Source organism: Panicum virgatum, chromosome 1K (genome assembly GCF_016808335.1).
Source record: "Panicum virgatum strain AP13 chromosome 1K, P.virgatum_v5, whole genome shotgun sequence".
Classification (NCBI taxonomy): domain Eukaryota; kingdom Viridiplantae; phylum Streptophyta; class Magnoliopsida; order Poales; family Poaceae; genus Panicum; species Panicum virgatum.
In genome coordinates, this window is record NC_053136.1 from 27245387 (window position 1) to 27316388 (window position 71002).

Genomic DNA, 71002 nt, shown 5'->3' on the forward strand with positions numbered 1-71002 from the left:
GCGGTGGGGGACCACCAGCTGACGGTGTCCAGGATCCGGACGGCGGTGTCCGTGCTCGGCCGCCGCACGGGCCACGCGCGCTTCCGCCGCGGCCCCGCCGCCGTCGTGGTGGAGCACCCGTCGTCGTCGCCGGACCACCAGCAGCCGTCGGGGAGCGTGGCGGCGCCCGGCGTGGTGCTCGACCTGGTGGACTTCGTCAAGGGGCGCGGGCGGCGCGACAAGGCGGCGTTCAGCGCGTCGGCCTCGGGGGGCAGCTCATCGCTCCCCTCGACGACGACACTGACGAGCCTCACCGCCGGCGAAGGGAGCGTGTCCAACGGCCGGTTCCCTCCTGTGGGGGGCGGCCACGCTGCCGGCACGCCGCGGCCGCCGGCGGTGTCGATGCTGCAGCAGCCTGCTGCCCCCGATTACCACTACACCCCCGGCGCCGCGCCGGGAAGCAAGTGCGCCGGCCGCGCGCGCTCCGAGAACGACGCCGGCAAGGCGCACGCCGGCCGCTGTCACTGCTCCAAGAAACGGTATTAATTATTTGCGCACCCGGCCCCAAGTCGAAACCAGTGATGGACTATCGAATAATTTCTGATGATCTTGCAAAGCATGCCATGGCAGGAAGTCGCGCGTGAGGCGTGTGGTCCGCGTGCCGGCGATCAGCTCCCGGAACGCCGACATCCCGCCGGACGACTACTCCTGGCGCAAGTACGGCCAGAAGCCCATCAAGGGCTCGCCGTATCCGCGGTAAGCAACTGGCAGCCCCGTCTGATCGATCGATCGGTCGAACGACGCTGCGCGGCAGGCACTGGCACCATTTGATTGTATATGTATGTGCAGCGGGTACTACAAGTGCAGCACGGTGCGGGGGTGCCCGGCGCGGAAGCACGTGGAGCGCGACCCCGGCGAGCCGGCGATGCTCATCGTCACCTACGAGGGCGACCACCGCCACGACGGCCAGCAGGGCCGGGGGGACGCCGATGCCGCCGCGGCACCGCCGGAGCACATGTCGACGACCAAGTGAAGAACGAAGTTCATTCCAAGTCTCCGGCCCCTTTACCTTCTGCCCAGTAGAAATTAAATTTCTTGGAGTAGTCTCTGTAGTTTTTCTTCCTTCCGGCCGGTTCGGACTCTGAACCGGTTCGGTGGTGTCACGTCGCCGTCGCTTGTAGAGGAAGTTCAGGGGAACCAAAGACATATATGACACGGTGTTTGAAATTTTGACCATGAAATGCATGTAATAACTTGTCAAGGTTTGTCAAGGCCTGGGTTGTCAAGCTACATAACTTCTCCACATAGCTTTCAGAGAACCGGCCCACAAGAGATATCTGCGTGTCATTGCATTAGGAGAGTGAAAAAGCAAGGCATGAAACCAATATATGTTAGTAGTATATACTCCATCCGTTTCAAAATGTAGGTTGTTTTGATTTTTTTAGATTCGTAGTGTTTGCTATGCATTTAGATATAACATATGTCTAGATCCATAACAAAATATATGAATCTAAAAATATCAAAACGACCTACATTTTGGAACGGATGGAGTAATAAATAAAGTAGTACAACTTCGGCTGCTACCGTCACACCAGTACTGCAGCGCAAGCAAAAACATCAATGACCGCCAAAAAATATAAGTAATCGGAAATAAATAAAACCTAAGATACGGCACAAGAAAGGAAAAACGCAAGAAGCAGATATCAGGGATATATTTCGTTGCTTGGGAGTTGGTTTCAAACTAGATAGATTGACGAGAACTAGTCCCTCTCGCGAATTGTACACAAAATTCTATATTTTACACCACTAAAATGAACGCTTCCTTTCTTAGTCTTTTTTCTTAAGTTCCTTATTTGGCACCAACTTTTAATAAGCATGCCAACTTCAGTCCAGGTGCATTAAAAGGTAATCCGAACCACTTCTGAGTTTCAAATTAGAATCACTGATAACTTGTTTTTTTACTAAACTTCAGAGTTTCAAATTAGAATCACTGATAACTTGTTTTTTTACTAAGTTGCTTCTTTTTTCACATAGCCTCGCCAAAGCTTGTGATTACAAGTGAGAAAAAGGTCAACTCTAATTATGGACATTAAAAAAGGTAACACCTAGATTAGCTACCCTCCCGTTCCCCTTCTACAGTAACCGAGAGAGGCGACAGGCGGGCGGCGACGATTTCGGCTTCGATCCGCTCGATCCTCTTCCCTCCGGTGGCTCTCCGCCGCCGGTAGGGGGAGGAACGAGCGGATCGACGGCCGATGGTGTATAGCTACCAGTAGTAGTGTAACTAGTAGGCTAGGGTTCCGGTGATGCGGCCGTCGGCGGCGTCATGTCTGTTTTCTTTCCCCGGAGGTAATGACGGCAATGGCGGCGGGTCCCATGTCATCTCTGGCGTTACTCTTCGGAGGCTTTTGGTTCTCCTGGTCTTCTCCAGTGTCGGCGGCGGCGTCGTCGTCGATTTCGCGGAGGATTCATGGAGTGGGTTGCTACCGGTGGCGCTGCTGCTGTGTTGGCTACGAAAATTTTGGTGCTGCTGTGGTTCTGCTAGACGACGACATCAAGATGACGAGGATTCCCAATCGACCTTCGCTGCAGGTTCCTTCATCGGATTGGGCGGCTTCCCTGTCTCCGGCGGCGGCGGCACATCCAGGATTGCTTTCCCTCTTTCCGGCGGAAGGGTGGGAGTATTCTGCGTCCCTGGGGGTGTGCTTCGGTTCCGGTCGTCGGCGGTGCTGTCGACGGCGGCGGACTCTTGTTCCTCTTCTTCTCTCCGTGTCGCGATGGCTGATGGCCGTTCAGTGTTCAAGAAGCATGCTGGAGGTGGTTCCAGGCGCCGAGTCTTGCAGCAGATCCATGAGTTGGAGTCGTGCGCGGAGGAGGAAGGAGACTGTTCCTAGCGCCGGTGTTCCTCGCCGGCGGTCAGCTCTCAGAGATAGGCCTCGACGGGGGGGTTTCGTTGTAATTTTCAGTTCTTCCAGGGTGTTTTCTGTAAAACTCCAGAGATGTAGTGTGCTGTCCTTTTAATATATACCCCCTTTCGCAAAAAAAAAGGTAACACCTGTTCGTTCATCATATTGCACCATTATTTTTGTTTTTTCCTCTAATATTGTTGTTTTCTTAAGCAGATCAAAAACTGACTCACATGAACCTGAGCTTCTTTCAATTGAGTTTGCTTGGCCACAAGAGCAAACAACTATTGCTGTCAAGGTGAAGACTAAACCAAAAAGAAAAGAGCCTATAAAAAGAAAACAAACATTCCTATCACTGCAAGAAAAATGACCTTTCATCCTACACGTTAGTATCAGTTGCGATTTGATCTGGTACTAAAGTTGGCACGGAGCCATTTTAGTATCGGGTCCAAATTTAAAAGCCCTCGTAGCCAAGTACCGGTTGATGTTTTGGTCCGGTACTAAAATGACGCAGCAATTTAGTACCAGTCAATGACACCGGCCGGTACTAAAGAGTGGCATTTAGTACCGGTCGGTGTCTTGGTCATGTACTAAATAGGCCTCCACGGTTACTTCAAAATGAAAGCATCTCGCACCCAATCACATGAGATGCATAGGTGAGATGGCAAAAGAAGCTGAGGTTGTGGATTCGAATCCTCACGACAGTATGCATTCTTTCTTCTTTGCGGTGCGCATTTAGTACCCGGCCATATGACCGGTACTAAATGCCTATTTTCTGGCTGTGTATGAAGCTACTTGACAATACTGCAATGGGCACAAGAAGCAAAAAAAAAAAAGAAGCAAGAAAAAAAGATCCAACTAGACCTACAATGAGACAAGAAGCAAACGAAGGATCAGCTTGTGATATTCATAGTGGACTTGGCTTAATGTTTGAGGACTTAGAATATATGTTTTATTACCATGATGCATGTGAATCTAGATGGATGTGGAGCTCTCTTTGTACACTTTTTATTTTTGAATTTGAATGTACGTGTGAACTGGAACATAAGTGTGTACCTTGTCTGATGGGAACGCGAGGGTACCTGATCTTCCGTTAGGAGGTTCAGTACCAGTTTATCGACAACCTGACACAAGCGATCCGGCTTCCGAGCAACTAGATCCGAGCTCGCAATCGAAGCACTACGTCTGTAACACTCCAGGTGTTTCATTAGCTAAACCAGGGTCTTTAGCACCAAATCTTGTACCTTAACCAAGAAACATCGAAACAAATGCATGAGTATGTATGCGTGTATATGTGTATTTGTGCTTAGGTCAGGAAACTCAAATAACTTTCAAACCAAAGCAAGTAGGCTGATGAAAATGAATAGACGTGTTCACCATGAAAAGATTTGTAATTGTCCAGTTGAACTCTAGGGGTACAAAGGATAAAAATCACATGAAATGATAAGTTGTTTGAGTTATAGTTTTCGGAAATTTAAAATAACTTTTAAAACTTTGCTCGGTTAAACATTTTCCTGAAATAAAAGTTGTAGATTTTTAAATTCTCTACAACTTTCGTATTAAGAGTTTTCCATGTTTTAAAAGAAATGTTTGAGCAAAAATTCGAATTTGAATCAATCAACTCTCTCTCTCTTCTCTCCCCTCCCCTGTTCCTGCCCGGCCGAGCAGAGCCGACGGCCGCGCGCCGTTTCCCGGCCACGCGCCGCTCCCTCGCCGCGCCCCCAGTCCGCTCCACCCTCGGCTTCTCCCGTAGGTTCTCGGCCTCGCCACGCGTCGCAATCCACGGCGCGCTCGTCGAGGATGGCCGCCGAACCGCCACGGCGACGCCGTGACGACCCGGCCGACCACACCTCGCCCTCCCCCTCGTCTTGACTCGCCCAGACCCTCCCCTGGATGCTCAGAGACGTCCCCGACCTTCTCTTCATCACTCCTGAGCCCGAGAGCCGAGTCCCGCGTGCCCCTTTGCCGAGAACGGCCAGTGCCGCCCGCCCTTAGCGCCGCCGCTCGCCGGTCTCCCGTGGAGCTCCCTCCTCCACCCTTCCTCGCGCCCAAATGACCCCGTAGCTAGCTTCCTCACCCTCCGCTGGTACTCCCCGACCCAACCGCCGCCTCCAACTGCCGCCGCCGGAGCCTCTGCTCCGCGGAGGAGTCTCCTCAGGCCGCCCCGCGCCCAACCAAGGCCACCCCTAGGTTCCTCTCGCCGCTCTCTAGCTTTTCCCCATGATCCCCCTCGCCGCCGACCGCCGCAGGCACCGGAATCCGGCCGCCCGCCGCCTCCCCTGCTCTGATGTCCGGCCAGGGGCCTATTCGTGAGAAGATAACTTCTTCCAGGGGCCTCTGCGCCAAAAGTTCTTTCTTTTTCTTTTGTTTCCCAAAACAGCAAACTTTGAAAATTCCTAGAAATTCGTATAAAAATCAGAAAAATGCAAATCCAAATGTTCTGGAATCCTTGCTGCAAGATCTACAACTTTCATTACATGCACATATTTATTTTCTGTCTATATTTTAATCTAGGAAAAAGATTAGATTTCATAGACCATAATTATTCTAGGAGTTCTACTCACTATCTATGGGTTATTTTTGGTGGGTAGCTACTTCATGCCATGCTTAGCTTTGTGTAAAAATTTGAGCACCAGTTAATACTTTTAACTAGATGAAACCCAAGTCTTGGCTAGATCTAGTAGTTTAATCTACTTTTTATTTCTGGATGTTCTGTTATATATATGTGTATGAAACTTTTTCTGTGTGCTTATAATACTAGATTATCACCACTGTCCAAGTTTCTTTAATTTTAGATTTGTATAGATTTTTCTTTTATTTAATCCTGGTTTAGTAGGCTTTAATTATGATAAATAGTTTATGTTGATGATAAATCATGAAAATATTTCTGGGTGTTATTTTTGAATAGTTTAGCTTGTCCACGGAGTGTGAGCCCCAGTTCATTAGTATAACAGGATCTAAAAATGAATCTTTTAAATGTGATGTCTGTATTGTTTATTTTCTCAGAATTATTTATTTGTAGATAAAATCTTGAAAAATTCACAGTATCTAATTATTTCCTTTTTAGACCTACTGTTAAAGTTTGAGATTGTTTTATACTCTGGTCTAACCTGTATAATTCAATCTTATTCTAGGAGTTGTCTGATTACATGAATTGTTCTGGTTATTTGGCTATAAGTTTTGGGATGAATTTTGTAGGATAGCTAGTTCTATTTACCTTCTGTTTGATGTAATTTTTGTTGAATTTAATAATATATGTGTGCTGAGTTGTTGATTTATTAATAAACCATGATTTAATTGCTATAGGAAGCTACTCCCACTTGTTTAGGAAGTTAGTATAGTTTTCTTGTGCTGTTGATCATGATGTCTTGTGTAGTTAGATATGTTGAGTTACTACTCTATAAACGATTGCCCAGTAAAATATGAATGGAAGTGTTTCACTCTTGAACTTCGGGTTTTGTTCGAATTACAACTTTATAGTGAAGCAAGTTATAAGTTGTTATCGTCACACAACTCATACATGTGCATTTCATATAGATTCGACTACTCTTGCTGACGGAACATACGAGCTGGTGCCCGAGTCCGAGAATGAGCGGCGTGCAGCTCAGGTGAATCTAACTGAAGCTACTGAAGGCCCGAACCCGATTTCGGAAGAGCCCAGAACTAGTTACGCCCAGGAAGGCAAGCCCCGCAGCACATCCTTCTATTTTAAATTATGCAACTTATTATTGTTCCTATCTACATGTGCATTTAAGTTACAGGAGTTGACTGGAACCTTTGTTGCATGATCCTAGGTACCTATGTTTGAACACTAGTATGTATGGGTCGCTAGTTAGCTATGCTAATGGTTCGGTAGAAGTCGAGTGATTTCCTGTCACTCGCGAGAAATTATAGGAGTTGGTTGTTTATTACTTGCTACAACTATAAGGTCTACGGGCGGGGTCGTGATACTCGGGATGCCCCGTCTGTCTAGTGAAAAGTGATAAGGCCGCAGTGTGTGGTAGTGGTGGTTAAGCGTTTGAACGTACTAATCACATGCCGAGAATATGGTAATCGGTAAGCTTAAGTACTGGATTGAACCGCAGCCGGAACATACCTTCCCACCGTCTTGAACTTGTTCACATCTAGCTAATGGCGAGTACAGAGTCGTCGTACTGCTGTACTTGAGGGTTGTGGGCCTGTTCCGTGAAGCGGGAATTGAAGGGAAATGTTGCACGTGTGACTCTGTGAGTATCCACGTGACGTGTGTTTAGGTCTGCCTGGCCAGGTTAACAAATTCGATTCGAATCGTCCGCTTCTCACGGTTTGGGACTGCTTAACCCTTTTGCCACATAGAGTAAGAAGTGAAAGATGAGGATGATGAACATGGTTGATTGGATAACAAAAGATAATTGTTTTCACCATGCATGCTATTGGATAGATGCTCACCTAGAATGGGTAATTGAACTAGAACCGGAAGGCTATAACCTGCAATTAAGGATCTACTCTTTACTGCTTTTCGGCAAAACAAACCCCTCAAGCCAAAAGCCTTACATGTCTAGATAAAGGGCTAAGTATAACCTCAGTCGGGTAAGCCTTGCTGGGTATTAGAATACTCAGCCTTGCTTGTGGCTCATTTTTTTTTTCAGGAGATACTTTGGAGGACATGTTTGCCAGTCTGACTTGGCCTTGCACTCTCCCGCCTGGTTGGTCCGTGGAGTGGGACCCGTCCCCGGCCAACGATGACAAGAGCGAGTGATGTCACGAATCGGGCTTCATCGTGACACCAATATCGTGGTTAGTTCTCGTGTTTACTTTCCGCTAAAATAAAGGGCTCTGGTGAACTTCTTATATGTTGGCTTTGAAAAGTACTTTGTAAATTTGGAGCTTGGTTTGTAATGCTACTTTTATGTTAATCTCTGTGGTGTTTTATGCTGTGAGATGTTGTAATCTCTGGACTCGCCTTCGCGTGAGTTATGCTGCTTTGTTCGATCCAGGTTTAAGTGGTTTTATCGGGAATTTACCCGACAGACCTTCGATGTACTCCGTCTGTTGTGCGAGTTAAACCTAATTGCCTTTGCAACGATGGTTAGCGCACTTAAGCCGGTTTATGTCGGGCGGTTTTGCCACAGCTGGTATCAGAGCCGAACAAAGCCTGCACCAGAGATTGTAACGAGTTTTTGAAGGATTTTAATTAAATTTTGGCCATAACAATTGCGTTTGCAAAATATGTTGGTTCGTTAAGGATGGTGCCTAGTTCGTAAAGCCCTAGGGAAATTATGGGAAGTTACTATGTGGCTATCTAACTTATGTCTGTATGTACTTGACTTCCAGCACTTTACCTTCTGTCAGACCTTATTTTGTGCACAATCAACCCTTGAATTCTGTAACGACGCACCTACGCTAAGGTAAGGAGGTAAGGATCCTCAGTCAGCTGAGGGAGTCTGACCTTCCCGTCGGTGATGCGAGCCAAACGTTGCCCTCAAGCAATGGCTTACTTGAGGTGCTGCCAATATATCAACTATCAGTTGACTATATTGGGAGTAAAGTATACTCAGTCAGCTGAGGGAGACTGACCTTCCCGTCGGTGATGCGAACCGAACGCTGTGCTCAAACAGTGGCCTACTTGAGCTGCTACCAATAAACCGACCTCGGTCGATTATATTGGGAGTAAATGAACTCATGAATACGCTATCTCAGTGGCGTATGTTAACGTTGGCCATGCAGCGGAAAATTGTATGGCTGCCGTTTCTATAGTGAATGGCAATGTATGGTTGAATATGTGGGCAACTGCATATGCGTTACCCATGTGGCGTAGGACACATGGGGGCCGTTCGTGAGTGCTGGCACGAAGGGTCCAGTCGTGGATATTCATATATATACATGCTATGAATCTTTTGCAGATACACTAACCGCGATTATGTTAAGTTAAGAACAGTTAGAATTCGGCTAGACATATATAGGGAGAGATGTAACTTTGTGCTATGCTACCGGCGCTAACCCCGTAAGTCCAAAGCTATTTGGCAGTTGTTTATTTTGTGAGGACGAATAGGTCGTGCATGCATCATGATCTTAAACTGGAAATCAATAATTGTACATGTGGGTAGTGGGGAATACTGAGGTTTGCACCTGTGCACATTTTATTTTCACGATTAAGGTCTATCTAGACTCTGTTTTGTCTGTCGTGTCTGGATATAGGAAGTTACCGAACTCAGCCAATGACTTTATTTGCCGAAGTGCTTGAGTAGAATGTTAAAATACCCCTCTGCTGTCAAGAGTTGATCTTGAAACGAACAATCTTTTGTCCATGATGTTATATAATTCATGCAAGTTTCATTTATCTGCATTACTCTTTTGTATTTTGGGGCATTGTATATTACTTGCTCACAAAAGAGTTTTTGCATGTTCCAGATGGTGGGATCTACGCGTGGCAATCCGGAGGGTTTCGTGAACGCGAGTGGTAGCGGATCGCAGCCGCCACCACCCCCACCACCAGGCATTGCGGAAGTCCTGGCCGCCCAGACTGAGTTGCTTCGCCAACTTGTCCAAGGGCAGCAGCGGGGTGGACACCACGCCCATCAACCTCAAGCTGCTGGTTATCAGGATTTCTTTGCAACCCAGCCTCCTCTGTTCAACAGGACAGAAGAACCACTGGATGCGGATGCTTGGATTCGCACAATCGAGTCCAAGTTTGCACTACTTCTGGTGCCATGTTCGGAGGAAAATAAAGTTCGTTTTGCCGCGCAACAGCTTCGCGGTTCTGCGCGTCTTTGGTGGGATAACTACCATGGCATGCTCCCGGCTGATCATATTGTCACTTGGAATGAATTCAAGGATGCATTTAGGGGTCACCATATTCTAGAGGGTCTTATGGAAAGGAAACTGAATGGGTTCCTGGCTCTTACTCAAGGGACTCGTACGGTTATCCAATATGCCCAAGCTTTCAATGGTCTTTGTCAATACGCGGGCTATCACGCTGACACAGATGTTAAGAAGCGTGACCGCTTCCGCAGAGGACTCAATACTAAACTCAAAGAACGTCTGAACCCCATTAAAGTCGATACATACAATGAGTTGGTTAATCTGGCAGTTACCCAAGAGGATTGCATTGTGGCTCATCGTGCTGAGAAGCAGCGGAAGGCTCCACCTGGACCCTCGAGTGCTCAGTCATCGAGGTATCGTTTTGTGCAGAATGTTTCTCCAACAATTCCTCAGAAGGCCCCTCCCCAGGGCGTTGGGTTTTTAGGCCACCACAACAACAGGGTGTGATGCGACCTCCTATTCCTCAGCTAACTGGTCCCAGGCCATTTGCCCCACCACCAGCCTGTCTAGGCGATAAAAATCGTTGCTTTAATTGTGGGAGTTCAGCTCATTTCACACGAGAGTGTCCGCAGCCTAAGAAACTAAACCAGGGTCAAGGGTCTACTCAAAACAACCAGAACAAGGGAAGAAAGCAGACTATTCAGGTCAGGCAAGGGCGAGCCAACTTTACCACTCTTGCAGAACTACCTGAGGGAGCGCCAGTAATGACGGGTATATTTTCTATCCGCAATAAGCCTACAGTTATATTATTTGATTCTGGAGCATCCCACAGTTTCATTAGTGCAAAATTTGGTGCAAAACTGGGTTTGGATTTTTGCCACACAAAAAGTTCTTATATGATATCAACACCGGGTGGTAAAATTGCTTCCAACCAGATTATACCGTTTGTACCAATCAAATTGGGAAGTATAGTCATCAAAACAGACCTCATCCTTTTGCCGCTGGAAGGCATGGATATTATTTTGGGAATGGAATGGATGACTCAACATAAGGTCATGTTAGATGTTCCCTCGAGAGCGGTTGAAATAAATTCACCAAAATATGGAGCCACTACTCTTTATTTGCCCTCCCAAGAGTGCTCCAATTCTTGTGCATATGCCATGAGCAAATCCAAATTAGAAGAAATCCCAGTGGTATGCGAGTTTGCCGATATTTTTCTGGATGACTTGCCAGGAATGCCACCGGATAGGGACGTAGAGTTTGTTATTGAGTCGCAGCCAGGCACTGCACCTATTTCAAAGAGGTCCTATAGAATGCCACCTAAGGAATTGGCCGAATTAAAGATTCAACTTCAAGAACTTCTTGACAAAGGTTTCATTCGCCCTAGTGCATCACCTTGGGGTTGTCCGGCCCTATTTGTGAAGAAAAAGGATGATAGTTTGAGGTTGTGTGTGGACTACCGGCCTCTCAATGCGGTGACAATCAAAAATAAATATCCTCTCCCCCGCATTGATGTTTATTTGATTAGTTGGCTGGAGCTAGGGTGTTTTCAAAGTTGGATCTTCACTCTGGATATCATCAGATCAAAATCCGACCCTGTGATAATCCTAAAACCGCCTTCTCTACAAGATATGGACTATATGAATATTTAGTCATGTCCTTTGGCCTCACAAATGCACCTGCGTATTTCATGTACCTTATGAATTCGGTGTTCATGCCTGATCTTGACAAGTTTGTCATGGCTTTCATTGATGACATCCTTGTTTATTCCAAGAATGAGGAGGACCATGCCAAACACTTGCGCATCGTTCTTCAACGTCTTAGAGATCATCAGTTATATGCTAAGTTTTCCAAATGTGAATTTTGGTTAGACAAGGTGAAATTTTTGGGTCACACTATATCTAGTGAAGGCATAGCTGTTGATCCTAGTAAGGTGCAAGAAGTGATGGACTGGAAATCTCCTACTTCCGTTCATCAAATTCGCAGTTTGCTTGGTCTAGCTGGATATTATCGTCGATTCATTCCGGACTTCTCAAAAATTGCCAAGCCTATGACCGAGCTGTTAAAGAAAGGAATGAAATTCGTCTGGGATGAAAGATGTGAGAAAGCTTTCCACACTCTAAGAGAGTTGCTGACTAAGGCCCTTGTAAGGATCGATGGACCAAGAGGGGGGGTGAATTGGGCCTTTTTCAATTTCTAAAACAAAGTAAAGCAACCTTAACCTATGCAAAGCTAGTAGGGCACCAATTCACCAACCGGATAACTAAGCTACCTACACAAGCTAAGAGAGATAAAAACAAAGTAAAGCCTAGCAAGGTAGAGCTAAGTTATGATCTCTAAGTCAAGCACATGAGTAAATTGCAAGAAAGAAAATGCTTGAATAAAGAGAGTGAACAAGAGACGACCGGATTTTTTCCCGTGGTATCGATGTGTTGGCACACACCCCTAATCCACGTTGTGACACTCTCCAAGAGTCTTGTCACCTCCCAAGTCACCGAGACGAGGGCGCTCACTAAGAGTCTCCGTTCACCATCCCGGCGTGGTGGAGATCAAGCCACGTACAATCTTCTTCTCCGGGCTCCCACAATCCTTGGCAAGCTCCGCGAGAAAACACCTCGATCACCAAGATCGCCCAGGTGATGCCAATCACCAAGAGTAACAAGCTAAGGCCTTCACTTGAGCAAGAACCGATCACCAAGAACGGATGCACACTAGCTTCTCTCTACTCAAGTCCTTAATCTTGCTTCTTGATTGATTGAATGCACAAGTATGTGAATGATGAAGCTCAAGGTGGCTCTTGACTATAGTATGAGTGTATGGATGTTGCCTGGTGTCAAGAGTGGGCGAAATGACCCATTTGAGGGGTATATATAGGCAGCTCACACAAATAGAGCCGTTGGAGAAAAGCTGCCAGAAAACTGCGTAGCGCCGGTTAATCCGACGTCCCTCCATTTGTCATCGTCGGTTTAACCGGTGAATGTAAACTGCCTCTTCTGAAAACTAGCCGTTACAACTTGGGCAGATTGACCGACGTATCATCGGTTTAACCGGTGAGTGTAGTTGTCCACTGATCAACTGAAAAACCAAGTCTCTGGACAACTGCACCGACGTTAACTCAAACCTATCGTCGGTTTAACCGGTGAGTACAACTTTTGAAATCCACTGAAAAACCATCTCACTGGTCAATTGCACCGACGTCTTGATTCAAACAGCGTCGGTTAATCCGGTGAATAGAACTTGAATTGCCCTGGAAAAACCAACTCTGGACTAATGCACCGACGTTAAATTCAAACACGTCGGTTTAACCGGTGTATTGAATTTGTCCAGATTCTGCTGACTTCGTTTAACCGACGTATAGAAAATTGAGAGCGTTGGTTAAACCGGTGTATAGACTTTTTCTGATTTTGTCTTTTCTGATTTGAGTCTTGAATGAAATCCAAATATTCTTGAGATATAGTTTGAGAACTACTTATTTGAACTTCTAGAAACCTGAGTGACCATAGTGTGCATCCATTTTCAAATGACCATGTCCATGCTCAAGTTACTAAGCCTTAACCCCTCTTAATAGTGCGATCACTACAAAACTATAAAACCTATACTAACCTAAGTGTCCTTCTCAACCTTGTGACAATTAGGACTAGAAAGATCCTTAGCTTTGACATATATAAGTTGAAAACCGAGATCGCCTTTTAGAATGACCGAAATTGAGGGGCCTCTTTTGACATATGACCAAATGAGCGATAATGATCTATTAAGCTGCACAAACTCATTAGTCACAATAATGGTTGTCATTAATCACCGAAACATACCTTGAGGGCCTAGATGCTTACAGCCCTGTCCTGGCTCAACCTGATAATGCCAAGCCCTTTGACGTGTATTGTGACGCGTCGGGTACGGGTCTTGGTTGTGTGCTCATGCAAGACAATAGAGTCATTGCCTATGCTTCACGATCTCTTCGGCCACATGAGCAGAACTATCCTACTCATGATCTCGAGTTAGCAGCCGTCATTCATGCTCTGAAGATTTGGAGACACTATCTTATGGGCACTCATTGCAATATCTACACAGACCATAAGAGTCTCAAATATATCTTCACCCAAGCCGATCTAAATATGAGACAAAGAAGATGGTTGGAATTAATCAAAGACTACGATCTCGAGGTGCACTACCATCCGGGCAAGGCCAATGTAATCGCGGATGCACTAAGCCGCAAGAGTCATTGTAATTGCCTAGCTGTGGAATCTTATGACCAGACACTGTGTTCTGAAATGAGAAGACTCAATTTGGAAATGATTCCCCAAGGCACTTTAAACCACATTTCCATTGAACCAACCCTCCATGATCAAATTATCATGGCGCAACTACATGATGAAGGTGTTAACATCATCAAGCAGAAGCTCTCCCAAGGGGAAGAAAAATATAAGTGTTTCCGCCAAGATCACCATGGAATTCTATGGTTTGAAAGCCGCATAGTTGTTCCAAAGAATCATGAGCTCCGAAAGCAAATCCTCGATGAGGCACACCTTTCCAAGGTCTCCATTCATCCAGGCAGTAACAAAATGTATCAAGATCTTAGACAAAACTTCTGGTGGACTAGGATGAAAAGGGAAATTGCTAAATATGTTTCTGAATGTGATACCTGTCGGCGAGTAAAAGCCAGCCACTTGAAGGTAGCCGGCTCTCTTCAACCTTTGTCTATTCCATCATGGAAATGGGAAGACATAAGTATGGATTTCATTGTTGGATTGCCAAACACATCCCAGAAGCACGACTCTATTTGGGTTATTGTGGATAGACTCACAAAGACGGCGCATTTTATTCCAGTGCACACTACCTACACTGCCAAGAAATATGCTGAGATTTATCTCGATCGCATTGTTTGCCTACATGGCGTACCTAAAACGATCATCTCTGATCGTGGTACTCAATTCACAGCACGCTTCTGGGAACAATCGCAAGCTTCTCTTGGTACCAAACTGATTCGAAGCTCAGCTTATCATCCACAAACCGATGGACAAACAGAGAGAATAAACCAAATCCTAGAAGACATGTTGAGGGCTTGTGTCATTCACTTTGACAAGAGTTGGGATAAGTGTTTATCTCTAGCAGAATTCTCGTACAACAATAGCTATCAAGAAAGTTTGAAAATGGCACCCTTTGAGGCCTTGTATGGTCGAAGGTGTCGTACTCCTTTGAGTTGGTCGCAAGTCGGAGAACGAGTAGTATTTGGACCTGATCTTGTAACTGAGGCAGAAGAAAAGTGAGGATGATCCAAGCAAATCTTAAGGCGGCACAATCCAGGCAAAAGAGCTATTTCGACAAAAGAAGGGATCCCTTGCAATTCGAAGTTGGAAATCATGTATACCTTCGGGTTTCCCCAACCAGGGGTGTACAAAGATTTGGAGTGAAAGGAAAACTAGCTCCCCGGTATGTTGGTCCCTATGAAATCATCGAAATTTGTGGACCCGTGGCCTATAGAGTAAGACTTCCTCCGCAACTATCCGCCATACACGACATCTTCCATGTTTCTCAGCTTAAGAAATGTGTCCGAGTTCCCACGGAGATTGTCGAACAAGAGGATATACGGGTAGAACCGGACCTTTCCTATGTGGAATATCCTATCAAAGTCCTGGATCGGAAAGAAAGGGTAACAAGAAGAAAAGTAGTTAAAATGTACAAAATCCTGGATCGCCGCGAAGTCTAATCTTTGCCTGCAAATAGGAGAACACAAGCAAGAACAAGAAAGAATGCAACAAAATTGCAGATGTATTGAACTCACAGAATTGGGGTCTCCAAACTGATGACGGTTGTGCTTGACAGAATAATCTAAACAAAACTCAAGCCCTAAGCATCTCCAAGAGACTCTCTATATCCTTAGGCATAAATATTTTGGTTAAAAATTACCTCCAAAAGCCTCTTCAATTAGATATCTAAATGTAGACCTCCTCCATTCTAGATTTCTGACTAGCAAAAGATTAAGCACGAAAATTGCTCTCTAGACTAGGCGAAAGATATAAAAAAGTTGTTGGAGAGTACAGAGATATAGAAACGATTTTAACTCAAATGGCTCTCTAAATGATGATTTAGAGAGTAGATTTTGAAAAGGCTCTTGGAGATTAACTATGGCGACGGCTACTGAATATAAAGGGTTAGGGTCGTGCAAGTCCCCTGGACGCATCCCTAATGAGTTCTGAAATGATACACGGCCCAACAGCCCAAAATACGGCAGCGCAATATTGTGACAGTTTTTGGACATCCACTAGTATTAATGATTTCCATTGTCTCAGACCTCATATTGGCATGGAACTTGAAGCATTTGGAAAGCTTATCTCCTTAGGCTTCCATGCATAAGTAGAACATTGAATTTGGACTCCCTATACGACCCTAAACCCTAAACCTGGGCGTCGATTTTAGTGTGTTACTGCTCCTGGACTCCGAGGCGGACTCGAACTTGACATGGATTGGACCTCCAACTTATTAACTTGGACGCCCTTGCTGGCCTCCTAATAAGGAGGTGGCCAAGGGGGAGGACGTCCACTGGATTCCTCGATGTGTTCCCCATATCCTTAGAGCATGCTCGAACTTGGGCAAGGACCCCAAGGATGAATAATAAGCCCATGTCGACGATGTAGCTTCGGGCAGAAACAATAACAGCTAGTCTTGATGATTTGGAGACCTTCACGATGTGATATTGAAGTGGGACAAGGTCTATTTGAAAGCTTATCAAGCAAGCTTTCCACAGATCAATTGCACTCCGAATGGATGAATTATGACCTTTCCAATGAAGCAATATTGGCCTACCTACGAACTGACTATTCAACTTTAATGGACTTGCACTTTGAGACATATTTGTACCTACAAGCAGATAAAGGCATGTATATGTGGAACCAAGTGATTTGTATCAAAAATCACCACGCGAAAAGTAGGAACGAGTTCACCTTACAATCAATGGTCGTATCCGAAGGTGCCATGTCCTCATCATTTTCTATGCCAATTGCTAATTTGTATGCTCCGTGATTCTGTTGACCTTTTGCATGTGTGAACAAACATCATCTTGATGCATTATTTTCTCCACTTTTGTGTACAATTTTTTTTAGAAAAAAATGAGTTTAACATAATGAAATATTATAAATGATGCGGAAATAATCCACAATAACAATGCTCTTCTAGAATTAGCCCCGTTTGAATCATCTAGAATTAATTTTTAGTTGACTAAAAGTTACCCCATATGGATTCAAACAGATCCTAGTCACTTTTAACTGCAATCAATTGATGGTGCTGGTGCGCAACGCATACGACATACTGCAACATACACCACCCGGAAGGCTGGATCCATGAACAGTTGTTAGTTTGCGAAATCGTGCAGGGCATATATGTTTGGGAACATATCTGGTGGAAACCACACTCTTCGTGAAAACCTGTGCAAACCACGGCAAAAAAAATCATCTAATTTCACAAAAAAAATCACACATGTAGATGATATGATGATACACAACCTTGTGTAGATGATATGATGATACACAATCTTGTAAAATATCCCGTCCAAACTCGACTTCATTTTGTGTGATTTTTTTGTGAATTTAGATGGCTTGTTTGTCGTGGTATGCACGGATTTTTACGAAGGTTTAGTTTCCACCAGATATGTTCCCTGTTTGTTTTCGGTCCGCGCGTTAGTGTGTTCACTAGAAAGATGGTGCAGCATTGCCGCGCGCTAAGGCCTCTTGCTCGAGCTTTATATATGAATGTTGATAATGAAAGATTGCCTGTTAAGAAGAATAGTTATTGCACATTAATATTTTACTTTATATTTTTGTATTTTCTATGTAAGAGTTCTTATGAAACATGGAGGTTCACGGTTGAACAATACCATGTAAAACTTGAGAATAAAAGGATAGAAGCATAGGTCCCATAGGCCGTATTTCCTGTTGTAGGATTGTAGTTGATACAGGCTTTACTTTTGTATTCAAAATTTTTGACGTAAAGATGTTTTGGTGTCTGAGTCGTAGGTAGAATAGATGTGATGAGGATAAAAATAACAGGTGCCCCCAACACCGTCCATGAAAGTGCCTAACCACATGGGTCACAGCCCAGCGAGAGCACGGGGTAGTTGGGCTCAGGTCAAGGCCAAGCGATCTGGGGCGGCCCGACATGAAGGGGATGCCCCACGCCTCTCCTAAGTATCCCGCCTCGCCCGATCCTGACCTCCGCGAAGGAGTTCCGCCTCGCTCGACCCCTATGGGAGGGGGGTCTACCTCGCCCGACCTCTATGGAGGAGTTCCGTCTCACCCGACCCTGGTAAGCGGGCACCATCTCCCCTGGAGGGGCCCACTAGACCCGCGACTACAAGTCTCCGAGAAAGGGAGAGCTTTCCAGTCAAAAGGCGGTCAACAGACGTGGCCCCGGAGAATCAGGGATGTGGCCGCCCCATGTCCCCATACGGACTGGAGTGGGCGACGAGTCAGCCCGCGTCCTCCGGGTGGAGACGTGGCCCGCGCCTCTCTTTTTCCCCTCAGTGTAAACACTCACCCCTTAAACAATAAAAGGGAGGGGGCGTACCCGTGGAGGGGGGCCGACTCATCCGAACCATCTCACCACACACACACGGTCACGACCTAGAGACTTGGGACCCCGCTCCCTCTCTCGCCTGTTTGTAACCCTTTACTGCAAACTTAAGTGTAAGAGCAAGAGAGCTCGAATTGGACGTACGGACATTCAGTCTGAAACAGTATAAATCTTGTGTCTCATCCTTATATTATTATCCGATCCTGTGACGCGCATACAAGTTTACTAGCCGGTGATTTAATTTCGGAACACCGACAAGATCCTACGTAAATATTTATGCTGATAGATTGTAGAAATTCTTTGAATTTGAAATTGTACTACAATCAATAAGTAGAAGTGCTACAATAAAGTGATGATGCAGGAAATACTTGAGCAAAATATCAGAATTAATTTCTTACATATCCACTGGTAAAAATATCAAAAAAAAATTTAGGGCAAAAATTACTTGGGCAAGTTCCACTAAAACAAAAGTCCTAAACTTTTTCTACAGCATGTAGGCATCAATGTAACATTACTGTAAAGATTTCACTTGATGAATCTCAGTATAACACCTCCAATAAATAGATTAATTTACACATGGCATAGAACAAGATCTAATAAAATCTATAGCTAGAGATTCCTCTGGCCCTAAAATTTTTCATAGGGCTGAACTCTTAGAATCTAAACCACGGTACAAAAATCACTACTAGTGCATGCCCAGAACTTGAGATATAATTAAGTGCTAATAAATTTATCTTTTATTATAGAGCAAAAAATATGTATAAAGTGAACATGTTCATATAAGAAAGTTTGTAGATCTAGTTGCAAGAAATCCAAAACATTTTAGATTGCATTTTTCTAGTTTTTCTATGATTTTATATGAATTTTAGAATTTCGCAGGTTTAACTCAAAATAACTAAAACTTAGCTTTCACAGATAGGCTCTCGGCTTTTTCTATGCGGGACCCTAGAAAGACCACAATCTTTGCAATGACGTCCTGGACGGGGCTGCAGCAAAGGCGCTGCTTCGATTCCCGGCATTGGGAGGCTATCTGATGGTGACAGTGGGAGAGGGGTGGAGAAGCACCAGGACGGGGGGTTGCGATCTACCTCGGTGGGTCGGTTTGGGGTTGGGATGGCCGGAGAAGGGAACTCAACAGAGCAGCAGGTGCTGCAGCGATGGGCGGCGATCCGACGGACTTGTGCGATGGGGGCTTGGGTCAGCGAGGACCAAGAGACGGAGGGGGAGCGGTTTGGGGTGTCTGTTTGGGTGGAGGACACACGGAGCGTCGGCGCGATGCTCGGGAGGCTGCCTGTTCGGATTGGCCATTCGACCTCCTAATCCGATAGCCCAAATTTTTCTGAGCGACGTGGCGCGACACGTGCCAGAGAATCGTGCGGGAACGGACGCGCTTTCGTATTTTAGAGATTGTCCATGTCGACATCAACAGGCGCATATATATAATCTGGTTAATCCGTCCACACTGTCGTCAAGTGCAGGTCGATGGCTTGCTCCAGGGTGTTTTAATTTCTTAGCGACCCACGTAATCGGAGTGAGCTAGAAATTATGTTTACTCGGTCCGCGTCCGTGTGGCTACAAGCCTACAGTGCGATTGCAAAGCAATACCTTTGGATCCTCGATCGTGCGTGTCTTGCAAACAGACACAACAGGGCCACATATCGGACACGCGCCTAGCTAGTAGCTTAGCTTCCTCTAAACCTCCAATCGGAGCATGGCTAGGATTCGCAACGCCTACGAAGTAATAACCGACTAAAACCACATAGGCCCTATTTAGTTGATAAAAAGTTATTAGTTTTGGCATTGTAGCATATTTTATTGTTACTTGACGAATAATATTTAATTATAGACTAATTAGGTTTAAAATATTCATCTCGTGCTAATCAGTTAGACTGTATAATTAGTTATTTTTTCAACTGCATTTAATGCTCAATGCATGTATCTGAACATTCAATATGATGGGTACTGTAGAAATTTTTTTGAAAACTAAACAGGGCCATAATTCCTCCATATAAGAAATAGACGATGTTTAGTACAGCGACACGGTCTTCAAAGCATAACTTTGACTGCTTATTTTTTATAAAAATATTTATTAAAAATGATATATGTATATTTTTGTGAAAGTGTTTTTAAGACAAATCTACTCATATAGTTTTCACTTTTTTAAACTCAATAACTTAAAATTTATTCATGATTTATATTCCTAATGTTTGACTCAAATCTTGTCAAAACGACATCTAAATCCTATATAGAGAGAGTACAAACTTAATTATAGCCGAGGACTAAGGGCTCGTTTAGATGATCAGAGGGTTAAAAATAAGCTCCAGAGAATCTTATTATTTAGAAGTATTTAATAAAGTCTATGTACAAAACTACTTGTAGAACCTCTAGGCTAATTCACAAGATGAATTTAACGAGGTATATTAGTTCACAGCATTGTACAAAATTGCGGGCTACAGCAGCCGCTATAACATTTTTCGACCACTCCGTTGTACTAAATAGCAGGCTATAGCGGCGCTATAGCGGTTGAGAAGAGCTCTCCGCTAATTTTCATAGTCTGCTATTTTGTACCCTGGTTCCTAGTTAGCGATTGTTACTGTCTCATCACTATAGCAAATTATGGATTATTTAAGTTAATTAGATTCGTCTCACAAATTAGCCCAAGATTATAGAATGAATTTTATCAGTAATCTACATTTGATACTACTAAATATTAAAATTCTAGAGAACTTATTATAAGCATCTGGAATTCAAACAGGGTGGTGTCGCGGTCTCGGTCGCTGCCAGCATATAGGAAAAGGTCTATGGTGACGGACGTCATCTCTCTATGGTGACGGGCATCGCGCCCGTCACTCCTACATCGTCACTGTTTAGAATAGAAGGGTGACGAGCATTTGCCCATTACCTATGTGATAGAAAGTTGACGGATATCAGTAGACAATCGTCACCTTTTTTGGTGACTAGGCTCCCCGTGTGAGGTCTTCGACCGTCACCTTTGTCTATTCCGGGTGAAGAGCCTGTAACAAAATCCGTCACTTATCACTATGTAGAAGGTGCGCTGATTATCCTTTGGTTTAGGGAAGAGGAGCTTTGGTTTAGGGAACCGTTCCCCCGTGACGATCGTTTTTGTTTCCACCGCCGGTTCTAACTTAAAAAGGTTGTGATAGTCGTTTACACCGCTAGTTACACGGTCACTACTCATCTACTTATGAACAGGCGAAATGAAAACCTTTCACTACCAGTTTGGGTGAAACCGATGATGATGATCCATTTGTACAAACGTCTGTAGTAGTGAGGGTCAGTAGCCTACTCCGTCGAAATTCCGGCAATCCTTCACAAATTTACTGTTCATCACTATTTTTTTTATGTTACTGACGCCATCGAAAAGTGACGATAATAGTGTGTTGACCGCCATGGCTTCACCCCTGCTGGTAATCCACTGTTATTTTTGTTTTGAAAATACCTAGGAACACTAGGGAGTCAGGTAAGATTTTGAGCGTCCACGTTGACCAGACTCAACGTAGACGAGACTGTCCAACACTACTAGAAACCGGAATTTCCCTGAGGGTGCACATACCCACAGAGATATACAAAATACCGACAGAAAAATTTAAAAATAATTTCCCTGTGTATACACCGACAGAGAATAACCCCAGAGATATAACGACACGACAGGGAAATAACAATTTGCCCGTCGGTTTTTTTTTATCCCCAAGGGTTTGTTAAATTTCCCCGTCGGTGAGCTTAGGTCAGGGAAATTCCAAGCATCCAAACCTGGCCATTCTTTTCCTGTGGACAAAAACCCACAGAGAAATTCCAAACAACCCACAAGGAAATTCCAAATAACCAGGCCTAACCATTCTTTCCCTGTCAACAAAACCCACAGGAAAATTCCAAGCAACCAACAAAAAAAAAATATATTTCATACCAGCTAAAACTGACACATATTTAATTTGAGGGGTTCACAATCACATAAATTTCAATCAAACACATCGACAATTGAAGCCTAGATGTAAACCAGAACTCATCATATATAGTATGTACAAATTCGATGTCAAATTGCTCGGCAGCAATAATCCAATTGGTGTTACAATATTGATGTGTCTATGGAAAAGAAACACTTCAATACTAAAGCTGCTTCACCAATTCCTCGATTAGCCTGTAAATTCAAGAAAGAAACACTTCAATCAAAGATACATTAATCAGTATGCAACAAAATGAAGATTAGTATTTCTGAATCTCAACAAGTGGTTTAATTGCAGAAACAAAGCTGCAAAGAAAATAACAGAAGTAATCTAGTTGCAGGCTTTAAAGAAAATAACAAGGCAGCTACCATCGATGAATCATATCTAACCTGACTCTGGAGTTTCATAAAGTGAACAGATTTGGTCACCCAGCAAGTTTGGTTTACACTACATAGAGTACATAGATTTAATCCCACACCAAGCTTGGTTTACTAGCAAAAATAAGTGTAGACCACAATGTATAAAGTGCACAGACTTAATCACAAGGCAAGCTTGGTTAAGAATTAGAGATAAGACAGTTAAGAATGAGAGATAAAATTTAAAAAAAAACCAATGTCCTAATTCCTAAGCATCCTATTTTGTTTGCAAGACTGGATTTTTTTAATCAGCTTCAGGATCCCCAAAGCATGGTTGGTTTTCTCAATTCCTTCATGCTCTAGTCACATAATGACCTAGTCTCTTCCTCTAGCTGTGCCCTGTGTCCTCTCGTGCTGAAAATTAAATAAAAAGGAGACAGAATGCTAGAGGTGAATTAATTGGATCAAAAGAAAATTCTCATCCTCCCCTAAGGTGAGATTCTGGGGCATATAACATGTGCTTTTAAGGCAATTATTGGAGGACACAATATTGCTTAGGTAAGCTAGTGTATACGAAGGGCTTAAAAACATCATTTGCTTTATCTCCATACTTTTTTTTGTTGATGTTCAATGTTTTCGAGCTCAAGCAAAGGGCCATCGAAGACTGGCACTAGCAGATCCAGATTCTGAGAGAATCTAGATAGTCCTATGGGAGCAATAATGCACTCATGGTCACAAATTACCCAAATATTTTTTTTTTCAAAAAAGGAGACATCAGACACAACAAACATACAGAGTCGGAGAGCGGCAGCCGTAGACGGAACCACACGGACCAGGCGGCAGCTACGGACGGTGGACCACGCCGAGGAGAGGTGGAGGGGAGTCGCCAAGTCGGGGGCCAGGATTGTCGTCGTCGACCGTCAGGGGTGAAGGCGGCGTCGAGCGTCCGCGCAGGAGCCACCGTCGGGTGGGGCCGGCAGCAGGTGGTGGCGCTGGCCGCCGGGGAGCGCACGCGCCGGCCTCCGTCCCTGCGCCCCTGCTGCCCGCGCAGGCCACTTGGGACCCGCGCACCGACCGCCGTCCCTGCACCCCTGCTTGGCGCCGGGGACCATGCGTCTACTTCCGATTCGCGAGTGGGGCGGCGGGCGGAAGCCACGGGAGTGCGAGATGGGGTCGCGAGGTGAGGCGGCGGGCGGAGGCCAGGGGAGGGGAGGGGAGGGGATCTGAGTCTAGAGAGGAAAGGGATAGGGTTTCTTCTGCTTTTATATTATGGGAGTGTGATTGGAGCCATTGGATCAGAGATGAATGGTCAAAAATAGTTGGGCTCTTTGGGCTGAAATGGGCTTGATTTGCTTAATATTTTTCTTTTTCTTTTTTGTTTTATTGCACTATTGTGAAATAACATACAAAAACAATTATCTTATCCATATCAATATATTTTTTACATGTAATAGACTGTATATTAGTTGTCTTTTAGAAGTTTCATTAATTTTGGAACTTATTTACTATTTTCTGCAGTTTAAATAAATTTCTTTGTGTTTATTGAAAATAATTACAATTTGAACTACATATATCTCAAATAGTATTTAAATAATTATACAAAAATAGATTTTAATGATGCCTGTTCTATTATAGCTCATATCCTACAATGGATAAAAAGTGCAAATGTTTGTTAGGGACAATTAAAACTTCTATTTACAACCTCATTATACAATAATGATAATAATACCTAAAACATCTTCGAAAATTATGTAAATTGACATAGATTCATTTCATCAATGTATAAGCTTGACATTTAAGTATCAAAGAATTATAACAAAGTTGGACTATACTTTGTTCATACATGAGTACATCACCCACTTAGTTTCATATAACTCAAGTCAAACAATGAGATTTGAATACCCTACAATACTTTTCGAACTCATATGAATCCCAAATTTGGACACAACCTTACATTTACTATTATATTAGAAAATATGAAGTTACATCACTAATTATTATACAAAAATATATTTTTCTATTCCCTACTTGGGTGGAAGAAAATAAGCTATGTGTAAAAACAAAATAACAGCAATAATTATACAAATAAATAACATTAAATGAAAGAATGTGATTTTAGAAAAAACAGGAAAAAAGAAGCATCAAATTTGGAGTTCATATGAGGGCGAAATACCACATACAAATTTTAATCCAAGATTAAAAGAAGAAAGACGGACTGTACATGTGTTACTGTGAGTTCATGAATTTCCCTGGGAGTTTTTCCACAACCGACAAGGAAATTCGAATTTTCCTGTGTGTACATGAATTTCCCCATGAGTTTTTTTGCAACCGACAAAGAAAATGTGAATTTTCTTGTGGGTTAGATTATTTTCCTGTGCGTTTTTTCAAAACCGACAAGAAAATACCAATTTCCCTGTGTGTAGTCGAAAAACCCTCAAGGAAAATGGAGACACATAGGGAAAAGACAGTTTCCAGTAGTGCGAGTAGTCTCGGAATGCGTCATACTGCAGCACTCACACCACAACACACACACGCACCCCACGCTACAGTACCCATGGAAATCCAGGGTCCAACGATGCTCAACCCCAGGATTGGCTGCCTCCACACCCCGAGTGCTAGCCGTCCGAGCTACGCTCGGTTTCCATCCACTGTTATTTTGATCGTAGTGTCAAGTAGCATGTATATTATAGAATAAATAAAAATGATGTGGAGCATATGCATTTGGCTGGTGTCTATGTGTCTGTGGCGGTACAGTTCATATTGCCTACACCTGATCTGCTCATGTTATTCTTTTTGTCGCGGATCAAGTAAATCTATATCTATCTATACTATAAAGATCGAAAACAATTGAAAATTTTTCTCACTTAGATCGGGCCCGTCTTATCCCTCACATTGGACCCACCTATCAGGGTAGAAGGAGACCGATTGGGTGTAGACCCATAAAAATTACAAGTTAGAGAGTATTTCTGCCAAAAAGTAATATTTTTTCTCACCTAATGTTCCCTTAGGGCACTAGCAGTGGTGTAGAAAAAACGAACCGTGGAGAGCGTCAGCCGCACCATCACCACTGTGAGAGTCGAACCATCATTGTCAGAATGGAAATCGAATACAGCAGACGCGTCGACTCGTGCCGATTAAAATATTGAGCTGGCATGGGTGGCCGTTGCCCCCCACCACCCAGTTTCACATTAAAATAATATGGTACAGTACAAAACAGTAGATATGGGCAGCATTTTGTAAAAACATTTAAACTGCCTCAAGGTGAAAAGCACAAGTTATATGCTCAAAGGCAAGAGTCAGCAAGAAAAGATATTGAGTGCGCATTTGGGGTGATATTGAGTGCGCATTTGGGGTGTTGCAGTCTCGTTTTGCCATTATACGCACACCAGCGCGTGTGTGGCAAACATGAACTCTTGGTGAGATCATGTATGCTTGCATTATTATGCATAATATGATTGTTGAGGATGAGAGGGACTCTTACGAGGGCCGCCATGACTACAACTATGACCAGGGGAGCTCTCCTGCCCCACTGAATGCATATGGTCAGGGGCCAATTCATGGATTTGATAGGGTATTGGAGATAGGTGTGGCTATTCGGAATAAAGATACGCATCGTCGACTCAAGAACGATTTGGTTGAGCATATATGGCAAAAATTTGGAGGCAACCAACCTGAGCAGTAATTAGTAATTTTTTTTCTTGTACTGCATATTGTATTCCTTTCAAAGTTTATTCCAATGAAGTATTTTCTTATTTATGCAATGTCACTGTAATGCTACTTCCACTATAAATATATGTACGAGATGCTATATTTTGTATGAAACCATTTGTGAACAAGATTAAAATCGCAATTATCACAGCAAAAACACATCAAGTGAGTAGATGCTTGGAAGGAGCCACCTTGCTGTATATGTCGTGCCTCTCTTGCCTGATGTGCATCCATGGCGGACGCACGCGCGAACCCATCCGTGTCGGAGCCGACCTCCACGAGCGCATGGATAACGTCGACCTCCTTGGCGAGCGCGCGGCCGGCGAGGTTGGCGTTGAAGGCTGAGGACTGGCCCAGGGGGAGATGGACCGCAGGACGACGTCGACGACCGCGTCCACTGCGGAGTGGTGCGCGCAGTCGAGCCCGCGGCCTCCAGCACCTGCGCCACCGCGGCTCGCGCCACCGCCCGCCCGAACTCGTCCCCGGTGCCGCTCCCGCCGCCTCCGCCCGAGGAGCGGCTCCTCCCGCCCGGGGATGACCAGACCTTGTCGAGGAAGCCGTGGACCGCGAAGGACCCGATCTGCTTAGATCCGCGCCATCCTGATCCGATCTGCTCTTCTCCCTTGCCCAATTTGAGGAGCAATCATCTGATTTGGGGGGACAGGAGAGGGGAGCAAGGGAGGGGAACGGAAGAGACGACAGGAGCGGAATCGTCGAGAGGGAGGCGGATATTTCCGTCGCTTCGCGCGAAGGGAAACGGCTCTGGTGGGTTTTGCAAAAAATTTTCGTAGATGGGCCCATGTAAACGATGCTAACGCTTTAGGACCGAACTCTGGTTGTATTCGACTTGGGCTGTCAGAATGATTCGAATAGTGTTTAGATCCGTAAAATAATAGTAAAAAGTGGCGTATCGAATACTGTAGCACATTGGAATATTTTTTTGTTTGTTCGTGGTAATTGTTGTCTTATTATGATTTAACTAGTCTCAAAAGATTGTGTACATCAAAACTATGCAATTAGTTTTTTTATTTATTTATATTTAATGTTCTATGCATGAGGAAAAAAATTTGATGTGGTAAATGAATAGTGAAGTTTGGAGAGACCAATTTTAAAACTAAACGCAGCCGATGTGGCCTTACCCGCTCGTAAGCCATCAAAGCAGACGCTGCCACGCTGGCTCACCGCGTCACCCCCGGCCGCCGTTCCTTCTCCCTTCCCTCTGCTCCGCACGGCGCCGGGGGCCTTGCCGCCGCCGCCGTCGCGGGTCTTCCCTCCTCCGCACAGCCTCCACCGCCACGCCGCTATCCCCTGACCTCTCCAGCCAGCTATCGCGGCGCGCATCCCCGCCCCTTACCGCGCCGAGAACCTCCCGAGCAGCTCGCTTCTATCCCCACAATCTCCGGCGCTGTTGCACCCTCTCTCCGCCCGCTCGCCGCAGCCACTCTCACCCCCTCGCTCTCTGATGCCGTCGCTTCCCTGTCTCACCCCCGCACTCGCCGCCGGAGAGCGACGCGGACTGGGCAGATGCCGCCGTGAGGGTCACCAAGGAGGTGGGTGCATTCGCGTGGGATGCCACCCTGCAGAACAAGCTCTGGCTCGACTTCCCCCTCCTACCGACGATGTTGACTCCGACGGTGTGCTTTTCTCCATTGGCTGCCCATAAGACAATGAAGTGCAGATTTGGTACTAATTTTATCCTTTCAATCTCACTTACGATTTAGTTCAAATTTTGTTCTGCTCCGTTGACCTGAAGTACAGATTTTGACATGACTGAAGCGCAGCAGGACCACACGCTGGCCGTCAAGAGCTTGGCACCAGAGCTGGTTGATCTGCGGATCGAGCTCTGCCCTAGCCGCACGAGTGAGGGCTGCTTCTTGAAGATATACTTCGTGCTGCTGCATCCTATAGCTCCCGAGAAGTGAGATTCTGTCGACTCCACTGGTGATTTTCCGTGGCATATGTTCATTGAGTTAGCCATAGGAGCTCACTAAGTTAATTAGCATCCCTCCATGATCCAGCAATGTGAATCAGATAAGTTGTTAAATCTAGAATGCATTCCACAGGTTTGCTATGTTGTATTTGGAATCATGGAAGATTGGGGTGGCAAGAAACTTAGTGCTTGTGACTGTTAATTGCTTTTTGTTTGATATATCTTGCACGGTTGCACTTGCACCTTAGGATTTGTGTCCTGGGAAGGTAGTAATGCTCGTATGGCTGTAGTAGGCATGAAAATATGACCAAAATATAAATAATAATTTTTTTTGCAACAAAAAGGACGTTGTGTCATAGTTATGATTTCTGAAATAGTGAGAGATCCGCACTGGGCATGTGTCTTCTTCAAATAAAAATACATAATGTTTTGTTAAAATAGTCAAAAAATCAGTCTCATATCTCTGTTGTTCAGTGTTTACATCAGCCAATGTTCCATCTATAACATTGTCGTCAGTATGTTTCAGCCGATGGTATGGTTGGCGGTGACCTGCTTGCTTTCTCTGCTCAGGGAGAAAAATAGAGAGAGGCTTCAAGTATCTGACTTGCTATAGCCTGATTTGAGGGAGGAGAAGCAGGTGGCATGTGCCCACTGATTTGGGAGTATACAGAGTAATTATTTGGTTCTTCTAGCCTCAAGACGAAGCCATCATCCTCCCCGTCGACATGTGATCTGTCTGTTATCTCTCTATCATGCTGGAGACCTGGGCCTTACATTCAATTGGTGGTTTTCTTTGTAGGAAATTGCAGCATTGCCGCACTAATTCATTGGTCCATCACGTATGCGAGTCGGATCAACCCCTCCGTCCATGATTCGATCATGTAGATCTCTACAAATTAACACACGTGCACCAATATGTATCCGATATTTATATCAATTTGTCCATGACAACGCACGGGCATAATTGCATAGTCTTTCATAAATTGCGGTAGTTCCCTCTCATTCCCCTGCTCCTCCTCGACTCCTCCTAGACCATCTAGTAGCAGCCTTGCTATTGTCACCCTAATCCGACATCGCTAGACTCTTATCATGATGCCCTCATTGCTCATTTGTTTGAGGGAAATGACTCTGATCTGATTTTGGAGAAATAATGGCTCTCCCATTGTTCATGGCAGATGGCGGCCTTGCCGCCTCGCCCGCTACCACCACTAGAATGTCATGTGATCCGACGACTTCCTCTAAGCCTAAGGGCCATGAACGAAATCCTGCTGCAAAGCTTCTGGGTGATTGGAATAACATATTGGGTTTCGTGTGAAATCTAGGATATTTGCAAAACTAATATAAATCATCCTAATACTCTGTTTTGCGAGAAAATTTGACAATAGAAGGTGATAAAATTCATCTAATATTTCTGCAAATTATTACCGTACCTCATATATGCACATGTGAGTGTGGTTGCAGGGGCGGAGCCTAGTGGAGGCCAAACTGGGCTCCGGCCCCCCCTTGCCCCATGAAATTTTCTCAAGATTTGCTTCTGCATGCTTGCTTGCCAAGCCGCATCTGCATGGTTGTATGCATACATGCGACATAAGCTCCCCCCTGCTCCATTTATCTACAAGCAGCAGCACTTGTTCAAACCTTTCTAGATGAACACCTCTATAGGTATCAAGTCTGAAGTCTGAACTGGCACCCCCTTGGTTTTGGCTCACGCTCCGCCACTGTGTGGTTGTGCATTTCCCATGCTACTATTGCTATGTATGAGGATCATCCGTACATTTATTTATCCCAAATTCTTCACCACTTTGGTACCCATTTCATATGTACTATCCTACAATGGCGCCAAAGCGAAGGACAAAAGGTACGAACCCACAACTGCATCACGGAGCATTGACGAAGGAGACGATCCTGTCGAGCATGGCCTTGGCCTTGTCGCCGTCGGGTTTGTATACATAGAACACGTGCCCCTCGCCCTCCGTCTCCAGCAGCTCCACCGATCCCTCCCCCTCCGCGCCCCTCGCCGCGGCCACCGCCTCTGCGTACGCTCGGCTGCGCCACCTCAGGAAGTCGTGCTCCGCGGCGCACACCATGACCCGCTCGCCCGCCATGGTACCCAGCCCCGGCGCGCCGGGCGCCAACGGGTTCATCCGCGGGTCGTCCATGCCGTCCGCGCCGGGGCACGCGAACAGCCAGAGCCGAGCCCCCATGGCGCGCGCCGCGGGGTGCCGCGGCTCCCCGCCCACCGCCTCCGAGCCCCAGAACCAGGGGTGGATCAGCACGGCGCCCTTGAGCCTCCGCCGCGCCAGCGCGCCGCCGCCCTTGCCGTCATCTTGCGGTGTCCGGGCGTCGACGACGTCGGGGTGGACGGCCAGGTAGTGGCAGATGTTGGCGCCGGCGCTGTCCCCGGCCAAGAAGACGCGGTCGAGGTCGCCGTGCGCGGCGACCCACGGGTCGGCCGCGGAGAGCGTCCACTTGAGCGCGGCGAGGGCGTCGTCGTAGGCCGCCGGGAGCGGGTGCTCCGGCGCGAGGCGGTACTCGACGGAGACGCCGAGGGCCGGGCAGGCAGCCGTGAGCCTGTTCAGGAAGCGGTGGCAGCCCGGGGACGCGGCGGACTCCGCCACGAAGCCGCCGCCGTGGACGTACACGAGGACCGGGAGCCTGGCGCTGGGGGCGGTGGCCGCCGCGGCCGGAGGCAGGTAGAGGCGGACGGAGTAGGCGCCGAGATGGACGTCCCTGGACTCGACGCCGGTGGCGCCGTCGAGGCCCGGCGCAACGGGCGGGGCTACGAGGGGCCGCTCGACGCGGCCGCTCTTGTAGACCCGGACGATGCCGAATTCGTGGAGGACCTCGTCGGCAGAGTCCACGCCGGAGGGGGCGGTGTTGTTGGTGGACGCCATGCGCGGTGCTCGCTGTCGCTATGAGATGGCTGAGCTTCCTGCTGGTGCGGCGGGGGTGATGTCGTCTTGGTCTTGAGCAGCTCGATCTCTTGGGATCACCGGACGACACCGGCTTATATATTGTGGACGCGGCCGGTACGCTCACGGCTCCTTGGGGTTGACGTGGGGCAGGTGCGCTGGAGACTGGAGCAGAGGTCGCCGACAAGCCGGCTACGGATACAGCGGTGAATGGATCGGGGACACGCAGACGGTAGACTCCAAGTATGGATGCCTCGCCGGGCGCCGGCCATGCTGACTTCGGTGAAGTCGTGACCTGCTTGACCACTGCCTGCTGCGTGCTGCCTTCTGTCTGTGCGATGTAGCTGGCCTTTGGAGTCGGTGATACGAATGTTGCTGGAAGAGGCTGGGAGATAAAGACAGGGGATAACGTGGCGTATTTTGGCTACTTTATTACTAGTACAAAATTAGGCTCTTAGTTGTAAAATCCACACAAGTTACCCAATGACGGCTCGCGAGCATGGAAAATTCACCCTTTTGATTTAATGAGCTTTTTTGCATTTAAAATTCTATACTGCCAAAAGATTGGATGTTTTCCTGCCAAAAAAAGATTGGATGCTTTTTTCTTTGAGAAAATGCCCCCGTTTTCTTTTGAAAAAAAGAAAATCACCCTTTTGTTAGGAAAAATTTGCAAAAATCACATCTAGATTTTTGTTACTTTCATCTCCTTCAAAGCACCACCAGAATCTCAATCATTTTCCTATGGTGGATGATACTCGTACCAAGCGAGCGTAGGCCATGTTTAGTTTCCAAATTTTTATTAAGTACCAAACTGTCGTGGCTCTAGGAGGAGGGCCACAGCCGGGTAGCGTAGTGCACCCGCCTAATCCCATAGGGTGGTTACTCGGGGAAGTGCAAGTTATTTCTCAGATCTACTCGTGAAGCAAGAACACAAGAACACTCGAGGATTTAGAGTGGTTCGGGCCGCCGGAGCGTAATACCCTATGTCCACTGAGAGTTGTACTGCTCTTGTGTCTGTGGAGCTACAGTGATGGAGAATCTCTTGCCGGATATGCTTCATCGCCTTGTAGACTCTCCGACCGAGGGGGGTCTTCACCTGTCCCATCGGCGAGGCGCCCGTTGAGGCAGTGTAGGTTGCGGCGTAGTCTGTTGGGTCTACCGCGTAGGCATTATGATACTCCATCGCCGAGCTGTCGTGTCTAACCGGCGTAGCAGACTGACGCGCGTGGCGTGGGTGGCGCCAACGGCTGCACTGTGCGCCTTGGTAACGCGCGATCAACAGTACAGCCTGGCAAAAGTCACCTCGGGCTCTGCTGTGGCAGAGCGTACTTAACGTCTCCCGCATTGAATGCGGTAGGTGGGCGAGTTTTCTCGAGGAAGCTTCGCAGCCGCGCGCGTGCTTGCGCCTGCGGACACGTGGCGGCTCCGGACCCCCCCCAGGCGGGGTGTCTGTTCCATCCCCGCAGAGGGGTCCGGATAGTATATGGGGTCCGGGACCCCATGGGAGGTCCGGGGCCCCCGGCTGTTTTGGCAGAGCGCTCCCTTCTCCGGGACACGTGGCGTCACCGGACCCGTCCCTGAGCGAAAAGCCGGTCCGGGACCGTTGGTCCAGCGAGATGCAGCCGGACCCCGGGGGTCTGGCTGCTCAGCTCCTTAAGGCATAGTTACGAATAACTACGCGAGTCTTGACACAGCAAGAGGGGGTACCCTAGTCCAGATGTACCGATAGTGGCCCCCGGGCCCACCTCGGGGGAGGTACGAACCCGCAGGTGGGGCCATTATCGTGACATGTCCCGACGCAATCTTGGTTGCGTTGGCGTGCTCATGTCGAGAGCGGGTGCTCCGGACCCCCTAAAAGCCGTGGCACATGTTGCCAGGTTCAGGTACTAGAGCGCTTTCCGCAGGGCGGCGAAGGTGCAGGCTTAGGGTACGGAACCAAGCTAAACGGCTGCACGGATCTCGAACCGCCCAGGGAGCGAGCGGTCTCCGCCGGAGCGGGCCACCGGAGTGGACTTTGGCGACCGTGGCGAGCGGTCACCACCGGAGCGGGCCACCAGAGTGGATTTTGGCGACCGTGGCGAGCGGTCTCCGCCGGAGCGGGCCACCGGAGTGGACTTTGGCGACCGTGGGGAGCGGTCTCCGCCGGAGCGGGCCACCGAGTGGACTTTGGCGACCGTGGCGAGCGGTCTCATCCGGAGCGGGCCACCGGAGTGGACTTTGGCGACCGTGGCGAGCGGTCACCACCGGAGCGGGCCACCAGAGTGGATTTTGGCGACCGTGGCGAGCGGTCTCCGCCGGAGCGGGCCACCAGAGTGGACTTTGGCGACCGTGGGGAGCGGTCTCCGCCGGAGCGGGCCACCGAGTGGACTTTGGCGACCGTGGCGAGCGGTCTCATCCGGAGCGGGCCACCGGAGTGGACATTGGCGACCCAGGAAGCGGTCTTCGCCTGAGCGGGGCACCGGAGTGGACTTGAGCGACCGTGGCGAGCGGTCTCCGCCGGAGCGGGCCACTGGAGTGGACTTGAGTTGTCGCCATCGATCAACGAGATACGTCACCGGACCTCGTGGTAAGGCATAGGAAACCACGTCTTATACTAGAAAGGAGTCCGGACCACTAGGTACGGCTGCTTCGGATACTAGGGTACTCGTAACAGGGCAGTGAAGTGCGTAGGCTTAGGGTACATTACCAGGCTAAGCGGCTACACAGAACTTCTCCACCCCAGGATACAAGCACCACTTCTCCGGAGCAGGTCCCTAGGAGTTTGGACCGCCTTCTAGCTAGAAGGGGTGTCCCAGCCTGACCACAAGCCAGCAACTCAATTTGGATCGTTAGCGACAAAAAAGACTCCGCACGGGAGAAGGAAACATGCAAGCTGAACGGATAAGTGCCATTAAGTTAATGTAAAGATAAGATTGAGAAAGCAAATCTCCTTCATTACTTGATTCGTGGTGTACATCAGAGATCGGGATTACGAGGGCGGACCTCTACCGCTCTGGACCACTTGATGGTGTCGCCTGTTTGTACGATGAAGCCAGAGGTCGGGTTTACAAGGGCGGACCTTTACTGCTCTGGACCACACGTAGGCACCACATCATTACAAAGGAGAAACACACTCAATCCTATCTAGTGGTAACCTACAGCCGTCGCCCCGTAAGACATGCACGTTCCTTCCCGGAGTGGAACTGCCACCTTGGGGGCTTCTCTCAGTCGTTGGGGGCGAAGGTGCCCTGGACGTGCCTATACAGCATCATCCAGCATCACCTTGGGAGCTTGCAGGGCCCTTCTCAGCACAAGAATTGTTTCATGCTCAGATAGCATGAGAACAACTTCTTTGGCTTTGAATGGGAGTGGCCCTGCCATTGCCAGCTACCGACGGAAGCCAGTACGTTGGCCGCTCATAGTGAGCTGAAGCCAGCTTGACACCCTAGTGCATCGGAAGGACGGGTGCTCGCTTGGACGAGCACGGATCGTGGAGAAGGGCGGTCGTTCGCCGGCTCCACCTTGGTGCTGGCACAGGGCCACTGCACCTTGTAGCGGAGGTCGACGCCTGTCTGCAGCAGCTCCAAGGGAGGCTTAAGCCAGACGAGGGAGAAGGCGACATACATCCTTCCCGAGTCACAGCCGTCGGCTCCAGCCTCCATCTTGAGAGGAAACCTTGAACCGGCGCCGTGCGGCCGCAGGGGACCCCCGGTGGTTGCTTGAGAGAAAACATTGAGCCGACGCTAAGGTGTCGTAGGGCGACGCGCAGCAGGCGTCGCCGCTGCATGTCACCGCGCCGGCTCTGAGGTGTTGTAGTGGCGACGCACAGCAGGCGCCGCTGCCGTGCGCCACCGTACCGAAGGCACTGCCGCCTCGATGCCGAGGCATGCGGCGTGGGCGACGCCATGCCTCTCTTCATCTTCTCGTCATTGTTGCAGAGGATTAGCCCAACCTCAGAAGCCTGGAGGTGAGCGGAGATCTGGCCTTCGCCTGCGCGATCCCCACGGACATCGCCAGATGTCGTGGCTCTAGGAGGAGGGCCACAGCCGGGTGGCGTAGTGTACCCGCCTAATCCCAGAGGGTGGTTACTCGGGGAAGTGCAAGCTATTTATCAGATCTACTCGTGAAGCAAGAACACAAGAACACTCGAGGATTTAGAGTGGTTCAGGCCGCCGGAGCGTAATACCCTATGTCCACTGAGAGTTGTATTGCTCTTGTGTCTGTGGATGAGTCTATCCTCTGCCTTCAAGTCCTTCCTTAGACTTGAGTCATTTTCTAACAGGCGTCTCTCTTTTATAGCGCAAGGAGGACGCGTACATAGGCGTTGGACCCCGACAAGTGGGCCCAACAAGGATGTATAGTATACCACGAAAAAGACATTAGTGGAGCTACAGTGATGGAGAATCTCTTGCCGGATATGCTTCATCGCCCTGTAGACTCTCCGACCGAGGGGGGTCTTCACCTGTCCCATCGGCGAGGCGCCCGTTGAGACAGTGTAGGTTGCGGCGTAGTCTGTTGGGTCTACCGCGTAGGGGTTATGATACTCCATCGGCGAGCTGTCGTGTCTAACTGGCGTAGCAGACTGACGTGCGTGGCGTGGGCGGCGCCAACGGCTGCACTGTGCGCCTTGGTAACGCGCGATCAACAGTACAGCCTGGCAAAAGTCACATCGGGCTCTGCTGTGGCAGAGCGTACTTAACGTCTCCCGCATTGAATGCGGTAGGTGGGCGAGTCTTCCCGAGGAAGCTTCGCGGCCGTGCGCGTGCCTGCGCCTACGGACACGTGGCGGCTCCGGACCCCCCCAGGCGGGGTGTCTGTTCCCTCCCCGCTGAGGGGTCCGGATAATATATGGGGGTTCGGGATCCCGTCGGAGGTCTGGGGCCCCGGCTGTTTTGGCTGAGCGCTCCCTTCTTCGGGACACGTGGCGTCACCGGATCCGTCCCTGAGCGGAAAGCGGGTCCGGGACCGTTGGTCCGGCGAGATGTAGCCGGACCCCAGGGGTCTGGCTGCTCAGCTCCTTAGGGCATAGTTACAAATAACTACGCGAGTCTTGACACAGTAAGAGGAGGTACCCTCCAGAGGTACCGACATATGCCATGTTTAGTTCCCAAAAAAATTCTCTAACTACCCGTCACATCGAGTCTTTGGACACATATAGTTGAACAAATAACTAATTACACAGTACTAACTGTTTCATACGAGATGAATCTTTCAAACTTAATTGGTTCATAATTAAATATTAATTATCAAATAACAATAAAATGTGCTATAGTACTAAAATTCAAACTTTTCCCAAACTAAACACAGAGCCGTAGGCCCAGACCATAAAAAAAAAACGAAGAAGGTCTCGGTTTCAAGCAGCAGGCCTAGCTGGCTAGCTGTAAACCCATTAGAAATCCAGCCCAGAATACCCACTTCGGGTCGTCTGCTCGGCCGATCTCGCGCAGCGCCGGCGCCGGCGCATCCCTGAATCTGAGCCCCTTTCGTCTTGCCCAGCCTCGAGCACGTCCCCCTTCCCCTCCTCTACCCTCCCTCCATTCGATTCGAGCTTATCGCTAGGGTTCCTGACCCCGCTCCACCTTCTCCCATGGCGGACGAAGCCAACCGAACGGTACGTGCCAAGCGGGTCTCGCCACCGCCCGCACCTTCTTGCTAGTTCCGTCCGCCGATGTCTCGTTGACACTTTCGTGCTTTCCTCGTGCGCAGGCGTTCATGGAGCTGCAGGCCCGGATGTTCGATACCACCGGGAAGATCAAGCAGGTTACCCCTCTCGATCCTATTGCTAGCTCACTTCGTAATTGGAAAAAAAATGCTGAATGGAAAGGACTAGCCCTTCTCTGTTAGAGTCGTTCCGGGGCCATGCGTCGCCGTCGGTTTTGATCGTGCCTCATCCTTTGGGCATTGTTCGGTTGCCTTGATCTCGTTTTGTTGTGGGATCGGAACTCCTGCAGTGTTTGTGCATCTTGCTTGTACGACTCTCATGCTGAGTAGAATTCTAGTGGTTTCTGGATCTCGTTTGGTTGGCTACCAGCCTACCACACCTCCTTACGCTGAATACGCTTATCTGTTGGGAGGAGGATTGTCTATACGGATGGTTCAGTGCTTCTAGTTCTAGAATAGCTCTCTATTCTAACTATTAACAAAAGAGGCCAGAGGCCAGAGGCCAGAGTCCAGAGTCATGGTCCTGAGAGCTTTTGCTGTTCGGAAGTAGTAAGTGATAATACAGTAGCACTGTTTGTTTTCAATCTTTTTCCCCTTCAAGGGCATATGAAATAGTGGAGTGTGGCCGCTTTTAACTGTCCAACAAAGATTGCTACAAAATGTCTATGTTGTTTTCTCACTGCAAAAGTTAAAGTGGAATTAGACATTGATGGATTTATTACTGAAATTGAAGTGAATGGATTTCTGGGCACAACATTATCTCAGCATTTTTGTACTTGTATACAATGCAAAAATATTTTTTGTGCATTTTGTAAATACAGATTTATTTAATTAGATTGCATTCTGTATCTTCCTGAGTTCCTAATTCCTATACTTCCATGGCTTTGTATTTGATGGAATTTCCTTTGAGTTTATTCCTTCAGTAACTTATAGCCTATACGTGACAAAATTTTCTGAGACATGATTTCTCTTGTTCTCTTGTAAGTTGTAACATACCTTGCTTTTCTCAGTTACAAACCCAAATGCGTTCTAAAGAGGGGGAAAAGAAGCGTGCTTACCTCACTCTGGAGGAACTCCGCCAATTGCCAGATGACACTAACACCTACAAGACTGTTGGTAAGGAAGAATTTTTGTGTAGATAATCCTGTTTCGCTTTTGAAGCCAAGATTACCCATTATTACGTATTTTCCTTGTCCATGAAATGTGTAGAAGACCAATTGAGTTCTCTCTAACATGCTGCCAATTATTATTGTCGAATGATCACAGAGTGATCAGGTGTCAATAGTGAGTATTATTATTATATATATGGTCATCGAAAAAACTTGTAACCTGTGACTATCTTCACTCTGAACCTATGTGGGTTATGTTATTTGTAGCTGATAACCATCTTGAACCTATGTGGGTTATATTATTTGTAGCTGATAACCATCTTGAATGTTGTGCTTCCATTCATAAATGTTATAGGTGATATCCACTCATAAATGTTTTGCTTCCATTAACTACTTTACCTATCCTTATACTTTATTTAAGAAAATTATGTAATGTACTTATGTGCACCTTGTGTTTATTTCACCTATAGCATTTAGAAGTTCATGCTGCAAATGTGACCAATCGAGCTAACCAAAAAAATAAAAATAGAACACTAATGAACCACAACCAATGAAAAATTGAAAAGTCTCATATAATGATAGCATAGAAGTTCAAAATTTTTAAGCTAGGTTTTGGGATGTAGCAGTATTTTCAAAGAGACCCTCTCCTGTATATCTGTAGTCAAGTCTGAGTGGTTCTGTAGTTGGATTGTTGGAAAAAAAATGTTTTCTAATCCAAGGTTTTTGTCGGGGATCACGATTAGGGGCACCCTAATCGGGGTACTAAAATCACCCTAAAAACGCAAACACATATTAGGCAACTGAGCCCGCGAAGGCCTACGGCCTCCCTCCAATCTGGAAGAAAGAAAAGGACTCAAATAAGCCCAGCACGCTGCCCATCCGCACCCCCCTCGGACCCGCGGGGTGATCTCCGTCTCGCTCGAGGGCTCCCATCGAGACCCTCGACCGCGCCCCGCGTCTTCGCCTCGCTCGAGGGTAACGAGCCTACCCTCGGGGAGGCAACTCGTCTCTGACTCGCTCGAGGGTAGCGAACCTACCCTCGAGCTGGGCGAATCGTCTCCGTCTCGCTCGAGGCCACCCCTCGACGAAAAGAACAAACGGCCCTTCGGCTCACCCGCCCGTCGTACGGAGGCATTAATGCCAACCACTCCTCCACAACGCCCAGGTCAGATGGCGTCAGGCCGCCATTCTCCACAGTGGCTGTGACCGGAGTCCCGTCCGCCAACTCCGGTCACTGCTCCGCCATCCCGGACGCTGTGGAAGCACTGTGGGAACCTGCGACGCGGTACGAGACGTGCTCGGCACAGCTTCCGTTACTATTCTGCCAACTTCTGCTGTCCGGACTCACCTCATCACACCAACGGCCGCGGACCCTTCCCCTGCTCGGGAAGGGATCCGGCGTCGCCACGTGTCCCCCAAGGAGGGATGCTCGGCACTAGCAGCCGGAGGCCCGGACCTCCCCCCTCGAGGGGTCCGGGACCTCCACGTGACTCCCGGACCCCCTTAGCGCACGCGCTAGCACTCCACCCAGGGGGGCCCGGGACCGCCACGTGCCCCACTACCGCTGGCGCACATATATATGCAAGACCCTGGCCTGCAGGGCCCACGGAACGCCGCCACGCCACACCTGGAAGACGGTACACCCTACAGCGACGACCACGCCGCCTGCTGGGGCTGACAGGACGCCGGCGCGATCTCCGCAAGGCCGAGGACGATGCCCAGGACGACTGCCACGCTCGACGCCATGCCCCACAGTGTACTTCCTACAGTGCTCGACCACTGCACCCCGCGATTCGGGGAAAAGACGACGACTTCCACGATCCCCTGTGCATGTACACCGTCCCTCCTTGTGTCTATAAAAGGAGGAGGCGGGCTTCCTTTAAGGGGGTCGCGGTCGGCCCATTCGATAGGACACAACGTTTCGTACTACTAGCAGAGCACCCACGCTCCTCTGAACTCGATATTGACACTCGCCTCAATCAACTCCTTTTCTAGCAGAGACTTGGGAGCTTTCCTCCCTCTCTCGTCTCGCCTGTACCCCCTACTACAGGCACCTCCAGTGCAAGATAGTACAGTGCTCTCGCACACCCCTTTGCTGGACGTACGGCCCCACGGCCGGAACCAGGATAAACCCGTGTGTTACTGTATTGCCTCTTGCATCAACATCTGGGACGAGGAACATGCAGCATCATCACTGGTTGGGTCTGGACCGCCGGGTCAGGGCACCGACAGTTGGCGCGCCAGATAGGGGCCGCTGCGTGACATTTTCTCTTTTGTTCCCATTTGATCTCCAGGGATGGCGAGCAGATCCAACCCATTCCCCATGGGCGTCTCGGATCCGCTCCCAGCAGGATACGTGATCTGATTCGGGAGTCTTGAGTTCAGAGCAACCGGCAACGGTTGCCTCATGGAGCTCCTCTCGCCCAGACGCAACCCTGACACTCCGACTTTACCAGCACTCGCGACAAGCGCGCGTGGAGCGGCGCCGGGTAGCACGCCTCAGCTCACCCACGTGGGTTGAGGTTGCCATGTCACAGCTCAGCGTCGCGGTCGACGGGGCCACCGCTTCGTCATCACGTGCTTCGGCGTCAGCTACGCCGGCACCATCATCGACTGCAGCCCTAGTGCCTCCCAGGGGGGGCGCGACTGCGGCGTCGCCCTTCCCCTTCGGGATGTGCAACGCTGCCTCCTACGCCTCTTCGTCCAGCACCAACTTCGCCGAGTATGAGGACCTCCTGTCGATCCGCAACCTCATTGCATCGTCTCCTAACGACTCTTACCCCGATACGGCGAGCTCGATCGCCGACGACATCAGCTTCTTCATGAACAACTTCGCGGCCGAGGAGGCCGAGGACTACTCCGGGGTCCGCGACCCCAACGCTTTCCGCTCGTTCCAGCTCGCGGCGGCTTACTGCCTCACCAGCTCCGAGGACTCCAGCGAGGGGGATTACGATCCCGCCCGGGAGTGCTTCATGGTCCAGCACGCGGACGGGCGAGAGGACAATGCTCCGGGTGATGACGGGAACTGCGGGGCAGACGCGCAGGCAAACCAACCGGTGGTGCCGGCTGCGGCCCCTTCTTCGTCAAGCTCGGCGGCGCGGCAGGCACAGCTGGCGCAGCTCAAGGAGCTTCAAGCCAAGCTCGACGAGCAGCGTCGGCAGACTCAGGAGCTGCGCACCGCACTAGAGCAACAGCACACCGCGCGTGGCACAAATGCCCAGGCGGCGGCACGCGTTGCCCGGGAGCGGATTCTAGCCGTTGACAACGTCGACAAACCTCCGGAACTGAAAACGGCCGGTAAAAACTCGTCGTTGCGGCCTACTTACTCCAAGCGATGCCCGAGCCGTCGACGACTTCGGGTCGCAACCTGCATCGCGAGGCACAGGTGCTCATCGAGCAAGCTGCAGCAGGCCGAGAGCTCTGCGTCTCGCATGCGCTCGATAGTCTTGAAGCAGCCTGGTGGGACTGCACGTCAGTACCACGAGGTTTCGGTGCACTCTCCACCAGGAAGAAAGGGAAGAAGCAGGCCCCACCAATCCAGCGTGGACCGGGGTAGGCGGAAGACTCCGACGAGGCCTTCGTCGCCGCCCCGGACCGCAAAGGACCTCGAGGCCCCCCTCGAGGTGGAGGCGGCTTATTCGATGACATGCTCAAGAAGCCGTGCTCTTACCACAAGGGCTCGGTCAACCACACCCTCGAGCAGTGCGAAATGCTCAGGAAGTACTACAATCGCGTCGCGCATCGCGACGTGGACAAGAAGAAGAATACTGGCGACAAAGGTGGAGATGACGAGTTCCCCCCGGTGGAGAACGCCTTCTTCATCTTTGGAGGACCAACGACGAACATGACCTCTCGGTAGCGTAAGCGCGAGCGCCGGGAAGTCTTCTCCGTCTCCAAGGCCACGCCATCCTACCTCGACTGGTCGAAGGACAACATTTCCTTTGGCCGCGAGGACCACCCCGACTACGTCCCACACCCGGGACGGTACCCGCTTGTTGTCGACCCCATCATCGGCAACACCCGCTTCTCTAAGGTGCTCATGGACGGAGGCAGCAGCCTCAACATCATGTACGCCCACACCTTGGAGCTCATGGGGATTGGATTGAACAAGCTTCGCCCCAGCAAGTCGCCATTTCATGGCGTTGCGCCGGGGAAGCGAGTCCAACCCCTCGGCCAGATCGATCTACCCGTCTGCTTCGGCACGTCAGCCAACTTCCGTAAGGAAGTGCTCACCTTTGAGGTGGTGGGGTTTCGGGGATCCTATCACGCCATTCTTGGTTGTCCCTGTTACGCCAAGTTCATGGCCATCCCCAACTACACCTACCTCAAGTTGAAGATGCCGGGTCCGAAGGGTGTCATCACCGTCGGCTCCTCGTTTGAGCACGCCTACGAGTGCGACGTCGAGTGTGTTGAGCACGCGGAGGCTCAAGCGGAGGACGAGGCTCTCGCAGCCACTCTGGACAAGATGGCAAACGAGGCCTTGGACTCCACGCACCGGCACGCTGGCAGCTTCGAACCCGGCGAAGGTATCAAGAAGGTGCCCCTCGACCCGAATCACCCCGACGATAAGGCGTTGCAGGTCAGCGCCACCCTCGACAGCAAATAGGAAGTGGTGCTCGTCGACTTTCTCCGCGCCAACGCAGACATCTTTGCGTGGACCCCCTCGGACATGCCTGGCATACCGAGGGAGGTCGCCGAGCACTCCCTTGATATCCGACCCAACTCAAAGCTGGTGAAGCAGCGCCTGTGACGTTTCGACGAGCTCAAGCGCCGGGCGATCGGCGAGGAGCTGCAGAAACTTCTGGCGGCCGGATTCATCAAGGAAGTATTCCATCCCGAGTGGCTAGCTATTCCTGTATTAGTGAAGAAAAAGAATGGGAGTTGGCGGATGTGCGTAGACTACGCTAGTTTAAATAAAATATGTCCGAAGGTTCCCTTTCCTTTGCCGCGCATTGATCAAATCGTAGATTCAACTGCGGGATGCGAACTTTTATCCTTTCTTGATGCTTACTCCGGTTACCACCAAATAAGATGAAAGAGTCCGACCAGCTCGCGACTTCTTTTATCACACTTTTCGGCATGTACTGCTACGTAACGATGCCCTTTGGCCTCAGAAACGCCGGAGCTACATATCAGCGGTGTATGCTCCACGTTTTTGTGGACCATCTCGGGCGGAACGTAGAGGTATATGTCGACGACATCGTTGTAAAATCTAGGAAGGCGGACGACCTGGTTGTCGATCTTAGGATCGCATTTGATTGCCTAAGGGCCAAAGGGGTAAAACTCAACCCCGAGAAGTGCGTGTTCGGAGTCCCTTGTGGCATGCTCTTGGGCTTCATTGCCTCCCAGCGGGGCATCGAACCCAAACCTGAGAAAGTCTCGGCCATCACTCGGATGGGACGGATCCGAGACCTAAAGGGGGTACAGAGAGTCATGGGATGCTTAGCGCCCCTCAGCCGATTCATCTCGTGTCTCGGCGAGAAAGACTTACCCCTGTATCGACTCATGAGGAAAACCGAGCGCTTCATGTGGACCCCCGAAGCTCAAGAAGCCCTCGACAGGCTGAAGGCATCGCTCACTCACGGCCCCATTCTCACGCCACCCGTGGATGGCGAGCCCCTCTATCTGTACGTAGCCGCGACGACCCAAGTGGTCAGCGCGGTGGTCGTTGTCGAAAGACAAGAGGAGGGCCATGCTCTGCCTATCCAACGGCCGGTGTACTACATCAGCGAGGTGTTGTCTGAAACCAAGACACGTATCCTCAGATTTAGAAGCTGCTATACGCAGTGGTTTTGGCTCGGCGCAAGCTGCGCCACTACTTCGAGGCCCATCCCGTCACCGTAGTCTCGTCTTTCCCTCTGGGAGAGATAGTCCGCAACAGGGAAGTCGAGGGTAGAATTGCCAAATGGTCCGTGGAGCTAATGGGAGAAACTCTCACCTACGCCCCCCGCAAAGCGATCAAGTCCCAAGTCTTGGTTGACTTCGTGGCTGAGTGGACGGACACTCAGCTACCCCCACCACAAATCCAGGCTGAATGCTGGACCGTGTACTTCGACGGGTCGGTGATGAAAACCGGCGCCGGCGCTGGCCTCCGCTTCATCTCACCCCTCGGAGATCACATGCGATACGTAATACGCTTGCACTTCCCTGCGTCTAACAATATGGCGGAGTACGAGGCCCTCCTAAGTGGTCTTCGCATCGCCATCGAGCTTGGCGTCAAACGCCTCGACGTACGCGGTGACTCTCAACTCGTCATTAACCTAGTGATGAAGGAGTCTAGCTGCCACGACCCGAAGATGGAGGCATGCTGCAAAGCAGTACGCCGCCTCGAAGACAAGTTCGACGGCCTAGAATTCAATCATGTCCCGCACAAGTACAACGAGGATGCCGACGAACTAGCCAAGATCGCGTCAGGGCGGACCACCGTCCCCACGAACATCTTCGCTCGCGACATCACCAAGCCCTCCGTCGAATTCAAGGATCCGGCGGAGCCAGGCCCCTCGAATGCCGGGCCCTCCGGCGGGAACCCCCCGGCGGACGAGGCCGAGCCCATGGACATTGACTTCGAGACCTCCTCCAGGGATGAGGCCGAAGCAATGGAGATCGACGAGGCCCCCACTTCGCAAGATTGGCGCATGCACTACCAAGATTGGATGATTCGAGGGATTCTACCCTCGGACCGCGCTCAGGCGCGGCGCCTCGCTAGGCGGGCCAAGTCCTTCGCCCTAATCGACGACGAGCTGTACAAGCGCAGTCCCTCGGGCGTCTTGCAGCGATGCATCCCCATCCCCGAGGGCAAGGAGCTGATCCGTGACATCCACGCTGGCACCTGCGGTCATCATGTCGCGCCGCGCACCTTCGAGGGTAACGCGTTTCGACAAGGCTTTTACTGGCCCACCGCGGTCGCCGACGCCACCGACGTCGTGCGGACCTGCGAGGGTTGCCAGTTCTACGCTCGAAAGACGCACCTCCCGGCCCACGCTTTGCAGACTATCCCCATCACGTGGCCGTTTGCCGTGTGGGGGCTGGACCTCGTCGGCCCGCTGCAGAAGGCGCCCGGGGGTTTCACCCACTTGTTAGTAGCAATCGACAAATTCTCCAAGTGGATCGAGGCTCGACCCATCGGCAAGATTAAATCCGAGCAAGCCGTTTTGTTCTTTACTGACATTGTCCTCAGGTTCGGGGTCCCGAACTCGATCATCACCGACAACGGCACCCAGTTCACAGGCAAGAAATTCTTGGTGTTCTGCGACAGCTACCACATACGTGTGGACTGGTCGGCTATGGCGCACCCACAGATGAACGGACAAGTGGAGCGCTCTAATGGCATGATCGTCCAAGGACTGAAACCAAGGATCTTCAACAAGCTGAACAAGTTTGGCCGGAGGTGGCTCACAGAGCTACCCTCGGTTATTTGGAGCCTGAGGACGACCCCATGCAGAGCCACGGGCTTTACCCCGTTCTTCCTCGTCTATGGCGCCGAGACCATACTCCCCACGGACCTGGAGTACGGGTCACCAAGGCTCAAGGCCCATCAAGAGCAGCAGAACCAGCGAGCCCGCGAAGACTCGCTGGATCAAGTGGACGAGGCTCGAGACGTGGTGCTCCTACGCTCTGTGCGCAACCAGCAGTCTTTGCGAAGATATCAAGCGCAGAGAATTCGGCGCCGAGACCTCAACAAAGGGGACTTAGTGCTGAGGCTTCGACAGGACAACAGGGGCAGCCACAAGCTCTCACCACCGTGGGAAGGCCCATACATCATCGCCGAGGTGCTCAAGCCCGGCACGTACAAGCTGGCGAACGAAAACGGCGAAGTCTTCACCAATGCTTGGAACATACAGCAGCTACGTCGCTTCTATCCTTATAGTTCCGAGCTATTTGTACATCGTTTGTACTCGCATTTTCGTTTTCCCGAAATAATAAAGGAGTATGCTTTGCTTGTTCATTTTTTTGGAACCTTCCGGACCCTCGGGGGCTCGGATGCGCACGAACACTGAGGTATGCCTGACTTTACCCTCGGTAAAGCAAGCCTCCCTCGGGGGCTACTACGGGGGGAACGCCCGAACGTCCCCAAAAAATCGCCAACGTTTTTTCGAAAAATTTCCGTCTCAAGTTTCTCGTACACTTGGAAAAAACGGGCGCGAGGCCTAAGCAACTACGGTACGGGGCCGGCTGAGTCGTGGGGCCGCCTACGCCTCCGGGATACGGCACCCCCTCACCACCCCACGCCTAAGTCGCTTATTACCGCGAAATTCATCGCAGAAGTTTACCAAAGTCGCATACGAGAACACGGAAGTAGAGTAAAGAAAAGAAAGGCCTCGATGGGCCACACTGTCGATTTACGATAACGAATTTTTTAATTCACAAGTACAATTACGACAAGTACTAATTCATTACATGGGCTCCGAGGCCCAGTCTCCCTACAGGTTATCATCCCCCCTTTGCGGGTCTTCAGCAGCATCGAATTCGTGTTAGAAGCTCAATTCTAACTCTCATTGAGCTGAGAGGATGACAATGAACTTGGGGCAATTTTCTGGTTTTCTCATATTCACAAACTCAAAGCCATGCCAACCCAAGGGGCTGGGGATACATATTTATAGCTGGCTGGGCAGCCAGGATGCTAGTCTAAGATTCTAGTCTAAAAGCTAGTCTAAGATGCTAACTGCTGCTGTCCTAGATGGGGGCAGCAAGGCCACCATGCTACTGTTCACAAGGACTGTCCTAGATGCTAACTGACTATTGTCCTGCCTCCCAAAGTCAGTCCAAGATGCTGTCCTCTAGGGACAGCAATGCAGCAGGAAAGGTGCTGCAGCCCCACAAGTACAGGGCCCCACAGACTTATCCATCAATTCGGCTATCGGGGGATGTCAGCTTCGAGCTTCCCGGCCAGGACTGTGGCGAACTCCTCGGCGTCATCCATGATGGCCGATGCGGCATCCGCATCGGCGTCGTTGGGAACGACGTACCCCGACGACACCCTCTGGAGGTCCATGATATAGTGCGTCGAGGCCACGACGAGGGCTCGCAGGACACCGAGGCGGAAGGTGCTCTTGGCGTGCTCGGTGATCCGGCCACCTAGCGCTCGCAGGCGGCTGATCACCGAGCTACCAGACACGGCGCCCTCCCCCTCGAGCTCCTGGCACACGCTCACAGCAGTCCGCTCCAGGTCAGTGTACTCCGTCTGCGCCGCCATGAGCGCGGTGTTGACCGCCTCCTTCGCCGCAGTCTCGTCTGCCACTTTCTGCCTCAACTCTGATAAAAGGAATCAAGATAAGCTGCGAAAAATTAGAACCCAACAACAGCGAAATTTCGAGACCCGCGATATTCTTCTGCGCCTCCTCCTGCTGGACTCGGGCGGCCTCCTCGAGCGAGGACAAGGATTTCTCCTTCTCCTTGAGGGCGGCCTCCGCATTCCGGATGGCCACCTCTTTTTCCTTGAGGGCTTTGCCCTTCTCCTCGAGGGTCCCGGTGAGCGTGGCGACAGTCGCCTTCTCGAGCTGGAGCTCAGCCTCTTTGCCTTGGAGCTCGGCCTCCTTGCGCTGGAGCTCGGCTTTCTTCTGCTCAAGCGCCGTCCTAGTGCGCTGCAGCTTGGCGGTTTGCGCCTCGGCTTCTTGAGCCTTCTGCTCCGCTGCGGCCCTCTGGACGTCACGCTCGCCGGCGGTCCGCGCGAGCTCCTCTTCTAGCGCCTGCTGACGCGCCCCCAGATCCGTCATCTTGGTGTTGGCGTCGATATTCTTGAGCACCAAGCAAGCATTGTGCTGCCCAAGCCAGCGCACCTGGGAGTACAGCCGGGTCATCTCGGGGCTCTTTTTGCGCGAGATGTCCCTCAGCCGCTGCAAGTGGAAAGGCATGGGTAAAACACACGAAATCAAGGCCAAATACGAACGATTCTCGGGAGGGAGCCGCTTACCTGACTGATCTGGTAATCCGTCGTCGTATGGAGCTCCAGGGCGCGATCGAGGTGGTTCAGAATCTGAGAGCCGGCCTCGATCTGCGCATGCCAGACGGCCTCCTCCTCCTGTTCGTCGCGGAGAAACTCCGGGGGCACCCCAGACTGGATGATTGCCCCGTGATGGGGCCCCTTGGACGTCCCCGCGTTGAGCACCTCCTCGCAGGCCGACGTAAACTCAGCGATCCGGTCGGCGGCGCTTGCCGCAGCAGCGGGGTCGATGTCCCTCGAGTCCCCGAACTCCTCGCTGCACCACCGGCACCACGCTTTCTGGCGTCACCTGCGCCGTCGTTGCCGCAACGACACCCTCGTCCCGGGCCTCTGCAGGCACCGAGACGCGGGTTTCCTCCGCCACCGGCGCCCTCGGCGCCGACTCCTCCGCGACGCCCTCGACCCCAGCCCTCGGGGGCTTGGGGACGAGGGTCTCCATCTCCGTTTGGCTGGCGGGGCGCTCCTGCGCGTCCCCCCCAGCTCCTTCTGCGACCGGCCGGGCGGCGCTATCCGCGTCGCTCCGACCGGCCTCGACTTCGACGTCCGGCCGGGTGGCGTCATCTGCGCCGCCCCGGCCGGCCTCCCCCACGGCGTGAGCCTGAGCGGCTGCTTCAACGCCACTCTGGCCGGCATCGCCCCCATTCCCCGGCGCTCGAGCCTGTTGGGCCGCTTGGGCCCCTCGAGTCATCGCCTCACACAGCTTAGCGGCCTCCGCCACAATATCTACGACGGGCGGGGGCTGCGGCGCCGTGTGCGGTGTGGCGCGCCCCCCGGTCATGAGGGCTTTGGCCGGTGCGAGCGGGGCTGCATCCTTGGCGACGGCCCCGGAGCTGGAAATCGGGGAAGAAAGGCTAGGGTTAGTAGGATTGGGGGATCGATTAAATGAACGCAAAGAATAAAACCAAAACCACTTACCCGGACCGGGCGCTCATACTGCGTTTGCCCGTGCCACTCCTTCGGGCCCGCGGCACACTGACGCCCCTCGACGACTGATCCGAGGGTGTCGTCCTCGGATCGGCCTGGAGCCTCGAGGCCGTCTGCGCGGGCGTCTCCGCACTCGCCGCGGACCCGTCGCTGCCCGTCGACATCGCGGGCGCGGGGATTTCCTCACCCGTCGCCGGCAGGGGCGACCTCCGCTCTGTCACGGGTGTAGACGATCTTCCGCCCGCCGCCGGCATGGGCGACCTTCGTCCCGCCGCTGGCGTGGGCGACCTCCGCTCCGCCCCTCGTCGCCAGCCCCTTGATAGACCGGCGGAGAATCCGCGCCTGTCGCCGCCTTGTCATCACCCGGGAGGTTGACCTCGGCATCCGAGGTGTCCTCATCCGTGGACTCGGGCGTAGTGGGCCGCGGCTTCCCCTCCGCGTGTGCGATTTTGCACGCCTTGTCGTGCTTTTCTTTCCTCTTCCTCTTCCTGTCGGCAGCCGCCTCCGCTGCGTCTTTCCGCTTCTTCACCGCCTCTGCGTGCAGGTGGTTGACTTCGCGTTCCTCCGAGATCGGAGGCCTCGAGGGGTGGCACCTGCGGCTCACCCCTGCAAAACGCAATCAAATCAGAGTTAGGGAGCGGGGAAAGGAATAGCACAAGTCGGCAACGAATCGAAATCGAGACTCACCACTGAAAGGTACCTCGGCTCGGGGCGCATCTTGATCTCCCAGAGATAGTTTGCGTTGTCGGGGAACTCCGCCACTGCGTTCCTCGCCCTCCGGGCAGCGATGCCTCGGGGGAGCAGCGCAATCGACGTCCTCGAGCCCGAGGTCGGGACCCCGGGGGTGAGGCCGAAGATCGGCAGGCTCCTCTCCGTGAGAGGAATCACCCTCTGCCGGTGAAAGTTCGCGATGACGGCAGCCGCTGTCAACCCCTTCCTCGCCAGGTGCACCAACGCCTCGGTGAGCACTTCGAGCCTGGCTTGATGCGCTGGGGGCGATACCCCCCAGTCCCACTTCGCTGGTCTCTCACGATGCACCCTATTGGTGAACGCCGGGAGCCTATTGCCGAAGTTGCGCAGGTAGAACTACCCTCGAGTCCACTCGGCATTGTTCGTCGTCATCTTGTTGGGGATGTACAGGTTCTTCCGGGTTGGGCGCAAATGGAGCATCAGGCTGCCCGCGCGCGTGAACCTCTTCGGCTGGCCCTGCACGTTCTCGACGAAGAGCTCGCCGCGGAACAAGTGGATCCACAGATCCCAATGTGCTTCAATCCCCAGGTATCCCTAGCAGACAGCGACGAAGACCGCCGCCTGCGAGATGGTGTTGGGGCCGAAGTTGTGCAGCTCCGCCCCGTAGTACTCGCACGACGCCCGCATGAATCTACTGACGGGGACGCCGAATCCCCACTTGTGGAGACACACGAGGGTCACGACATAGCCCTCAGAGGAATTCGGCTCGGTCTCCTGCAGCCGCGGGGGAATCCACGCCGGCCGCTCCAAGCTGGTGTTCATCGGCAGCAGCCGGTCGGCGACCAGCTGCTCCAAAACCGCCTCTATGGCGGTGGATTTCCCCCACGGCAGCGGCTCCCGGACGTCCGACATTGCTTCGAATTACGGGGGGGGGGGGGGTGGTGGGAAGGCAAGCTCTGCGGTGCCTAAGGTGCGCTTTCGCTCTCTCCTTCCTCCTCTCGCTCTCGGCTGTGGGCTCAGGATGCAGGGGAGGTGGAGAAGGCAAGGGAGATGAAGGCAAATGGCCAGGTGAGCCCAAACAATCCCCCCTTTCTCGCTTTTATTCACCACGACGGGCGGATTCGCCGCCACGGCACGAATCCCCCGCATTGAATGCGGTAGATTTTGCTGTTGCTGACGGATGGGCCCCATGACCGCGGAGTCTCCCACGCACGCACTCGGCAATAACTACGGCGCGGTAACCGATGAGCGCGGCGCGACTGTTGCCCTGTTCCATCCGTCAGCCGCCGCCCACGCCGCTTCGTCCACCTGAGGTAGTCGCCTTAAAAGGCGCGCACGCACTGCACCGCACGTACCGGGCCACGTCGCCCACGACCAGCGGAAGACCCGCGCACACAACCAGCGACTCCGCGCCGCTTGCGAACCGTGACGGAATATTCCTTTCGGGGGTTCTTCACCGTCGAGGGAACCTTATTCCGAAGCCTTACTGATCAGGGGTTCGAAGCCTGGCCCGTCGAGGGTTCGACAGGCGCCCCAGATCGCCGAGTCAGGGACTGCATGGATGTACCATACAAGCTACCCTCGAACGCGGAGTTCGAGACGTCCTACGTAGTGTTAAAGGCCAGTCAAGGGTGCCTAGTAGGGGGATCCCATCGTGGGAGAGCATCGAGCCCTCGGACCCTATCGAATGGGTCCGAGTCCCGCCTAGCGAACCTTTGCGAGCGCTTTATGTGACGTGTCCACGGACCACGAGCCGACCCTTATCTAACGGGGCACGGATGTCCACTTGAACTACCCGATAACAGCTCACTGAAGCAGCCATAGCTCGCGGCCCAGGCATGGGTAGCATGGTGCGCTTCACCCCTCCTCCCTACGGAAGGGCGACGAGGGCCGTAATAAAAGTCGAGGGTTCCCCGAACGCCTTCACGCAGGCCGGGGCTCGGGGGCTCCTCGCACACCGCGGCCCTGGCCGCACCCTTGAATGGATCGACGACCGTCGATTATGAAATTCCATGTGTTTAACCAAAACCCCCACTCTTGACGCGCGTCTGCCAGATGGTTCAGCCGGACACTGGGTCGCTGTGCCAGCACGAAAAACGCCGATGCCGGCTGAAAGGAGTGCCGATGCCGGCTGAAAAAGACGCTGGACGGCCACCTCAGTGAAGAAACCAAGCAGGACGACGATTATAGCCCTTGGACGAGTGCAAACACTCCTCCAAGGCCTCAGGGGCTACACCCGCGGGTGCGCTGACGCGCCCCCACGGAGGAAACTTCACACATTCGAGGACCAAAATCCCCTGCAGGGGTGGTGCCTACCCATACACTTTCGGTCGTCCTCTCCGCGAAGGAGAAGGAGACTTCATTGATCTTTGCGAACAAAGATTACAAAGGGTTACCGGTTTAAAGCCGTCGAAAAGTACAAACGCATTGCCACCTGCGTGGCAATTTTCCCTGTCTTGGGGAGGAGTGAGCGCCGATGAAGAGCACCGAGTCCTTGGCCGGCGCGACGGCCAGGCTGCTCGGGATTGCAAGGAGCAGATCCCAGACCGCACGGGTCCAGCGGGATGCCCTCCTCGCAATCTTTCTTCTAGCATCTCCTCCACCGAAGACCCTGCGGGAGGCCAAGCTGGCGGACAACACCCTCCACACCATCTCCCCGAGAGCGACATTGTCGCCAGGAGGGATGATGCGAAGAACGGCCACCAAATCTGGCACCAACACCATGGTCAGGCGTCTCAACCCCCCTTCAGGCTAAGGGACATCGCAGAAGCAAGACCCCATGGGCCCAATGCTCTTCTGCTAATCCCACTGTAGCTAAGGGATGGTGCGCACGCCCTCTCTAGCTTTCCCCCGCCGCTCGCAAGCATTCTTCTAGCATCAAAGCCTAAAAAAGCCAGGCCAGCCCATCTGGAGGCTGGTCGTGAAAGTCAAAGGATAACATTACGAGACTTAGGCGATGCTAGAAGTAAGAGCAAGGAAGTTGGAGAGGAAAGTGAGTTCCACGACCCCTATTTATAGCTGCGTCGGGCGCCAAGCTTCAAGCCTGTCGAAGGGCGAAGGCTTGGACCGCCCGTGACGGCGTGGCTCCCCACGAGCGAAACAAACCCTCGGTTACCGTGCTGAGACATGACGGGACAAAGCAAAGCTGAGCCCTTGGACGCTAAGCGGCGCAGCATCGGCGCTGGCCGACTGCCCTCGAACGGCGCGTCGCAAGGCGACCAGGGAAAGCGGGGCCGAGACCCTGAGCGCGGGACAGCGCGGCAAAAGCACCGGCTGCAGAGCAGCAGGCGCCATCGTGGCCCTGGCCAGCTCAGCACGCTGACGCGTCTCGTCCCCGGAACAAAACAAAAAGGGGCGCGCGCCTCGGAGTACTCTCTCCGCAGGCGCACTACCCCGACCGACGAATTGTCACATCCGCCGGGCCGGCACCCAGGTGCGCCTGGCGGGAGCGCAGCACCGATCAATCACGTCAAGGGGTAAAATCGCCGAAATACCCTTTGGCCGAATCCCCTGACTCGACCAAAGCCTTGGGGGCTACTTTCGGGGATCACGATTAGGGGCACCCTAATCGGGGTACTAAAATCACCCTAAAAACGCAAACACATATTAGGCAACTGAGCCTGCGAAGGCCTACGGCCTCTCTCCAATCTGGAAGAAAGGAAAGGACTCAAAGAAGCCCAGCACGCGGCCCATCCGCAGCCCCCTCGGACCCGCGTGGTAATCTCCGTCTCGCTCGAGGGCTCCCATCGAGACCCTCGACCGCGCCCCGCGTCTCTGCCTCGCTCGAGGGTAGCGAGCCTACCCTCGAGCGGGGCGAATCGTCTCCGTCTCGCTCGAGGCCACCCTTTGACGAAAAGGACAAACGGCCCTTCCGCTCACCCGCCCGTCGTACGGAGGCATTAAATGCCAACCACTCCTCCACAACGCCCAGGTCAGATGGCGTCAGGCCGCCATTCCCCACAGTGGCTGTGACCGGAGTCCCGTCCACCAACTCCGATCACTGCTCCGCCATCCCGGACGCTATGGCAACACTGTGGGAACCTGCGACGCGGTACGAGACGTGCTCGGCACAACTCCCGTTACTATTCTGCCAACTCCTGCTGTCCGGACTCCACCTCACCATACCAACGGCCCCGGACCCGTCCCCTGCTCGGGAAGGGATCCGGCGTCGCCACATGTCCCCCAAGGAGGGATGTTCAGCACTAGCAACCGGAGGCCCGGACCTCCCCCTCGAGGGGTCCGGGACCTCCACGTGACTCCCGGAACCCCTTAGCGCACGCGCTATCACTCCACCCAGGTGGGGCCCGGGACCGCCACGTGCCCCACTATCGCTGGCGCACATATATATGCAAGACCCTGGCCTGCAGGGCCCACACCACGCCACACCTGGAAGACGGTTCACCCTACAGCGACGACCACGCCGCCTGCTGGGGCTGACAGGACGCCGGCGCGATCTCCGCAAGGCCGAGGACGATGCCCAGGACGACTGCCACGCCCGACGCCATGCCCCACAGTGTACTTCCCACAGTGCTCGATCACTGCACCCCCGCGATTCGGGGAAAAGACGACGACTTCCACGATCCCCTGTGCATGTACACCGTCCCTCCTCTGTCGCCAGCTCGCCGCCCACCCCTGCCTCCTCCGCCGCCCGCCTCTACCTCTGCCGCCGCCAGCACCTGCCTCCACCCGATGCAAGACTAGAGGAGGAGGAGGAGGAAGGACAGGAGGCGGCGGCGCAGCTCCGTCCCCCGGTGGCGCAGCACTGGAACGCCGGCCAAGGCGAGGAATGGTAAGGCGACGCCGACGCCCAGCTTTTTTTTCCGCTCGGATGCCTAGGCGACGCCTAGGCGTCGCATAGGCGACGCCTTAAAAACCTTGTTCTAATCATTTGATTGGCTCTGTCGTCAGATTGCTGAGAGAAAATGTTATGGACCTACTTGAATCATTTCTACTTTTGTTGAGTCTAATGGTGGAAATGAATGGTGGTACTGGTCTTTTTGGAGATTATTTGTGCAGTGGATGTCTTAAAAATAGCGACCCCAGTGATTTTGAATCTTAAGAAAGAGCCTTCTGGATTTGAATCTGAAGCTTATCCTGTTACCTTCTCAATTCTCATTGTTTCTATGTATTCCGGTCATGTGATAATCAGCCCCTGTTATTGGATGAATGTTGTCTATCTTATTGGTGCAATGGTTGGTGGGTAATGGAATCATGCAATGTGATCAGGTCGAAGAACTTGCAGTTATCCCAGTTGGTTAAACAAGTTCTAGTCTATTTGTTTTACCCTCTTACAATATTGGTGACTTCCATCATTGTAAATATTGTGGCACAGTTGTCCAAATGTTAGTCAATGTCAAATGTGCCTTACTTTCTATTGGTTTTGATGATGCTACATTTGTTTGCAGGAAAAGTGTAAGTAATCCAACAAGATCTTTCACCATGGAGAGTCAATTTCGTGGTCTTCAATGGTATAAATATAATATCTTTGCATTTCATTTCATTTTCTGGGCACCCATTTACCTGCAGGTTTATTTTGGAGCCAAAATCAGTTCTTTTGAACGAGCAAGAGCAAAAATTTAATGAAAGTGAGAGCGCGATAGCATCAATGCAGGTAAGCTTGATCTCCGCATGTTCGGTTGCTCCATTGGTGGCTGCGCTGCAGCTGTCTGAACTGCAGCCGCAGCCAGCAGGCAGCCGGCTGGTTTGCTGAGCAGCCCAACAGCGTGTCTGTTTCTTACTAGTTTCTTGAAATCCCAAGAGAAAGCTAACCTAGATTTGTCATTTGTATTGGTTTATCTTATGATTAGACTTCGAAGGAATACCTTGAGAAACAGGTGGGAGAAGTGGAGAACAACATCAGAGAGCTGCTTCAACAGGACCCGGGCCTTGCACGCCAGATTCTCTCGATGACTGTCCAATGAGAGTTGTTTACGCTGCATTTGCATATGATCAGGTGTAATTTTACAATTTGATCTGTCTGCAAACTCTGCTTTCCCCTTGCCGTACTGTGAGTTGTGGGTGGTGTTTTGCTGCAATGGTCCGTTCCATGTATGAACAAAAGAATTTGCAGTTGCTTCCTGCAATAGTTTTAGTTTGTTGACTGATGCTGAAGCGAACTGCTCTTGCCGCGGCCTCACCTGTTTTCTGTTGATCATGTGTTTTGGTGTGGAAATCAGGAACTTCATCTTCTAACTGATGGGGACCTTTACGTTTTTTTAGGAGAGCTGAAGAACTCTACTGCACCAATACTATATGTTAAATAGTTTGTATATCTTGGATCGCAATTGCCGTGCCCGACAGCATCGGTAGAGAAACTTTGCATTACCGTTCATACATATGCATTCAGTATTTATATTAAAACTCCATTGTTAGTGTATCAGGAGTCTAAATTATGCAAATATGTTTGTGCGTTGCTACAGAGAAAGTTGGTATAACTATAGGGCTGGTCTGACGCGTATACGGGATGAACTAAGGCCACCAGTCAGTGATACAATGCAAATCAAACTAAAAATTTAGATCGAAACATTACATGCTTTAGAAATAGTTATAGGTATAAATTTCGAGACATGCGATGCATGTACATACCAGAATTTATAAAAAGGCTTCTAGGAATGGAAGTCGAAGGTCAAAACAGCATCATAGTTGCTCTTCTCGTAGTTATTGTGGACTGAGAAAGCATGTGCGTTATCTAAAACAGCATCAGTTCACAAGAAAAAAATGGCAAAATAGACAAATTCAACCCCCAACTTTCCACCAAGGGTCAAGTTGGTCCCTCAACTTTTAAATTGGCCAATCTAATCCCTAAAATTTTATTTTTAGGTCATATTCATCCCTTAACTTTTAAATCGGCTAATTTAGTCCTTCAAGTTTCATTTTTTGGCCAAAGTAATCCCTCAAATTCTATTTTTATATTCATTCCATTATTTTGAAGCACCATAATTTCTAGGCAGCTTATATTAATGCTTTATATCTATTGTATCTATTTTGGGTTATTTAGATGTTAAACATATTTAGATATTTACAAAATGAGCTCCCAAGAGATGGACCAGATCCAAAAATAAAATTTGAGGGACTAGATTAACCGTTTTGAAAGTTAAGGGACGAACTTGATCTAAAAACAAAAGTTGAAGGACTGGATTGCCCTATTTCAAAGTTGAGGGACCAACTTAACCCTTGATAGAAAGTTGAGGGACCAGGATGCCTATTTTGCCAAAAAAATCTAAACAGCATGTGTTTTTTTTTTCCTGCCAAACGCATTTATGTAAACGCTCGATACAATCCTGACGATCACGCTCCCTCCGTCTTCTGCTTTCCTATATATATATATATATACCCGAAACAAATCACAAGTTTCTCGCCACCAGGCCGCCGCCGCCGTATCCCACCACCGCATTCGACGATGCAACCGTTCCTCTAGCCGCCCACTCTTTTCCTGCACGGGATGGTCGACCTCTGCGCGGAGCTGGCCGGCCCGTCGCCACCACCGGGATCATCCTGCTATCAGGCATTCCGCGCACGGAGTTCGCCCTGAGCACGCTTCATCACGCATTCATCGTGGCCGGTCCGCGGCCTTCGGCACGGCTGGCCGTCTCCCTCCTGATCTAGTTGCATGGTAAGAGTAACTCCAACAGTTTGATTTTATCCTTTTCTCTTTCTCATTATATAAATAAATTCCCTTTCCAACTTTCAATTTATAGGAGAGAAGTGCTCCAGCAGCTATATTTTTTTCTTTCCCCTTTCCCCTCTTATAATATAGGATCAACTTGTCATTGTCACATCTTCTTCACTTCCTTCCCTTCCCCTCCCCTCCTCTCCTCTCACGTTATAGAGACGTAGACTAGCATTGCCATGCTTGATATTTTGCACAGATCGAGCATACATAACAGTGGAAAAAAAAACCCGTACTCATCTTGCTGCAAAAATAACGATGCTAGCTAGCTCATTTTACCAACGCGTGTGCTTACCCACCGGTACCACAGGCGTGGCACTGCACGTGGCATGGATCGATGGATGACCCTGGTGCAGTACGTACGCGGGCGCACCGGCACGCAGCGCAAACCTACCCCCACACGAGCGCCCCAAGGCCACCGCACGCACGGGCCTCCCCTTGTTTCACCGCACCGCACGCACGAGGCGACGGCGGGAGGCCGTCGGGACAGGAAAGGGAGATGCTTTTCTCTCCTTTCTATTGGGGATTGGAGAGATAATATTGGGGATTGAGAAAAAATAAAAGAGAAAGAGAGATGAAAAATCAATCTGTTAGAATAGATTTTTTCACCATCAATCCTCTATATTGACAAAAGATGGAAAGGAGAAACGAAAAAATCAAACTGTTGGAGTTGTTCTAAGACAGGATCACACCTTCACTTTGAAGATGTTTTTGCATTTGCTGGTGAGTGCCGGACGAATAGAGACGTACGTAAAGTTCCTGGTTTGGTTTAGCCTCACCTGTTCCTCTCGTAAGATCTCAATCGGGCACACGCAGCATCGTCCATTTTAATACGTTTTTATTTACTGTAATGATTCTTAGGTTTTGATTTCAATCTCACCATATGTGTGAAGAATAGTAGTTACAGACTCTTACCTTCGTTATTTACAAAAATATTGTTCTTTGTGCAAAATTTTCCCAATGAGAAGCAGATCGGAAGAACTTGGCCAATATTGTTATCACTGAGAGCTTACCTAATAGATGTAAAAACAAATCGCTTTGCTTGTTGTCTGCGACCCAAGCCACTAAAAATACGAGAGTCTAGGACTCCGTGGGGTCACACATCCTTTGAATCATTTTTGACATCCACGCCTAGGTGAACTGCTCTTCAGATTTCGTCCGTTCTTTTCACCTTTGCTTCTTGGAGTGCGCCGTTCACAACCATCTATGCTGTCTGGTTTTACTTGGCTGCTTTGATCTTTTATGTTGACAGGCTTCTCGATCGTATCTCCATGGTGCACGGCAACGATCGAGGATCTCAAGAGGCATCCCTCCGGGAAGTACCGAAGGTACCGAGGAGACCTGCTCATGGTGAATGGGCACCAGAAAGTCTGGTGCGCCATCAGCCCTATTTATGCAAGATTTCCGTGGTAATCTCCCATGCATATATATCTTCCTCGTGGGATGATAGTGATAGTGCTCCGCTGTTTCAGGTTAATTTGGGCATAAATCCGGACTCAAAACTAAATTGTTGGTTCAACATCCACGGCGACTAGAGGTTTTGCCAGAGATGGTGGTCAGGCCCTTCGTCATCCAGCATATACTACCTCCCAAACACAAGGACGACGTGCAATCCGCTAAGATCTCACCGGCAAAAAGACAACTTGCTCCTGCAAAAGTGAGTGCAGGAGCGGCCAGAAGTAATCTTATCACGCCCAAAGGTAAAGCAACTGCTTGATTCTTTCCTTCATTTAAATAAATTAGTAACCATGCCCGCGCGACACACGCGTGCTATACGTTGATACGATACTAACTAAAATTTTGATGTAATAGAACAATCTTTATTTACACTCATAACTAATATATACAAAAATTAATAATCTTAGGTTCAAAGAAATAGTTGCCACACATAGATTCGATCTTATCTTTAAGCTATGGTAGCCAAATAAATTTCATGTGTAGAAGAAAAAGAGGAACTTTAATCATCAATCCGTGGGACATACAAAAAAAATCTTATAATTTAGGAAACATAGTATAACTTAGAAAGCAATAGTTCTCATCAGTAGTTTTGCTACATTTAATAAAAAGTTTACCAATTTGTCTAGTATCCTTGTTGTCCTTCGTTTTCAGCATCAGTTCCTTCAACCAGCTACCCCACCCTCTTCCCCGCACTAATATATGATGCAAATCTACCAAAATCCACATGACTTATCCATCTATCATGCATCTAATTACCAGAAGTTAGATAGAAAATAGCTAAGGCCAAGAAATTCTTACAGTATCATCTTTATGCTAAAATTCCTATATTACATCACACAGATGGACTCACATCATGCAGTCATATATGTCCACTGAACTTGATGAGCAACAACCATGAGACCTTGAGCCAATCCCGACCATCTTAGGCGAGAGAGGGGGCCTCTGGCTCTTTAGAAGTAAAATGATCTGCACTATTGGCATGCGTATAACAAAAGGATATTGTTATTTTGTATGAAGGTTAAATTAAAAGCTATACAAAAGGTTCGGCATAATTTCAAATAGCACAATTTCAAGCATCATCGTCCAGGAAGGACCCTCCCTATATGAACTATATAATTAATGTTTCAGCCAATCTCAAAGAACTACTGAATATTTTTTCCATGGATGAGGGACAGACATGATTAGGTTTGTAATTGTACCATTCTGATAGTTGGATGGGAAAAAACAGAGATGAAATAAATCTACTACCTATAGTTGGAATGGTGTCATGGAATTATAATTCACTCAAAAATCGTTATATCAAGCAGCTTGGGTCGCAAAACTGGGATGGCTCATATGTCATGTAGAGAACCACATATGAAAATATTAATCATACCAAATAATAGAACAAAAATAAGGAAGAACTACAAGATGTTGAATGGCTAGGTTATGCAGCAACTCAAACTTGAATGATTAGGTTAAGCAACTGTTGTCTAATTCTAAGAAAAATAAAACATACATCTTGATGAGGACACGACATCCATGGATACGGTCATGGTTGGAGAATGGCATGGAGTCCCGCAAGGCCATCTAGGGTGTCCAAATCAAGAAGGAGGCCCTAGGTTGATTCGGTTCGAGTCTCCAAGGTGGAGGCCCAAAGAAACTCAAGTTCGAGTCCATCTCGGAGTCCAGGAGCAGCCCGCACCAAAATCGACGCCCAGGCCGCATACGGAGTCCATTTTGTATGCTCTTTATATGGATGGAAAGATAATTTCAAGGAGCTTCGAATAGCACTGGTTTGAGGCCCAAATTCATTCGGAGTCGACGGGAATTTCCAAAACAAGTGAACGTTCAGAATCTGTCAAGTTGCTGCAACACCATCTTTTGGGCTGTTGGCCCGTGTATCATGTTGGGGTCCATGATGGACGTGGCTAGGGGGTTATGTACGCCCAACACTCATATAATCAGCCGCCGCCACCACATTAGGGTAGAGGGTTTTGTTTAGATCTAGTTTTCCATTGAGGAACTCAGATAGATTCATTGTAACTGTGGCGACAAGTCCTTTTACTGTGATCCAAGGCCCTCGTTCTTGATCTCCTCCACTGTGTCGATTAGTCCTTTGAAATCGAGTTCTTGAACCCCTACTTTGCCTTCGCTTCATACACATCTGCAATTTCAGATTGCGTTTATACCTTCTTGCTTGTGTTCTTCGATTTGCTTGCAGAAAAAGCCTTCTTGGCGAGGTCAATCAAGTTGTGCTTGGTTGATAACCAACGGGGCGGTGGTGTAACAGTTGCAGACTTCGAATTCGTGTCTGATTAGAAGTTGGATCGCCAACGTCACATACTCCACTAATCGAATCTACCACCTCTCGGAAGATCGGGTCTAGTCTACATCACATCTCTTAAGAGGCATTTCAACAAACAGTTAAAGTAATGTCAACCAACAATGTTTATGAAGAACACAACACGATAGGATCACCAACAGCGATGATGCCCGCAGACGCCAATTTGGGGTGACAGTATTTCATGAGCCACGAATAAATCCGCAAGCGCACGGAATACCGTTGTAGCATTTTACCCGGGAGTATACCGGGGTGTCATTTATATTTCTGCAGGGAAGGCGGTGAGTGAAGAGATATAGACTAGTTGATGAACTTTATCTAGATTGGATATTCTCATGCATAAACAGGGGTAAGATATATAACATGGTAGGAGGTAGTGTGACACACACACAAACTACCCTCTGGATAAATAAATAAAAGAAAAGATAAAAGATGCTCTAGGCCGGGAGCAAGGCAGAAGTTACAGCTCGAGTTAACTGTGCTAGGCTAGCTATATCTATGCCATCTTATGGTTAGATCGTCAGAGATTAAACTACACAACAGCGAGACCTCTATTGAAGCATCGGGAGGAGCCCGTACACCCCGGCGGCTTTATGCACCTCCTACCCCCCATACCGAACGTGGAGGATTACTAGGACTCGAACAGGGCTATCACCACATGCCGGCTACCTCTACAAACCATGGGTATAGTTGACATCCAGCAACTCCTAGCTAATCTAGACACCATGTCTACACTAGTAAGGGATACTCTAGTGTCCCGCGCGGAGCTCCCACCCTCCGGATGGACAGACATCACACTAGAGCAAGCATACGAATACTGGAGCAGTTTATAGAGTTCTAAGGCCGATATGATCGCAAGCACAAGACGATCATGCAATGCAAGCATTGAACAATGACACAATCATATCAAGAAGCATATATCCGATAACACAGAACATACTTCAAGCAGATATCGGTAACCATAGTTTAATTCTATTACAAACAACCGAATATTACAAGAGAGAGCTAGAGATGAACCCATACCAGAACTTCCGAGCAAATTCGGCGACTCGATGACTCCTAGACTTCTCCTAAACTCCACTAAGCCTAAAGACTATGCAAGATGAGCAAGAGAGGAGAGGTAATGTAGTGTGTGTGTCCTATTCTCCACCCCCCCTTGTATTTATAGCAGGGAGCCACGGGGTGAAGCTTGCAGAACCGCTTTAGGCATCCAACGGGGAGGCAACACGTGGCAAAGTTGAGGCGGGTGGGCCCACAGGCCAGGTCGACCGACTAGGTAGGTCGGTCGGCCTGCCAGTAGCGCCAACAGCCCCCAGCTTCGTCCAGCAGGCTGTCCTGGGCCTCCTTGTCCTAACTCTGTTGGTCTTGGCCTGTCTTGGGTGGTCTGAACTGAGTTATTGGGCTACACTTGGTCCATTTGATCCTGAATCGGTGCTCTGATAATATCTGTGATTTTACGTCGGGCCAAAGTGTGCTTGCAACCTGCATATTAGCTCAAAAACACAACTTGCATTTTCTAGAAGGTAAAGTGTGGTTTAGGGACTTTATTGTATAAATATGCGTGTAAGAAATACAAACTCTCATGATTTTCTGATCAAGTTGACGCCTGAAAATTGTTGTAAGTGAGTGTTGGGTATTTTAGCATCACAAATAAATCCGCAAGCGCACGGATACCATTGTAGCTTTCACCTTAGAGTATTCCAAGGATTATTGAATCCACAGGGAACGTGTGTGCACTCTCTTCTATTCTAATCGGTCCAAGGACACACCAAGATAGGAAGAGGGATAGAGAGAATTCCTAAGATAGTGCTACTGCTGAGTTAAAGGTCGATCTCTCGGGCACAATACTCGCTTTGGGTACCGGTTTACAACTGGTCTGCCAGTCTACTCCGGCCAACAGCTCTACACTATATCCGAACGTGAAGGATTACGAAGGACCGATAGGGCTGTCACCACATACGGCCTACCTCTAACAAACCGTGGGATATAAGACAAACGAAGGATAACCCTTATCCTAGACACCACATCTACACTATTGATTACTACTGCAGTCTAACTACGTATGGATCCCCGTAGCAAACTACAGCACTCCGTACGAATACAGAGCGACGAACCCGCGAGTAAGAGAACTGATCTCACTCAACTACAAACACTACTAGCATCTACTATACCAAGTAAAATACTAGAGACAGGAATCACGAATACTTACTAAATACCAAAGAATGTAGTAGCATCCGTAGAGGTACAAGCTGGGAGCAGAGAGCCGACACCCCAGCACTTCTCCCGAACTAATCTCTCACTCTCATAGAGGTACAAAATGGAGAAGAGCGCCGATTACCGGCGCCCCTCCCCTCCTGAGTTCCTCTACCCTCTCCCTATTCTAAGACAACTCTAAATGCAAGAGAAAGTGTGAAGCTCCAACTTGGTGGTGTGTCCCTATTCTCACCCCTCCCCTTGTATTTATAGGAGGGAGCCACCAACCATTCGTCCGAGAACTGTAGCTCTACCCCCTGGAACTGACCTTGGGAGCCAGGGAGGAGCTGCCACGCGTCAAAGATGAGGCGGTGGGGCCCATGGGCTAGGTCGGCCGGCCTGGCCGGGGCTCCAACCGCCCCCAAACTTGATATTTGGGCTATCCTGGTGTCCCTTGTCCTAAGCCCATGGGGCATGTCATGTCCTACGCTTGTTTGCTTGGGTATTTGGGCTTGTTTTGATCCATTTCAGCCTGAATCTCATGCTCTGATTGGTTGCGCCTTTTGCCTTGATCTGTGGAGTGTGTTTTCCTACTCATGTAGTGTATTTTCAGCCTTATTTCTCCTGCATTCAAATATTTACCAATACTCGTGAAAATGGTCAGTAATAAACCCCTACCACTATGTTGATGTTTACATTTTATGTATTTATGCAGGAGTTGATTTCCTAGATTTGGTACTTAAGAGCCGTCAACAGTGAGCATCAACAATGATCTAGGAAAAGCTTGAGTCGTTGACCGTTTACCTTATAGGCGTTACCGTCATCATCTTGTATCGTGATGGCTCCATGAGATGATGTGTCGATGACTTGGTACGGTCCCTACCATTTGCTTCGTAGCTTTCCGTGACCAAACAACTTGACCCTAGAATTGAAAAGTAATACCTTGTCTTCGGGGTTGAAGTTCTTGGGTTTCAACCGCTTATCATGCCATCTCTTGGTTCTTTCTTTGTAGATCAAGGCACTATGATAAGCTTTGTCTCTCCATTCCTCCAGTTTCGAGATCTGACGCCTCCGATACTCTCTGGCTAATTTTAGATCCATATTCCATTTTCGGATAGCCCAGTGCGCTCTGTGCTCCAGCTCTATGGGTAAATGGCAAGTTTTCCCATAGATGAGCTGATAGGGTGACATTCCAATGGGTGTCTTGAATGCTGTACGGTATGCCCAGAGTGGATCCGGTAATTTTAGCTTCCATCCCTTCCCCATCTTCGAAGACATGAAAGTTTAGACGGACTTTAACATCATCGTGCCAAAACGGCACGTCGGTGAGTTTCCTGTAACTGCTCGTAAGAGAACCTGAAGGTCTCTTGAGCTGCCTATCTGTCGGAGTGAGCATGTATCTGCCTAGAAATGCTAAGGCAAACTCATCTGACATGAGATTAGCTCCGACAGTGGGATTATAGAGAGCGTCCACAGTTTGATCTCGTAGACGGCAACGGAATGATGAGGATGGAGATTTGAGATAGATTGGGGTTAAATATGCTTCTCCTTCCTGCAGCCATTCGTTGCTTATCAACATCGTCAACTCTTGAATCGTCTTCCGAAGAAACTCTTCCTCTAAGGGATCCGTAGGAGTGACGAGACTCGGTGGTTGCTTCTGACAGAAGTATCTTGAGGTGTTGCCGAAATCTTCAAAGACATCCGGCTCGATACTTCAGAGAAATTCTGGAGGTAGAGAGTCTTTTTCCTCTGATGTTTCAGATTTAAGTTCAGGAGCGGTCTCATAAATCGAATCTACTGATTGGCTTTTTGAGGGGTCCGATTCGATTTCTGAAGGTTCCGCATGACGCATATCAGGTTCTGTGAGAATTGGCTCGCAGATACAAACGAAAGAGGTTATGTCCAAGATTTTGTCAAGGACTTCCCTGCTCTCGGATGGGGTAAGATGAGCGAAAGATCCTCCATAAGTAAGATCGAGATGGTGTGCAGACTCCTTGTTAAGACCAGCATAAAAATGTTGGAGCAATAAATGCTTGGGTAATGACAAGTCTGGGCCTGATTTTTCCAATAAGGTAATTCTAGCCCAAGCTACACCAATTGATTCCTTATCATTCTGACGGAAAGTTAAAATTTCCGTAATAAGGCACATATTCGTGAAAGCGAGAAGAATGCAGAACAAAATCTATTCCGAAGTTCAATCCAACTTCCATTCACACAGCCTACGACACGAATGTACCATTGCTTCGCCTCCTCCGAAAGGGAGAAAGGAAACAACTTCCATTTAAGAGTTTCGTGTGTCATGCCCGAAATTTTCATGCATGAACACACTTGCTCAAATTCGCGCAAATGATGATAGGGGTTTTCACAATCCCTTCTTGAAAAGGAATTTCCCTGAACTAAGGCTGTATAGCCTGAGCTGAGTTCATAGCTAGTGGAAAGAATTGGGTCAGCAGAGGCTGCTGGATCATAGAACTTGCTCTTGGGTGAAGAAAGCTGTAAAAGAGATTCTGCTCCATGGGTAGCTGGGGTTGAGGTAGAAACAAGGAAAAAAAAGATAGGAGGATGACTGAGTCCGAACATAATGTAGCTACCGTTCCCCAGCAACGGCGTCAGAAAGCTTGTTGGTATTTTGTAACATCACGAATAAAATCCGCAAGCGCACGGATATCGCTGTAGCTTTCACCCAAGAGTATTTCAGGGTATCGTATCCACTGGGGAACAAGAGTACGCTATCTACAGGTTCAGGCTCATCCAAGGACACACATGCCGGTGTGGAAAAGATAGAAGAGATGACTTTCTAGATTTAGAATCTATGCCTAGAAGAAGAGATAACGTCGCTGTTATACTTCGAGCTACTGGTTTCGACCAGCTTATACAAGCAGATAGCTCCAGTAATAATGCTCTATCCAATATCCAAACGTGGAGGATTACTAGGGCTCGAACAGGGCTGTCACCACCTGCTGGCTACTTCTACAAATCGTGGGACTATCGGACAACTGAGTGGTAGAGTCCAGCCTAAACACCACATCTACGCCTTTCCCTACTAACCTTAGCCCTGGCCAAGACTACCCTTTTCTATCCGGGGTCTTAAGCTAAGATCAAATGCTACTCGCTAAGCATACACATCAACAAATATAAAGCAGAGATGATAACTTGCGATCTAAACTCTAATTCTAAATAAACAAGAAAGTCTCGAACACTTACAACTGATTAAGCATTTGTCGAGATACAAGCGGAGAAGAGTGCTGACAGACCCGGCACTTCCCCCGACTCCTCCTCACTCTCCTCCTCTTCTTCTACACCTCCTAGACTACCTAAACATCTAGGATGAAGGCCTCAAACTCTAAGGAAGGAAGGTGAGGAGGGAGCCATGGCGGGGGGGGGGGGGGGAGCTTCATCTGCAGCTGATCCTCTCCAAATAGACTTAGGCATCCAATAAGCTTCCTCCACGTGGCAGGGTTAAGTCGGTGGGGCCCACGGGCTGGTCGGCCGACCAGGGTGGTCAGCCGGCCTCCTAGTGGGCCCACCGACCTTCCCTTTTGGTCTGTGGGTTACTTCATGGGCCCTTGTCAATGGAACGGGTATTAGGTTCTGATATGTCAGTTTCTTGCTCTAGTGGGCCCTCTAATCCATGTTCTAACACGTGTCGTGTCCTGATTCGCTGGAACATTGTGTCTTGGATCATACCACACCATTTTGCTGCAAAATTAGCTAAAAATCACCTGCACACATTCTAGAACATCATATGTGGAATTCGTTAGTAAATAAGCCTATCCTAGCATTTATTCCACATTATGGTTCATTTTTGTGCAGGAGTTGACGGTCAAAATAGGTCGTTAGTGACGTCAACAGTCGCGGCAGCGGCGTGGTTGTGTTCACATGCAGTAGGGCCATGGCGAGTCCAGCGAAGCGAAGGTGAGACAGGGCTGGTCCGGCTTGAGGGGCGCGTGGTGGTTGACGTGGCGGGCATCCACGGCACGCGAAAAGGCTAGGGTTTTGGGGCACGGCGCAGGCAGTTTCGCTCCCTTGTTGCGGAGCAAGTGGAGGTGCAGGCGCAGCGCTGACGCGAGCGGGGCATAGCGGCATCGGCGGGATAGGCAGGTGATCGGCAACGGGGGAGAAGAAAAATAGGGGAAAGGGGCGGCTGACATGCGCGACCATCTCGCCAGCGTGTCAGGAGAAGGGGAGAGGGGTGTGGCGGTGGTGTTGGGTTTGGCCGGCATGCTGGGCCGTGCGGGTTTGCGTAGTAGCAGGCCGAGGCTAGGCTGAGCTGGTGGTGCAGGCTGTGCGTGAAGCTAGGCCAGGCTGGGGTAGGTTAGGAGGTTTCGGGCTGGTTGGCGTAGGTAAAGGGCTGGTTTAGTTAGCAGGTTTAGGCCCAAGGAAGTTAGAGGTGGGTTAGCATTTGGTTTGAATTTGAATGGCTTAATTCAAATTAAAACCCACACAATTTCAAACAAAATTCATTCAAACAAAATTTAAACAAGGTAGATCCAAGAGATACTAACGACTCCAAATATTCACACTAAGAATAAGAACCTTATGTTTAATTGATTTTAATTTAATAGGAATTTAAGAAAAGAGAATTTATCCTTATATTATTTCTAGCTATATTCACGGGCACATAAAAAGTTTTTTTGAAAATTCACATTTTTCACTAAATTACATTCCATAAAAAATACGAAATGTTACACCAAGCATCAAGAATCGACTTAAGTACTCACGTGTCAACCTCCTTGATGAAGTTGGAGGTGAAAGGTGGTGTCCATCACCCTCAACCTCTCGGGTGACGTCCACGCCGTCCCCTGGGTCACCGGCGCCATGATCAACAACTCCAAAGCCTCTGGCTCATCCAGTCTGTACTCTCCCTCTATGTCTTTCTCACCCAGATGTAAAGAACTCTCACTGTTGTATTCAAGTTAGTCATGTAAGAATTAAGGGCAACTTTAGTGTATAATTTTTTTCCATGGTGCTAGCCTTGACATGTCATGAGGTGCTATCTTAGCTTCAAATGCTCCAATGTTTAGTTCTCTCAGATTTTGTAATGGTGGGATCCATAAGGAATAAAATAGATTTCCCCTCTTAAATGTACATGTGAGCTTGAACGGTGGACAGAAACTGAGCAAAGCAGCTTGTAAAACGAGAAAGAAAAGAAACATTCTTTATTCAAAGCACCGGGTGCAAATTCTGGCTCCAGGTGCTAGCATTTTCTTCTTAGCTCTACCCGCTCCAACGTATTGCATCTTGTATTTTTTTCCTTCTCTTTCCTCGGAGCATCCCCTAACGCTGGAGCTGCCCTAACAGGGTAACCCGTCCTTCCCTTGTATCCCAATGGCTGGATCTCGCCCTGTTCATCGGTCCGGCAATACCAGGTACCGGCCCTCACCCGACTCGGATCGACCCGTTGTCCCTGGTCCACAGCACAGGTTGGAGCCGGACCGGTGTTACCCAAGTGATGGTCTGCTGCTCCCCTGGTTTGCGGTTCTGACCCGTGATACCATCGATCCCCCAATACATCGAAAAAAAGGCGGCGGCAGCTGTAGCGAACGATTGCGGCGGCGGCCGACAGCGGCGGCAGACGGATGGCTACTACGAAGGACGGCTGAGGCGGACGAAGATGCGGCGTGACGGCCTCGCTCGAGGCCTCGAGGTGGAGGCTGCGCTAGCGGCCGAGGCGGCGTGGGATCTGAGGGAAGCCGTTGCCTGTATGGCTGGTGGCTCCTTGGACATGGATGTGGACTCGCCACCGCATCTTCCCATGGAGACCTCTGCTAACAAGGTTTTCCTTCTATTCTTGGTGTCATTGGTTCCATTACCCATGAACCCTAGCTCAGATCGAGATTAGGTTTAGTTTGTAAAGAAATGGATGGGTGCAAGATTCAATCCATTCTTTAATTGTGATGATGAAATTCCACGTCAGTCCATTTAGTTGTATCCAACAATTTCCCAACTATGAGTCCTAAAAATCTGAAATGCGTGCTAAAATGGACTTGCATCCTTACTATCTGAAAAAAGACAGGTAGTTTTTGTGCTAATCTAAGTATACCTTCAATTATGTTTACAAGATAACGATTTATGAACGGATAGCTTATGTAACTTGTCTTTTTTGTTTCAGATTTCACTGAGCTTGAAGGATAGCGATTTCTAACAAGGCGTGTATTGTGTTTCTCATAGGGTAAGGTGATTGATTCTATAGGGTCCAAATCTGAAACTTAGGTCCATTTGGAAGTTCATTTTTGCACTCACTTTGAAGGCAAGAATTCCCATTAGAATGTGCTCTATTTCTTACATTCTATTTCAATGTTGGTTGATTCCCTTTTGATATATACCACCTGCAATAATGCATGTCCACACTAGTTTCCGTTTGAAATGGTACATATGATTTTTCCTGAATCTGAATCTGTATTCTTTATTTTCCTGCAGATTTGACTAGGTTGGAAGCATAGCGTTTTCATGCAACTATGGAAAAAAAGTTAATGGTTCTGCTGGTCCAAACTCCATAGGCTACCGCAACTGGCCTCATTGTTTATCAATTTGATTTTTTTCTTGTTCAATCCATGTTAGTGTATTGCTGCAGCTGTAAAGCGGCTGACCAAGTATTCCTGCAGAGACATGGCACTCGAATAGTCTGATGTTATGCTTTCACATGGCAAGCACATTTCTGTAGAAATTAAACTTTTTTTTGTCAATGAACTCCGATATGCTGATTTGCAAGTTCAGAATTTTGGATGGTGACTCTTGTATCTGGATCACCACTTTCTTGCTCTTCTTAACTAGTTTTGCACATGCGGCAAGTTAGTTATAGCAGCAAGTTTAGTTTATGGCCAGCACATCACGTAACAACCTGCATGACCCGTTCTGGGTGGGCAGCGGCTGATTTTTTTTTTTACCCACAAACCAGACAACCCAACCCACACGAGGATACTACCAAACCGGTCAGCAACCCGTGCAAGACCAGACCAGCCCGGACCAGCGACGTTCCCATGGCCTGGTTTGGAAAGAAACCAGAAACCGGGATGACCGGACCATGAACAGGGCGAGCCGGATCTGTTAAAGAATCATGAAGAAAGAAGTAACGATGATAGCTGGAATCCACCTTCCTCGTGAGATGAAGTGTGATGCTACGTTGCAGCTGTGTTTCGATGATATCACAATTGCGATTCATGATGTTGCAACTATGATTTAGCATTTTTCTAATTAATTTAAGATATTGCAACTGCAATTTTATAGTCTTGCAGCCATGATTTAAGATTTCTTTTATCAATATGAGACGTTGCAAATGTGATTATATGATGTTGCAGCTACGAGTTTGCGATGTTGCAACCATAATATAAGATTTTTTTTATCAATATGAGATGTGTCGCAACCGTAATTTGGGATGTTGTATCAATATGTGTTGCAATTGTAATTTTCTAATGTTGCAACCGTTATTTGAGAATCCTTTTTATCAATACAAGATATTGCAAGACGTAAGTAGATTGTTCCTTTAAATGTTTCTTGCTCATAAAGTAGTACGTCCTCCATTATTCACTCTATTTGTATCAAGTAAAAAGAAAGAAACACAGAAAGAATTGCATGCCGAACGTGTAAATGTTTTGGTGGAATGCAACATGCGTAAGCTGGCGCTCGGATCGGACGTCGAAGCTGAAAGAGTAGCCACACCGCTGTGATATTTCAGCACAAGTGTTTCTTCTCCAATGCCACAGAATCAATAGTCGCCGCAGCGTGCATAACGCGTTACGATCGAATCCGCTTTCGTCCCCGACCTGGAAGGAATAAAGCACGCACACCTCCAAACGGAGGCAGCGACCGCGCCAAAGCGCCGTCCCAATCCACACCGCCCGTCTTTTATTACTGAAAGCTGGTCGCGCTCGCGGCCAGGGAGGCCGGCCACGTCAGCACCGAAAATATCGATCGTTGGATCGCGATCCGACGGTCAGGAATAGATAGGGACGTAAATTTTGCAAAAAAATCCTGAGCTTTGTTAAAATGAACACGGAGTT

At 49.5% G+C, this 71002-nt stretch overlaps 3 protein-coding genes and 5 long non-coding RNA genes across 9 annotated transcripts in view; 6 read left to right on the forward strand and 2 right to left on the reverse strand.

The window, feature by feature from the left end:
- The window catches only part of LOC120700444 (WRKY transcription factor WRKY51-like), a 1765-nt gene extending 497 nt beyond the window's left edge, over window positions 1–1268 (forward strand). The window contains exons 1-3 of one of the 2 annotated variants that reach the window (XM_039984693.1): window positions 1–518; window positions 597–735; window positions 829–1268. The exon at window positions 1–518 is cut by the window's left edge and continues 497 nt beyond it. In XM_039984693.1, coding sequence (XP_039840627.1) covers window positions 1–518; window positions 597–735; window positions 829–1062 — 891 coding nt within the window. In that variant the 3' untranslated portion in view covers window positions 1063–1268. The remainder of the gene's footprint in view (window positions 519–596; window positions 736–828) is intronic. The other variant, XM_039984698.1, reaches the window with a different exon arrangement.
- A 20842-nt stretch (window positions 1269–22110) lies between these two features.
- Window positions 22111–23684, reverse strand: LOC120700473. Its single transcript, XR_005685900.1, has 2 exons — window positions 23300–23684; window positions 22111–22344 (listed from the first exon to the last, which is right to left on the reverse strand). It is a non-coding gene; the product is annotated as an uncharacterized LOC120700473 (long non-coding RNA).
- LOC120700480 lies at window positions 22197–23852 on the forward strand. Its single transcript, XR_005685905.1, has 2 exons — window positions 22197–22346; window positions 23302–23852. It is a non-coding gene; the product is annotated as an uncharacterized LOC120700480 (long non-coding RNA).
- Window positions 23853–27372: 3520 nt separating this feature from the next.
- On the forward strand, window positions 27373–28346 carry LOC120700483. The gene is made up of 2 exons (XR_005685918.1): window positions 27373–27848; window positions 27973–28346. It is a non-coding gene; the product is annotated as an uncharacterized LOC120700483 (long non-coding RNA).
- A 1103-nt stretch (window positions 28347–29449) lies between these two features.
- Window positions 29450–31109, reverse strand: LOC120700460 (probable carboxylesterase 2). The gene has a single exon (XM_039984711.1). The coding sequence runs from the start codon at window positions 31036–31038 to the stop codon at window positions 30022–30024; it is 1017 nt and encodes a 338-aa protein (XP_039840645.1). The 5' UTR covers window positions 31039–31109; the 3' UTR covers window positions 29450–30021.
- A 5313-nt stretch (window positions 31110–36422) lies between these two features.
- LOC120700465 (prefoldin subunit 1-like) lies at window positions 36423–55488 on the forward strand. The gene is made up of 6 exons (XM_039984723.1): window positions 36423–36646; window positions 36742–36795; window positions 37707–37812; window positions 54765–54771; window positions 54886–54970; window positions 55167–55488. Exons 1-6 carry the CDS (start codon window positions 36623–36625, stop codon window positions 55278–55280), a joined length of 390 nt encoding a protein of 129 aa, XP_039840657.1. The 5' UTR covers window positions 36423–36622; the 3' UTR covers window positions 55281–55488.
- A 12922-nt stretch (window positions 55489–68410) lies between these two features.
- Window positions 68411–69707, forward strand: LOC120651910. The gene is made up of 3 exons (XR_005666364.1): window positions 68411–68778; window positions 69115–69174; window positions 69423–69707. It is a non-coding gene; the product is annotated as an uncharacterized LOC120651910 (long non-coding RNA).
- Window positions 69708–70705: 998 nt separating this feature from the next.
- LOC120700495 overlaps window positions 70706–71002 on the forward strand; it is a 1456-nt gene continuing 1159 nt past the window's right edge. The window contains exon 1 of the long non-coding RNA XR_005685923.1: window positions 70706–70842. This is a non-coding gene — a long non-coding RNA (uncharacterized LOC120700495). The remainder of the gene's footprint in view (window positions 70843–71002) is intronic.

Excerpts from the sequence above, each read along its gene's own strand:
- LOC120700465 (XM_039984723.1), top strand. The coding sequence starts at position 36,623 with ATGGCGGACGAAGCCAACCGAACG. Across the intron at positions 36,647-36,741 it reads CGGACGAAGCCAACCGAACG|GCGTTCATGGAGCTGCAGGC; the intron begins GTACGTGCCAAG and ends CCTCGTGCGCAG. Across the intron at positions 54,971-55,166 it reads GCGCGATAGCATCAATGCAG|ACTTCGAAGGAATACCTTGA; the intron begins GTAAGCTTGATC and ends TCTTATGATTAG.
- LOC120700460 (XM_039984711.1), bottom strand. The coding sequence starts at position 31,038 with ATGGCGTCCACCAACAACACCGCCCCCTCCGGCGTGGACTCTGCCGAC.